Below are 72089 nucleotides of genomic sequence, written 5' to 3'. Positions count from 1 at the left end.
AATAAAACTTCTCAAGTGCTACAGAAAGAAGTTGGCACAAAGTGTTTTCACAGCAAAAAGCAGCAAGTGCTAAACATCTGGGAAAATTTCAAGATGAGGTTTTATAGTTGAGGTTGCATTTGGCATTCAACTTGAAAAAATTAAAGTAGTGAAATTTTTCCAGATGAAGGAGGCAAGAAAGAATATTTCTGGTACAAGTTTGCCAATATATAAAGCAATGAATGTGTAGAATGATTAGGAGAAAGGTCGATCTATTCAGAGGGATGGATGTGACTCTGTGGATATTAGATGAAACTGGAGAAGTAATTGGAAGTTTGTTAAATCAGCATCGATGTGAACCAAACACAGGTTTACAAGACCTCACTTAAAGTATGAATTAATCCAAAATACTATAGGAAAATAAAGGAGAACAAAGAGACAAAACTCTCACGAAGAAAATTTTTTTAAAAATGTAGATGCCTCACTCTCAAGGAGATGGAATTTAACTTCCAGCTCCTCAGTCTGGAACATGTACAGTGACTCCTTCCAAAGAGTACAGTAACAAGATGGTAACTTCAGAGTGTACCAAGTGATTAAGTGACACCTTCAGTGATAAGCTATGTTGATAGTATGCACCTTGATATAAGGTAACAAAAATGGTACTTTCATTCCTTGATTTTCCTCCCCTAAACAATAACCTCAGTTTAATTACAAAAATTCCAGACAAATCTGATTTGAAAAGTATTTTCTAAAATATCTCATCAATATTTCTCAAAACTGTCAAAGATCTTCAAAAACACGTCTAAGAAATTGGCACAGCCACGAGATACCTAAGGAGAAATGACAAACAATTTGATATTCTGAATAGGAGCCTAGAAAAGAAAAATATATCAGATAAAAACTAAGAAACTTTCAATACACATGGACTTAAATAATAATACATCAATATTTATTTATTAATTATAATTACTGCATGATACTAAGGCAAAATGTTACCAGTAGAGGAAATGATGCAAAGTTTATGGGAACTTTTTGTATTATATTTATAATTTTTTTAAACCTAAACCTATCCCTTTAAAAATATAGTGTATTTTAAAATGTGAATTGAATGGTTTTTCAGATATTACAATAACTTAGAGCAAAAAATATTTATTCAATCAAAATGATTATACAAGTTACTTGCGTAGATCTAGCCACAGATTAGGCAAATGTAAGACTTAAATGATCTTCTATGGTTATATTTCTCTCATACTCATTTTAAAATGTACAAATTCATCATTCAAAGTCTATATAAGTCTCTGTTAATGATGTGCAGCTTTAGTTATTTCTTATACTCTCTCTCTCTCTCTCTCTCTCTCTCTCTCTCTCTCTCTCTCTCAATAGTGTAATTTCTAAGAGGAAGCATATTAAAAGAGAAAAAGCCAGCAGATGCCATTCTAGGGACAGAGAGTTAAAAATCTGGAAATGTGAAAACCAGGTTGTGACAGTGAGTCTATCAATTAACCAAGGGGAGGTGACTTTGTGATTCTAACCATGCCTGCACATGACACAGAATATCACAGATAAGTGAGCAGTTTCAGTCACTGAAGAATTGTGATTCATCTGTGAGAAATATCTAGGTAGTAAACATATCCTATGTTTGTAAGGATAGTTTTAAAATTAAATATTTTCACCCATTATCTTCATAATGATTAAAATCCTCCAAAATCATTATATTTCCACATCCAATGAATCTTTCAGACTAGCATTTTCACCTGGAAGTGGCATAAAATTATTTGATAGGTTGATGCTTTATTTAGAAATATAAAGGACGAAAGTGTCAATACTCTAGAATTAAATCCAGAAACTTAACTTTTCACCTATTTTCCTTTAAGAAAAAAAATACAGTGAAACATCACACATTCAAAAATTTAGAAATATAAATACTCATGTTAACAAACCATCATAATTACCAACACAAAACCAACAGCCAAGAGGATCAATTGAGAACACCAAGAGATGATAGAACCCCTCTGGATGCCAGAGCAAGTGTAAGACTTCCATAATCTTCTGTGGTTACATTTGTCTCATATTCACTTCAAAAAGTCTTCCTCTCCTGAAAAAAAATAATTACCATTTTGAACTTTATGTTGATCAACTCCTTGCCTTTTCTAGTAATTACATTAACTAAGTTAGCCTCTCTGGGGTTAAGAATCAGTATTTTTGCACTATTACTACTTTTTTTCTTTCCTTATGCTCTTTCTTAAAAAAATATGTTTTGGGGATTCATACATATTGTTGTGTACCTCTCTAGTTTATTATTTTCATTGCTATATTCTATTGGATGAAGATATCAGTCTAATAATTCCACTGTACAAGGACATATAGTTTGCTTATAACATGGGGATATTACAAATAATTAATCTATGTTTATGCATGGTTTTGGTTCATAGGTTAATACATTTCTCTTGGGTATCTAGAACTAGAATTTCTAACTTACTGATATATACTTATTCAATTTTAATAGATAATCAAATTATTTCCAACAGAGTAACATCAGCACTATTCATCAGAATCTCCAGTGAGTCATATCTTTGCCAACATTTATACTTGTTCTTTTTCATTTTAGCTGTCATCAGGATGTACTGGCATTAGAAATAATTTTAAATTTCATAACCCTAATTATTATGGAATTTGAACACATTATTGTGTATTCGGATATTCTTTTTATAAATTTATCTTTCATTCTCTTATGCATTATCAATCTTTTCATGGATTTGTAGAAATTCTGGATAAGAATACATACATCCATGAAATCAGAGCTTTCCACCAATGAAAAATTTCAGAAGTATTCACCACAAGCTTCAACTTCTTACTACTTAAGATTTCCTTCTCTTGTTCTTTCATCTGATTTGTTCTTTAATCCCTAGCTCATTTATGCCATCTTTGTGATTACGTTAAGTTTGTCATCTGGAAAATTTTTCCTGTTTTAATATATGCATTTTAACGCTATAAATTTGCCTTTCTGCACTACTATAGCTGCATCTCATAAATTTTGGGTTTCTATAATTTCTTCACATTTGTTCCATTGGTTATATGGAGGAATATTGTTTGTTCTTCATATATTTATGAATTTTCCAAATTTCTTTATTAATCTTTTTCTATTTGTATATGACAGTGCAATGCATTACATTTCTTATTATACATAAAGAGCATACTTTTTCATATTTCTGGTTGTATACAAAGTATATCCACAGCAATTCGTGTCTTCATACATGTACTTTGGATAAAAATGTCTATCACATTCCACCATCATTTCTAACCCCATACCACCTCCCTTCCCCCAACTCCTCTGCCCTATCCAAAGTTTTGTCTATTCCTTCCATGCTTCTTCTCCCTACCCCACTATGAATCAGCCTCCTTATGTCAGAGAAAACATTCAGCATTTAGTTTTTGGGGGATTGGCTAACTTCATTTAGCATTATCTTCTCTAAGTCCATCCATTTACCTGCAAATACCATGATTTTATTCTGTTTTATTGCTGAATATTATTCCATTGTGTACACATGCCAAATTTTTTAATCCATTCAACTACTGAAGCGCATCTAGGTTGGTTCCACAGCTTAGCTATTGTGAATTGTACTGCTATAAACATTCATATGGCTGTGTCCCTGTAGTATGCTGTTTTTAAGTCATTTGAGTATATACTAGAAGAGGGATAGCTGGTAGTTCCATTCCTAATTTTCCAAGAAATCTCCATACTGCTTTCCATATTGGCTGCACCAATTTGCAATCCCACCATCAGTGTATGAGTGTACCTATTTCCACACATCCTCGCCAACACTTATTGTTGTTTATCTTCATAATAGCTGCCATTTTGACTGGGGTGAGAAAAAATCTTAGAGTGGTTTTGATTTGCATTTCTCTAATAGCTAGCAATCATGCACAATGATCAAGTGGTATTCATCCCAGGGATGCAAGTTTGGTTCAAGATGCAGAAATCTATAAATGTAATTCATCATATCAGTAGACTTAAAGAATCATATGATCATCTCAATAGATGCAGGAAAAGCATTTGACAAAACACACCAACCCTTTATATTCAAAATACTAGAAAAATTAGGGATAACAGAAACATATCTCAACATCATAAAGGCTATCTATGCTAAGCCCCAGGCCAACATCATTCTAAATGGAGAAAAACTGAAGGCATTTCCTCTAAAAACTGGAATAAGACAGGGATGCCCTCTTCCACCACTTCTATTTAACATAGTTCTTGAAACACCAGAGCAATTAGATGAAAGAAATTAAAGGGATACACACAGGAAAAGAAGAACTCAAATTGGCACTATTTGATGATGATGTGATTCTATACCTAGAAGACCCTAAAAGTTCCACCAGAAATCTTCTAGAACTAGTGAATGAATTCAACAAAGTAGCAGGATAAAAAAATCAACAACCATAAATCAAAGGCTTTTCTGTATATCAGTGACAAATCCTCAGAAAGGAAAACTACCCCATTTACAATAGCCTCAAAAAAAAAAAATACTTGGGAATCAACTTAACAAAAGAGTTGAAAGATATATATAATGAAAATTACAGAACCCTAAATAAAAAAAGTCAAAGAAGACCTTAGAATATGGAAAGGTCTACCTTGCTTTTGAATACGCAGAATTAATTATCAAAATAACCTTACGTTATACAAAATGACATATAAGAGGAAAGGAGGGGTAAGACAAGATAATACAAATGGAAGAAATGATTTACAGTAGAAGGGGTAGAGAGAGAAAAGGGGAGGGGAGGGGAGGGGAGGGGGGATAGTAGAGAATAGGACAGACAGCAGAATACATCAGACACTAGAAAGGCAATATGTCAATCAATGGAAGGGTAACGGATGTGATTCAGCAATCTGTATACGGGGTAAAAGTGGGAGTTCATAACCCGCTTGAATCAAACCGTGTAATATGATGTATTAAGAACTATATAATGTTTTGAACGACCAATAATAAAAAATAAATAAATTTAAAAAAAAAGAAAAAAAATAGCTGATCTGACAAAATAAATCTGAAACAAATTGCTGCCACAATAATCCTTCTCTAGTATAACATGCTAATCAAGAAAAAAAAAAAATCCCAGGTGTCTCAGAAATGAGTTGACTTGGTGAACAATACATTCATTATCCAACAAGATGAATATAATCTCTTTAATCTCTACACATATAAAATGTTTTAAGGCACAGATATGCTTTTCTGGATAAAATTAACGATCATCTAATTATTTTTAATAATTGTGAACTCAATATAAATAATTTAAAATGAGCACATTTTGTATGATATTTTGCTTATTCAAATTGCTTATGATCTCCTCATTGAAAGGCATTCAATAAAAGAATAGAAGCTTGTGAAACTCAAAAAAAAAAAAAAAGACAGGGTCTCACTGAGTTGCTTAGTGCCTCACTGTTGCTGACGATGACTTTGAACTCGTTATCCTCCTGTTTAACCTTCTGAGCCATTGGGATTACAGGCATGAGCCACTGGACCTAGCCTCTATTGTTAATATCTTACCATTTATCCCAATTAAAAAAACAAATTGGTTAAATAAATAAATAAATAAATAACCTTACTTCCAAAGGCACTATACAGAATTAATGCAAATCCAATCAAAATCCCAATGATATTACTTATAGAAATAGAAAAAGCAATCATGAAATTCATATGGAAAAATAAGAGACCCAGAATAGCTAAAGCAATCCTTAGCAGGAAGAGTGAAGCAGGTGGCATCACCACACTAGACTTTAAACTATACTACAAAGCAATAGTAACAAAAGACAGTATGGTATTGGCACCAAAACAGACTGGTAGACCAAGGGTACAGAATAGAGGACATAGTGACTAACCCACAATATTACAATTACTTTATATTAGACAAAGGTGTCCAATACATGCATTTGAGAAAATATAGCCTCTTCAACAAATGGTGCTGGGAAAACTGGAAATTCATATGAAAAAAATAAAATTACACCCCTATCTCTCACCATGCATAAAACTCAACTCAAAATAGATCAAGGAATTAGAAATACAACCAGAGATCCTGCATCTAATAGAAGAAAAAGTACGCTCTAATCTCCATTATTAGGCCCCAACTTCCTTAATAAGACTCCTGTGGTGCAAGAATTAAAAATGAAAAATCAATAAGTGGGATGGACTCAAACTAAAAAGTTTCTTCTCAGCAAAAGAAACAATCTGTGAGGAGAATAGAGAGCCTAGATCTTGAGAGCAAATCTTTACCCCTCACACATCAGATAACGTACTAATCTCTAGAGTATATAAAGAACTCAAAAAGCTAAACACCAAAACCACAAATAACCCAAACAATAAATGGGGCAAGGACCTGAACAGACACTTCTCAGAAGATGATATACAATCAATAAACAAATATATGAAAAAATGTTCTAATTTTTATTTCTAATTTCTAATTCCATTGCTACTGGAGAATATACTTTCTATTGTTTCAATCTTTGATGATTTTTTTATGGCCTAACACACAATTTATTCTACAGAATATCTCAAGAATACTTAAGAAGAAATTTTTATTGTTCTTGGGTAGAATATCTTAAAGATATTTGATATCTTTAATTAAATTATACTGTCATAAAAGTCTTTTAATTTCTTGTTGACCTTCTATTTTCTCTCCTGAATGTTAGGTTCTGTATTCTGCAACTATTGTTGTTAAATTGTCTATATTGTTCTTCAGTTCTGCTAGATTTTGCTTCATGGACCATACATGTTTGTGATCTATCTTATTGATGAATTGGCATTTTTATCACTTTAAAATACCTTTAATTATGAATGTAGTAAATTTATTTCTCTTACATGTTACTTATGTAACTGGTTTTGATACAGACACTCCAGCTCTCTATATTTGGGTTTCTGTTTCAACAGAGTATTCTTTTCCTTTTAACCTATTCATGTCCTTGAATAAATGTGTGTCTTTCAAATATAGAAGATAGCTGGAGCATGACTGTCTACTCATTCTGTCAGTCTTTCATTTTTTGATGAAACTGTGTCATCTGTTTACATTTACAGATGTAAATTACTGATGAAGTTAGATTATAGTTCCCATTTTGTTATTTGTTTCCAATGTTTTATATATTTTGTGTTCCTAATTCCCTCCATTACTGTGTTCTTTTGTGTTAAATGTATTTTTTAGAATACTATTTTAATCTCCTTGTTGTTTCTTTTTCTATATTTTTCAGTTTTTCTCTTAGTGATTGCTCTAGGTTTTAAAATTCTCAATTTATAACAGATTAGTTCAAGTTAATATCAACTTAATTTCAGTAGTTTACAAAAACTTTACTTCTCTGTAGTTCTATTGTTTCCCTACTCTGTGTTGTTATCATACTCATTACATTTTTATATACTATATTTCCATTCACAATTATTCATAATTATTGCTTTATAAAGTTGTCCTCTAAATCAAGATAAAAGAACTACAAACAAAAATTAAATTAATACTTGCTCTTGTATTTACCAACACATTTATGTTTTGAGTGGTCTTTACTTCTTCATGTGAAATTAAATTATGGTGTAGTATTCTTTTATTTCAGCCTTAAGGACTCTTGAACATGTATTCAATGGCAGGTTTGTTGATGATAAATTCTCTCAGATTTAGTTAATGAAAAAATTTCTTATTCCTTTCTTCATGTTTGAAGGATAATTTTGCTGTATATACAGTCTCTCTTAAGAGGATTTTGGGTTTTTTGGCCTTAGAATACATAGTCCCACTTTAAACATTTGTCTTCATTGTTCATAATAAGAAGTTAGCCCTCATAATTGAGGATAGCTTGTATTTGAGGAGTTACTTGTCTCTTAGTTCAAGTTTCCGTTTTTGCCTTTGATTGTACATGATGTTTCTCAATGTAGCTATCTTCAAATTTACCCTAACAGCAATTCATTTTTTCATCAGATTTTGGAAGATGTTGAATTCTTTTACTTTTTTTCTTTTTTTAAATTTGTTTTAATTAGTTACACATGAAAGTACAATGATCTTGACATATCGTACATTTGAATCAGATGGGGTATAATTTCTCATTTTTCTGAGTGTACAGGTTGCAGAATTACATTGGTCATGCAGTCACATATATACCCACAGCAATAATAAAGTCTATGAATTCTTTTACTTTTAACCTATTCCTGTCCTTGAATAAATTATCTCAAACATTCTTTCTTTCCTCTTTTCTTAACACTAATTCTGAGACCCCTTTTATAGCTGTTGATTCTCTGACCCTCTGTTCATTTTTTTTTCATTCTCTTTTCCACCTGTTCCTTCAACTGAATAATTTCAATTGACCTATCTTCAAGTTCATAGATTCTTTTCTTTTTTCCTGTGAAAATGTGCTGCTAAACCACTAGCAAATTTTTTATATAAATTTTCATATTTTGTACTCAGACATTCTTTACAATTTTAATTCTTCATTGATATTTTCTATTTTGTGAGTGTTCTAATAATACTATTCTTCAAATATATTTACTTCTTTAAAGATATTTTAAATGACCAAATTAAGGTCTTTGGCTAGCAAATTCACATTTGAGCTTTACGAGTCACAATTTCCACAGAGTCTCAGGAAAATTGATTCCTTTGTTCCTCTAAAGGGACCACATTTTCTTATTTCTTTTCATAACTTTTTGTCAAAATGAAAATTTTAAATACTGTAATGTTTCAACTTTGTAAATCAATTTCTCCCTTTCCCCCAGGATTTTTGTTGATATTTTTCATGTGATTATTCCTGCGCTATCTAATGACTTTTCTAAACTAAGTTTATAAAGTCAGTATTCTCTATAATATGATAACACAGAATTCTCTTCTTTAGTTACCTTAATGGTCAACAATTGATTGAGCATAAGCTTTCTTAAGTGTGTCTAACCAGTAAGTTCTCAGGTTTTGTCAAATAACTGTGTGTTTCTTTCAGCTGAAACTGATATTAAGCCTGGCATTTTAAAACTCTGCCGTAGCCTTCACTTCCTGTTTGTGTTGAACCTCAACACAAGTCAAGCAGAGGTAAACATTTAGAGCTTCCTTGGGTCTTTCTGGAGTATTCATTTAGTAGTATACAAAGAGCACAGCACTATGAACATGAGGAATCATCTAGATTTCTAATAACATGTCAAAGATTTTTTAATCTACTATATAAAACTCCAACAAACTTTTCCTTTAAACTTTTTTGGTCAGAATACTATGTACCCCAACCATCATCATTGCTGCAGGCAATTGCCACTAATTTGTTTTAACAAATATCCATGAGCAAAAGTTTGTAAGTTTGTACACCCTAGAAAAGCTTTGATTCTGATTGATTTTTTTTTTTTAACCAGGGATTGAACCCAGGATCATTTAATCACTGAGCCACATTCTCAGCCCATTTTTTTTTTATATTTTATTTATAGACAGGGTCTCAATAAGTTTCTTAGGGACTCACTAAGTTGCTAAGGCTAGCTTTGAACTTATAATTTTCCTGCCTTGATCTCCTGAGCTGCTCAGATGACAGATGTGCCTGGTTTGATTCTGATTTTTAAAATGAAGACATTCTTATTTTAAAAATGTGAGTGGGATTTTTAAGGGAAATGGCAGACAGATCAAATAATTATAGTTAGTTGAGAACCAGTCTTTATAGATTTGACCCCACATATATTCTCCAGTAGCTGCTAGACTGGTGATTTTAATATTATTTCAAGGCTGTTGGTTTTCAAGGCTACCAAGAGATGGGAAGAGGTGGATAGGGATGTGGTAAGTTAAGATACCTCAAAACTTGCTGGTATTACTGAAATAAAACCCCTTTTTTTTCAATAATTTCTCACAAGATTATTACAAGGCTTTTGTTCTAAAAATGTTGATTTTGTCAATTTTTCCAGTGTTCTCCTTGCCTTTTTATGAAAGAAGCAATTTTCAAAGGTGCTTATGCCATCATTTCCCGTGAAGTCATTCAGTGTTTTCTATAGAGAAGTTAAATGCTGGCACTCTGTAGGACAAAATTTAATTGTAAGAAGTTTTTAGATATATTTTTCATGAAATTCTGTGGAGAACATATAGAAAAATTATGAGCTGAGTAAAAGCACAATTAATCATATTCAAAGTAAAATAATATAATAAATTATTTGAATAAATGGTTTAGAACTGTGGGAGGTTTTTAGTGGTTAGGTTTTTGCTCTGATATAACTTAGCAACTTCTGAATAATTTGGATAAATACAGAGATGATTTTTAAATCAAATATTCAAAATAATTTTAGCTGAGAAATTTTATTTTAAAAATATTTTAATAGGCTGAAACACTGAACAAGATAGATATAACTCTTGTTGTATTTATTGTAACAATATAAAATTAACCAAATAGAAAATTATGTATTTCCTTTTTAAAAATTTAATTTCATTTGCATAGTAAGGGAAACAAATTTAATAGCAGTTTATAAAGGAAAGGGAAGAATTGAGAAAGAGAAAGAAGGAAGAAAAGAAAACTAATAGTTTTAGTTAATCACCAAAATGCTATGTCCTAATTATAGGGTAAGCTTATGGCTATAAGCCATACACAACTGCTCTCAGAAACATTACTAATTAAATCAAAAGCATTTAATGAGAATATGATATATACAATATATTCGAAGACCATAGATACAAAGATTTATGGGAAAAAAATTTATTCTCAATGAGATCATCACCTAAAGAGATAATCTAAAACAAATTATAATAAAATGCAATCAGTGTTACATCACAGATATAGTCCAAAGTGGTACAGGCAAAATCTAAATAAAGTCTAAATAATTCTGTTTGAAAGGAAAAATTTAATAAGTAAACATATTTTAACTGCCCCACAGGAATTTGAGAAGATACCAGAGACTAGAAATAATTTGGTATGTACTGAGCATTTACTAGGGGTTGGGTACCAGAGTTAAAACCAATAATAATATGTCTTGCCTTTGAATATATCACTCTTGTGAGATTCTCTTCCCAATCCCCCTTGGAAGAAAGAACTCCCTAATCTTCTCCAAGTGAAAATTAACTGAAGGGTCTTAGTTAGTTATTAAGTGTAAAAGCTTCTCTGCAATGACTTCTCTCAATTTCACACTGGATAAAGATAAAAGTTCCATTCACACTGTGACAAGTTCTATGGAAATGTATTTCAGTGTTATTCAGTGAATTAGAGACAAGCAGAAAAGATTAGAGTCATATGCAACTACTCATAAAACCCTAATAAGAGGCCAGCACAGTCATCAGACTTTTAATTAAAGCTCTGAAAGTATTCCTACCTGTATAGTGTGCTAGATTTCTCTGAACTTCTTATTACATAAGCATTTTTCATTAAATTGCTACAGCAATTCTGAGCACTGAACAAGATTTATAATATCACAGATTGGATGACAGATAATGGTAGAAGCTAAAGATAATAAATAATTATTGGTACCATCTGGACCCTTTGGAAAAAATCCCTTTAAAGAGTGCATTTCAGAGTTCTACAAAAATAGAATTTGTGTAAAGAAAACAAAAATGTTAAATTTAAATTAGATGGGAGCAAAGATACTAATTAAGAATTCACAGGGGAAATATAGATCTAATTTAGAAGCAATTGACACAAAATTATTCATAAAACACGATGGTTTTTTAGATTAACATCTACAATGATGAGTTAAAATGCATTCTGTATTAATCTCTTCATGTCAAAAATAATAAATGCCACCTCATACGAGTCATGGGGTCATTCTGACAGTTTTTTCATTTTTCAACTGAGAAATCTGGTTACTATTGATATTGATGCATGTTAAATTTAATGTAAAAATCCAGTGATTATATATGCACAAAGCTATTTATTCTATTCAGGTCTTTCTACATCAATGGAAAGTAAGTTAATCAAATAAAAATTCTAGTGTATGGCTTTGTAAAGGTATTAGGTCTAATGATCAGTCTAAAACTATAACAGCTTTCTTTTTTTTTTTTAATCTTGATGGGTGTTTCCTAAGGGAGAAAAGACATCTCAGAATAACTATACATATTTCTATCAGGGTTTCTCATAAATGTAATTCACAGTATTCTCAGAAAAAGAGTTTTAAGGGAGGTAGTTTATTCAAAGTGCACATAAATATTTGTCACGTGCCTACAAAACACAACACACATATTTGTACTTCACATATGAACTATTTTATTGAACTCATAATAGCTCCTGTTTATGCTATTCCACAATATTGTGGAACAGGTGAAAAGCCAGGCAAGTAGTTAAATAGAGTCACCAAAATGACAGAATCTAGAGCAGCTTGGAATCTGTAGAGATAAACAAATGTAGAACAATCAGAATGATTTATATGTGAATAAAGATAAGGTTCGGAAGACTTTTTCTTTTTAGAGGTGTTTGTCATCCTTCCAATAATATGATCTCAAAGTCGGAAAACCATAAACAGCTGATATTACCATGCACACAAATTTGTTATCTCTCTCTCTCTCTCTATCTATCTATCTCTCTCTCTCTTCTCTGAGAGTTTCATTGCAGTGACTTAAATAGAAGGCACCAATGGCCTGAAGAACAAGAACTACTTTCAGTTTCTATAATGAGAAAATGATGTCTTTGCTAGCCATTCAGCCAACTGTTGCCACATGTTTAAAGCCAACAACTTGCCCATGTAACATACCAAAATAATTTTTATGTTTTTTAATTTATTTTAATTAGTTATACACAATAATAGAATGCATTTATGCGCTTTGATGTACATAGTTGAGATGTAATTTCTCATTTTTCTGAGTGTACGTGTTGCAGAATCATATTGGTCATGCAGTCACATATATACATACAGTAACAATGACTGTTTCATCTACTATCTTTCCAATCCCCACAACCCCTCCCCTCCACTCACATCACTTCCCTCTATCTAATCTAAGGTAACACAATTCTTCCTAGTACCCCCGCCTTATTGTGAATTAGTATCTGCATTTTAGAGAAAACATTTGGCCTTTGGTTTTGTGGGATTGGCTTATTTCACTTAGCATGAGATTCTTCAACTCTAACCATTTACTGGCAAATGCCATAATTTCACTCTTTTTTAAAGGTGACTAATATTCCATTGAGTATATATACCATGTATTCTTTATCCATTCATCTATTAAGGGACACCTAGTTTGGTTCCATAGTCTAGTTATTGTGAATTGAGGTGCTATAAACATTGATATGGCTGTGTCACTATAGTATGCTGATTTTTAAGTCCTTTGGGTATAAACCAAGGAGTGGGATAGCTAGGTCAAATGGTGATTCCATTCCCAATTTTCTAAGGAATTTCCATACTGCTTTCCATAGTGGTTGCACCAATTTGCAGTCCCACCAATGTATGAGTGTGTATTTATACATATTTAATGCAATTCCTATTAAAATCTCAATGACATTCTTCATAGAAATAGAAAAATCAAAGATGAAATTTATTTGGAAAATAAGAGACCCAGAATAGATAAAGCAATCCTTAGCAAGAAAAGTGAAGCAAGTGGTATCCCAATACCAGACCTTAAACTATACTACAGAGCTATAGTAATTAAAACGGCATGGTATTGGCACCAAAATAAAATTGTATACCAATGGTACAGAATAACATAAATATGGTCATGTCATACTAGACATAGGTGCCAAAAACATTCACTGGAGAAAAGATAGCCTATTCCACAAACGGTGCTTGCAAAACTGGAAATCCATATGCAGCAAAATGAATAAACCTCTATCTCTAACACTGCACAAAAATCAACTCAAAGTGGATCAAAGACTTATGCTTTAGAACAGAGACCTTGCACCTAATAGAAGAAACAACAGGCCCAAATCTTTACCATGTCAGGCTAGGATCTGACTTTCTTAAAAAGACTCTTAAAATGCAAGAAGTAAAATCAAGAATTAATACATGGGATGGGTTCAAATTAAAAAGCTTTTTCTCAGCAAAAGAAACAATAAAGTGAGGAGAGAGCCTACATATTCAGAGAAAATCCTCACCACATGTGCCTCTGATAAAGCATTTATCCCTAGATATTCTTTATATATCTCAATACTCAAATACTTAACACCAAAAAAATAAATAACCTAATCAATAAATGGGCTAAGGAACTGAATAGACACTTCACAGAAGAAGAAATACAAATGATCAACAAATATGTGAAAAAATGTTCAACATCTCTAGTAATTAGAGAAATGCAAATGGCAATCATCAAGACTACAGGCAACAATAAATGTTGTCGAGGATGTGGGGGGAAAAAGGTACACCAATATATTTTTTTTCTTTTTTTTTTAAAGAGAGAGAGAGAGAGAGAGAGAGAGAGAGAGAGAGAGACAGAATTTTAATATTTATTTTTTAGTTCTCGGTGGACACAACATCTTTGTTAGTATGTGGTGCTGAGGATCGAACCCGGGCCACAGGCATGCCAGGCAAGTGCGCTACCGCTTGAGCCACATCCCCAGCCCAACACACCAAAATATTTTTGACTCAGTTCTTTTCAGACCATTGGACATGTACTGAAGTGATCTTTGTCACTAATGCATTCAGCTGACATCAGAAAGGTCATGCCTTAGGCCAGAGTATCATTCCTTGGAGCTGTTGTTGTATAAGTGTGGTTGGTTCACAGCTCCTAAAGGGTTACCAGACAATCACTTCCACAGAGTCAAAACTGTTTTCACAATGCCAACACATCATTGTTTTTTTCCTCCCATGCTAATATTTGTACTTATTGAGGAAAATAAAAGGCAAATAAAATTTCTAACATCTTAATATCAATCACAACACCCAAGTCTGCTAGAAGCATTGTATTCCTCATTGTCTTGTACTAATAGTGTGAAGTTACTATTATTGCTATATACATATACTTTTTCAGTTCAACTTAAGAAAGTCCTTTTTGAAACAATGTAATTTAATTTTATTAAATTTTGATGGTGCATGCGTATTATTTAGCCTGTACATGAATGAAGAACCACTGTTGCATAACAAAATACATGTCTCTAGGGGAAAAAAGGAAAGAAAATAAGCATTCATGTAACAATATGAGTTGCAAGTTGACCTAAGTGATTTTTTTCATGGAAAACCATTTTTACTTGCAAGTAAATATGGCACATTCACAAAGAAAGACTGTATTCTATTACTCAGCCATAAAGAAGAATGAAATTACGGTATGTGCTAGTAAATGAAAGGAACTGGAGACTATCGTGCTAAGTGAAATAAGCCAATCCCTAAAACCAAAGGCCTAATGTTCTCTCTGATTATGTGGATGCTGACTCACAATAAACAGGGAAAGGGGGAAGGGGAGGTTCACTCGATTAGACAGGGCAGAGTTGGGGGAAAGGAGAAGGAATGGGTAGAATAAATCAGATATAACTTTCCTATATTCATATGTGAATACACAACCAGTGTAAATGTTATGGGCTGATTAAAAAATTAGGTCAGGCTGGCCCCATTTTGTTCAGACATCTCACCCTGTATGAAATTGGCTCCCCTTTCCTCAGGAGCCCACTCTCATACACCTCCACCCCCATCCACTTGCACCTTGACCACAGTGTCTTTAAACTGTGGAGCTAATACAAGCTTGCTTCCTGAGTAAGTACAAAAAGGTATAAATTCTGAGTAGAATGTAACTTGGTATTTTCCATTTTATGAAATGTGTCCTATGATTATGATTGCCTCTCCCGCCCTCCTTCTTTGTGTTTTCTTTGTTTTTAACTGATCTCCACCTGCATTCTGGGTCAAAAGCTGCAGAAATGTCTGTTTTCTTCTCCCTCCACCCTGGTCAGAATAAATCCTTTATCTTTTACTTCAAAAACACCCAGAGTTTTATTTAGGATTTTGCAATAATGCCTTAACATAACTCCACATTGTATACAACTACAAAACTGAGAAGTTATACCGCATGCATATATGATTTGTCAAAATACATCATATTGTCATGTATAACTAAAAAAACAAATGACAAAGTACTGTATTTTGGCTATAAGATAATGCTAAGTGAAGTTAGCCAATCCTCCCCACCCACCCACCCCCCCAAAAAAAACCCAAATGCCAAATGTTTTCTCGGATATAAGGTGAATGACTCATAGTGGGGTAGGGAGGGGGAGCATGGGAGGATTAGATGAACTCTAGATAGGGCAGAGGGGTGGGAGGGAAAGGGAGTAGGCAAGGGGTTAGCAAGGATGATGGAATGTAATGGACATCATTATCCAAATTACATTTATGAAGACACAAATTGGTGTGAACATACTTCATATACAACCAGAGATATGAAAAATTGTGCTCTATATATGTAATAAGAATTGTAATGTATTTTGCTGTCATTTATTTTTTTAAAATTCAATTAAAAAAGAAGACTCATTAAATTTAAAGTGTTAAAAATATATGGAAAACATTCTCTGACCCTCACAGAATTAAAGTGGAAATAAATAATTAAAATATATCTAGAAAGCTTCAAGAATTTAACTATTAAACAACACAATACTAAAGAGATGGTTGTTGCAGAAGTAATGAAGAAAATTAGAAAATTATATTTTCAATATTGAACAAACAACAAAATAAATGTGGTATATACTAGGAAAGTGCTTAGAGGAAAATTTAGATCTTAGATGTGAAGTTTTAAGATTATTCAGAAAATGTGAAAGGCTGAAATTTATTTTTCCTCATTATAAAAGTAGACAAAAGAACAAATCAAATAAGGTAGGTAGAAGAAAGAAAATAAAGAACAAAAATCGATAAAATAGAAAATGACAAATTCAGAAAAGAAACAAAAAAAATGTTCCCTTAGAAAGATTAATGCAAATGATGCACATCCCTGGCAAGACTGATTTAAAAAGACAGGGAATGGGGCACAGATACAAAATAAGAATTGAAATATTATTAAAAATATAAAGAATATTAAAGAACTATTATGACTCATATTCTTCCAGAATGGAAACTAAAAAAAAATTGATAGAAAAATTAAGTTACCAAAATTGACACCAGAAGAAATAAAAGTCTGGATAACCCAATATATATTAAGGGAATTAAATTTATAAAGGAAAAGCTTTATACAAAGAAAGATACAAGTCTAAGAAATTTTGTTATTTATTTCTACCAGCCATTCAGAGGGAAAATAGCACTCACTGTACAAATTCCATTCCAAAAAATAAATTACAAAAGATTTCTTCAATATAATACTATGGAACAATGACTAAATCTAAAAGTTTAATTGTAGAAATTCTCAAAAATATCAAAGGATAATATTGCACTGATATTGTTTGGATATTTCTTTTTTTTTTTTAAAGAGAGAGTGAGAGAGGAGAGAGAGAATTTTTAATATTTATTTTTTAGTTCTCGGCGGACACAACATCTTTGTTGGTATGTGGTGCTGAGGATCGAACCCGGGCCGTGCGCATGCCAGGCCAGCGCGCTACCGCTTGAGCCACATCCGCAGCCCTGGATATTTCTGAGATTATCCAAAAGGCATGAAAAAGTGATAAACCAGTTATGAACCAATTTATGAACTCTTCTTATCAAAATATACCATTAAAAGTGTCAAAAATATAAACTCCAAACTAGGAGAAAATACCTAAATACATATGTCTGACAGAATATGAAAATTAATAATAAAAATATAACCCAATTTTTTAAATGTGCAAAAAAATTTTAACAGACTCCTGACAAAAGAAGATATCCAAATTGCTATATAAGAACAAAAAAAGATCTGTGCTGGGCAAAGTGGCACACACCTGTAATCCCAGCAACTTGGGAGGCTGAGGCAGGAGGATCACAAATTCAAAGGGAGCCTCAGCAACTTAGCCAAGCCTAAGCAACTTAGCAAGACCCTGTTTCAAAATAAAAAATAAAAAGTGCTAGGGATATGGCTCAGGAGGAGGAGGTAAGCCCCTCTAGGTTAAAAAAAAAAAAAAAACATTGAAAAGTCTTGAAATAGTCATCAGAAAAATGCAAATTAAATCATAGTATGATGCCACTTCACACCCATTATCATACCTAAAATCAAAAAGACTCATAACACTAAATGTTGTTAAGAACAGTAAGTAAGTAGAGACTCATTCATTGTTAATAAAACTGTAAAATAATACAATCACTTTGACAAACTGTGTAGCATTTTTTTTGTAAAGCTGAATATGAATCCATTCTCTCTATATAGAATTTGTTATTAACCAAAAATTAAAAATCTCTCATATGTTCATCAGCAAGAATATGAATAAACAGATGGAATATTAAAAATATTTTAAATTTCTAAAAATACTAAGTAATTTCAAATCACTTATATTGATTAAAAACAAACACAAAGAGTGGGTGCCATATAATTTCATTTATACTTTAAGAGCAGGCAAAACTAATCTATGGTGATAGAAATCAGAAGAACTACAGAATTTCTGGAGTGATTTAATGGGGAAGTTCCATTAAAGGTGAGTGTGAGATACTGGTCTTGTTTTCTCTCTTTTTCATTTCCCAGTCAACATGAGGTGAGAAACTTCACTCTAACACACTCTCCCCACCATGATATGTTGACTCACCACAGGCACAAAAGCATGGTGTACTCAACCATAGATTGGAACCTTCAAAATTGTGAGACAAAATAAACTTTTTTTCCTTTATAAATTGATTATCTCAAGTATTCTGTTACACTAACGGAAAGCTGACTAACATGGTGATGTTAATTCCATGAGATTCAGTACAATCATGAATTATAATTTGTTCTCAGTTTAAGTTCAATTTCTATGTTCAGAATTGCATAAATAATCATATCTATAATTCAATTCAAATATATGTAATATGCTGCAGAAATATATAAAATTTAAGAAGGGAATAATAGAGGGTTTTTTAATTTAAACACAAATTGAATAGGATCTTATTATTTTGAAAGCTGACTTTATATCTAAGTGTGTCTTACTTGCCTTTTTTTTCTATAGTGCTCTATTAACTGTATGCCTAGAATCTTAACAAGCATAAAATTTTGATGTAGAACAATTAAAGAAGGAAAAAGAGTGTTTTTGCTTTATTTTAAATTGGAAATTATTTCTAGGATGTCAGTAATGCCCTTTCCAAATAAGTTTTTAATAAGAATTTTCCCTTAACACACTGGATAGTCTAATCATTAGGAAAGTTTGTCTTCAATTAAGCAGAGAAGAAAGAACACCCAAATGTTCACAGCCCCTCAGTTCTGTTATATAACCTTCTGATTTCCTTCTTTATTTCTAAAATAAGCACTTTCTCCTGTATAGATATTCAAGATTTTCCTACTGATTCCATATAGAAACATAGTTTTTAAAATATAATCAACGTATTTGAGATACGCAATGCGAAATATAAATCATATACAAAAAATACCATCAACATAATTTTAACTAAAATATAAAAGGAGAATATATACATTCCTCAAGAGTATGTGTCTTATGATTCTCTACCCCATCACCTTGACACATTTCTTCTGAGCACGTATGGATTTTTGTTTATTTTCTAGTTCCCATAGTGGTACATTGTTCCATCTTCTAATTGTTTAAGCTGGCATTCAGAAATGGAATTAACTTTAGGATATTGAACCTGTATGCAGAAAAATTCCTACATTTACTTATTAATTGTCATAGTTTACCTGTAATACAATAAATTGTGTATACATTTAACTATGAACAGAATCATGGCGTCCGTGAATGCCATTGTATCTCTTCCTATTTCACTCTTATGATTTGACATTATTGCACTACCCTCCATACCAAACATAGAATAAAGTGTTGATTGACATTTTTGCATCATTACTATTCTCAGGAAAAATATGTCATTATTTTTTCCTTCACCAAAATATCTTTCATTGTATTAGTTATAGAGAAGTCTATGATCTCATAAGCTTAATCAAGATAACTTTCTATAAGAATCATTTCCAATAAGAATCATGCCCCTGCCCAGCTTGAAAAAGAGGTTGTGGAAGATTTACCTAATTTATTCAAACATGAAATAAATTTCTGAAAAGTGTAAATCATCATTCTCTATATCTTTTATTATAATCCAATGTGCCTATAACGTCAATCCAATATCTATTCAGGTTTCTGGCTAAAAGTATCAAGAGAGACTGGCCTTGATTGTAAGCCCATCAGAGTATGGATAACCACTCATTTTTCTGTTAAAATGTAACTTAGCTCTTTTCCAGAGCTGTATATCAATAAATAAAGAGTTATTTGACATTTATAAAATGCCAAATACCACATACTGACAATAAAAATTTTATATGTGAAAAAGTCTGTACTTTACTAAGGAAATAATAGGGGTAATACATAATATGCCCTTCCACAATAATATCCTCTTGAGAAAATAGTGATCATTTCCCTAACTTTTATGCCCTACCACAACGAATGTCCTATCAGCTTTTATCTTTCTCATTACTGGATATAAATGAATGGAACCAGGTGATCAATGTACTTTTGTTCACTTCAGTAACCAGAGTAATTCATAATGGCCCCAAAAGACAATTATAACGACTTAATATATTCTTTCTTTACAATTTTTATTCAAAGCTATCACATGGAAATTTGGCCTATAATAGTCCATGAAAAAAATAATTACTCTCTTCAGGACTCTGTGTCAATTTACCATCCAAATATGGATTTTTATTAATGTTCATTATAATTTCACATAAGCATGAAGAACTAATATTTTGTGGGTATTTTTCATGAGAGAGAAATTAAGAGACAGTATCCTATACAAAATGATCTAAGTGATACCTAAGTGAGAAAAAAAATTTTTTTTTCCCTAAAGCTGTACACTTATTCTCCAGGTTTTGTTCTAAATCCTCATCCTAAAAAGCATAGTGACTCAAATGCTAATCATAATGATGACATTAATGTCAAAGGAAAGTTACTGAATTAAGGATATACACATAAAAGTCTGTTTACAGCTCGTGCAAGATTATTTCATCAGGTGTGTACCAACCAGCCAGCTGAGGTCTTGCCTAAGAGGAAAAGCTTACTTCATTACTTACTTTATTTACTAATACATTCCTTTGAAAATGTCTCTCTCAAAATAACTTCCCAGGATTGAATATGTCGATAGACAGAATCAACTTTTGGACAAAATAAAAATTTAAAAAAAAAATTGCAGAGGAAACAAACATGTTCACTAATAGGTTGATTTTAAATACTATGCCTATTTTCTGAAAGAAAATGACTTCGTTAGTAAATGCTTGCCAGCACAAGCCCGTCAGCTAAGAGACAGAAGTAGACTAAAAGCTAATTTTTTTGAACTCCAGTTCAAAATTGATGCATTAAATCATTCAGCCTTTCTGAAAAGTATGACTACTTGAGAACACAACAAAATCAGTTTACTGAAAAAATAAAATAACTCTGATATATATATAGTCACTGAGTCAACCCCACCCAGTCCACTCATGGTTTTTATAAGTGGTATAAGTCAGTGCCAATTTCAGAGACTTTTATATTTGCAGTAATAGAAGACAACACAACTTTTGATTGCCTAATATGTCCCTGGCACATTGTCACACTGTCAAAACCCAAAGCCCTGTGTCAGGCACTATCTGTATTGCTGCTAATGGAGGCATACTGTCTTAAATTTTACTTACTAGTAAATGATCAAGTGCTGGTATACTTGGTACTCAACAAAGACATCACCACTACTCTTGGCCCCAACCCCATCACCCATGCTTTGACTTCTCTTATAGATCCGTGGAAAGCAAAATTTGGATTTCAAACTCCTCTCAATCAGCATCTAGACAAAACTTTACAATTTCACCAAAAGGTGACTTGCTATGATAATGCTATCCTTATCGGTTAAAAATAAGATCTGAAACGTAGATCTTATATGTATGAAAATAACTTTTTTATGTACACCAATGCTTTGTTTTCATACATTTTTCATATGATATTTTTAATTTTTTTTCCAAGAATAAAAATTGTAAAAGTCAATCTTATGCTTTTGTAAAAGCAAACAAAACAGGTGGCTATCCCAAGTTGACCATCAGGCTTCCATTAAAAAGTCCTGCTCCAGCAAATGACTGGGAGTAATCAAGTGATGAATCAGAAAACAATTGAAAAAGCTATTCACAGAAGTCCATATGACATGATGGTAGCTTGAACCAATGTTTTGTGCTAGAAAGATCCTGAGAAAAGTACATGAAAGATATTTCAGAGAAAACTTGGTGACATATTAACTTTAAACATACTACATTCTGTGTGTGTGTGTGTGTGTGTGTGTGTGTGTGTTTGTATGTGTGTGTGTGTGTTTGTATGTGTGTGTGTGTGTGTGTGTGTGTGTGTGTGTGTTGGTGAAGATGGTTGTTCATATTTAGAAAGAAGAAAAAACTCTTAGAGATTGGAATTTTTGATTTAAGGTTTTTTAAGTCCTTTTTTCAGATTGCCCATAGTATCTCTGAACTTGAAACTAGGATCATATTTCTTTTTATTTTTCTTTGTCATATGTTAAAGTTGAATTTATTAAATCCATAGAGGTTTCCAGAAAGTTGGCATACTTATAAGAGAAAAAATACAGTCAATACATAGAAATGATTTAAAGTGTTTGAGTTTTATAATATAAATTGATAAGGGAGATCAAACACTAATTTAAAGCCCCCATGGGCCCACCTTTTTCCACAGAAGAAATTATTAAGAGCTAATTTGGTTTTTAAAATTCAATCTTTGATATGTTAAAGTTATAAACTTAAAAATCTAGGTCTTTCTTAAGTTTGGGCGTTCAATTTAGAGACACTATTACTCTATATGAATATACCAACTGCTAGAGTTCTCTTTCTTAATATAAACTATCAATGATTAGGATTATGTATAGAGAAAGTAGGTGGATTGAGGAAGGTCTCAGAGGATAAATATTATCTGACTTGGTCCTAAAGGTTTCAAGTTACTTGCCTGCCGGAGAAGGACAAGAAAACTCCTTACAATTAGAAACATAAAATCTAAAAAACATGTGGAATTATAAACTAGGCCTTACTAGGGAATTTTCAAATATTCATACAAGGGGAAAAACTATAAAGGAATGAGATACAAAAGATAATATTGAATTTGATTATAGAGTGCTTTTTAAAAACATCTATGCCTAAGAGTTTGTATAGTTCTGTTAGTTTAAGTCAAGTTTACAATATAAAAATATACTAAATATGAATAAGGAGAGAAAGCCTCTTTCTCCACATATCTGATTTGTTGAGCAAAAATTCATAAAGCTCATAGCCTGCCTGAAGGCAATAATAAAATAGAACAAAAATACCACTAAGACCTCATTATAGACACCGTAGCAGTTAGAACCTTATTTCATGGAACTAAAATGCGGCTTTAAAGCCTCACCAGGACAATTTAGAATGCTGCTCTTTTTAATTCCATTTAATGCTTTTCTAATTATTTTAAAAATTGAACTAGCTGATCGATTCATGAAACCAATTGTCATAATTTGTAATATCAACACATTGGTTCTGCATAAAACAGAGGTTCATAAATAAATCTACTCTGATTAAAATACATTATGTTCCCTAAAACAAGGGAAAACTCTGATTTCTTGTTTTTCTAAATTTTGCTAGATATCTTACTTGTTCCAGACATTTCAACTGCACCCTGAATACACATGTCCAAAATGTATCATATTCCTCCATGAATGCATTTTTCTTCTTTCCCCCCATTTATTTATTCTAAGTAGCAGTAAGTCATGCAAGAGAGAGCATGAGCAATTATGGGAAGCTTTTCCTCATATATATCACTAAATTCTAGAGATTTTATTGCTAACTATGTCTCAAAGTTTTCTTTTATGTCATCCCCATTACCTCTGCTCTGCTTCAGATCCTCACCCAATGAAGAAATGCAGTCACCTCTTAACTCTTTATTTCTCCCTTTATTTCTGTTCTGCTCCAATAATTTCTACAGAAATAATCATTTATTTATTTATTTTTTTAATAACTTTTATTTTTGATTGTTCAAAACATTACATAGTTCTTGATATATCATATTTCACATTTTGATTCAAGTGGGTTATGAACTCCCATTTTTACCCATATACAGATTGCAGAATCACATCGGTTACACATCCACTGATTTACATATTGCCATACTAGTGTCTGTTGTATTATGCTGCCTTTCCTATCCTCTACTATTCCCCCACCCCTCCCCTCCCCTCCCCTCCCCTACTATTCCCCCACCCCTCCCCTCCCCTACTATTCCCCCTCCCCTCCCCTCTTCTCTCTCAACCCCATCTACTGTAATTCATTTCTCCCTCTTGTTTTTTTTTCCCTTTCCCCTCACTTCCTCTTGTATGTAATTTTGTATAACCATGAGGGGCTCCTTCCATTTCCATGCAATTTCCCTTCTCTCTCCCTTTCTCTCCCATCTCTCATCCCTGTTTAATGTTAATCTTCTTCTCATGCTCTTCCTCCCTACTCTGTTCTTAGTTACTCTCCTTATATCAAAGAAGATATTTGACAATTGTTTTTTAGGGATTGGCTAGCTTCACTTAGCATAATCTGCTCCAATGCCATCCATTTCCCTGAAAAGTATATGATTTTGTCATTTTTTAATGCAGAGTAATATTCCATTCTGTATAAATGCCACATTTTTTTTAATCCATTCGTCTATTGAAGGACATCTAGGTTGGTTCCACAGTCTTGCTATTGTGAATTGTACTGCTATGAACATAGATGTAGCAGTGTCCCTGTAGTATGCTCTTTTTAGGTCTTTAGGGAATAGACCGAGAAGGGGAATAGCTGGGTCATATGGTGGTTCCATTCCCAGCTTTCCAAGAAATCTCCATACTGCTTTCCAAATTGGCTGCACCAATTTGCAGTCCCACCAGCAGTGTACAAGTGTATCCTTTTCCCCACATCCTTGCCAGCACTTGTTGTTGTTTGACTTCCTAATGGCTGCCAATCTTACTGGAGTGTGATGGTATCTTAGGGTAGTTTTGATTTGCATTTCTCTGACTGCTAGAGATGGTGAGCATTTTTTCATTACTTGTTGATTGACTGTATATTCTCCTCTGAGAAGTGTCTGTTCAGGTCCTTGGCCCATTTGTTGATTGGGTTATTTGTTTTCTTATTGTTTAATTTTTTGAGTTCTTTATATACTCTGGATATTAGGGCTCTATCTGAAGTGTGAGGAGTAAAGATTTGTTCCCATGATGTAGGCTCCCTATTTACCTCTCTTATTGTTTCTTTTGCTGAGAAAAAACTTTTTAGTTTGAGTAAGTCCCATTTGTTGATTCTAGTTATTAACTCTTGTGCTATGGGTCTCCTATTGAGGAATTTGGAGCCCATCCTCACAGCGTGTAGATCGTAGCCAACTTTTTTTCTTCTATCAGATGCCGTGTCTCTGATTTGATATCAAGCTCCTTGATCCATTTTGAGTTAACTTTTGTGCATGGCGAGAGAAAGGGATTCAGATTCATTTTGTTGCATATGGATTTCCAGTATTCCCAGCACCATTTTTTTTTTTTTAGAGAGAGAGAGAGAGAGAGAGAATTTCAATATTTATTTTTCAGTTTTCAGCGGACACAACATCTTTGTATGTGGTGCTGAGGACCGAACCTGGGCCGCACACATGCCAGGCGAGCGTGCTACTGCTTGAGCCACATCTCCAGCCCCCAGCACCATTTGTTGAAGATGCTATCCTTCCTCCATTGCATGCTTTTAGCCCCTTTATCAAATATAAGATAGTTGTAATATTTTGGATTGGTTTCTGTGTCCTCTATTCTGTACCATTGGTCCACCCACCTGTTTTGGTACCAGTACCATGCTGTTTTTGTTACTATTGCTCTGTAGTATAGTTTGAAGTCTAGTATGGCTATACCGCCTGATTCACACTTCCTGCTTAGAGTTGTTCTTGCTATTCTGGGTCTTTTATTTTTCCATATGAATTTCACGATTGCTTTATCTATTTCTACAAGAAATGCCATTGGGATTTTGATTGGCATTGCATTAAACCTATAGAGAACTTTTGGTAATATCACCAGTTTGATGATGTTAGTTCTACTTATCCATGAACAGGGTATATTTTTCCATCTTCTAAGATCTTCTTCTACTTCTCTTTTAGGGTTCTGTAGTTCTCATTGCATAAGTCTTTCACTTCTTTTGTTAGGTTGATTCCCAAGTATTTTATTTTTTTTTTTTTTTGAGGATATTGTGAATGGAGTGGTTGTCCTCATTTCCATTTCAGAGGATTTGTCACTGATATACAGGAATGCTTTTGATTTACATGTGTTGATTTTATATCCTGCCACTTTGCTGAATTCATTTATTAGCTCTAATAGTTTCGTTGTAGACCCTTTTGGGTCTGCTAAGTATAGAATCATGTCAGCTGCAAATAGTGATAATTTAAATTCTTCTTTTCCTATTTTTATGCCTTTAATTTCTTTCATCTGTCTAATTGCTCTGGCCAGTGTTTCAAGAACTATGTTGAACAGAAGTGGTGAAAGAGGGCATCCCTATCTTGTTCCAGATTTTAGAAGGAATGTCTTCAATTTTTCTCCATTCAGAATGATGCTAGCCTGAGGCTTAGCATAGATACCTTTTATAATATTGAGGTATGTTCCTGTTATCCCTAGTTTTTCTAGGGTTTTGAACATAAAGGGATGCTGTACTTTGTTGAATGCTTTTTCTGCATCTATCCAGATGATCATATAGTTCTTATCTTTAAGTCTATTAATGTGGTGAATAACATTTATTGATTTCCGTATATTGAACCAGCCTTGCATCCCAGGGATGAATCCTACTTGATCATGGTGCACAATTTTTTTGATATGTTTTGTATCTGATTCGCCAGAATTTTATTGAGGATTTTTGCATCTAGGTTCATTAGAGATATTGGTCTGTAATTTTCTTTCATTGAAGTATCTTTGTCTGGGTTAAGAATCAGGGTGATGTTGGCCTCGTAGAATGAATTTGGAAGTTCTCCCTCTTTTTCTATTTCCTGGAATAGCTTGAAAAGTATTGGTATTAGTTCTTCTTTAAAGGTTTTGTAAAACTCTGCTGTATACCCGTCCGGTCCTGGGCTTTTCTTAGTTGATAGTCTTTTGATGGCTTCTTCTATTTCCTCACTTGATATTGGTCTGTTTAGGTTGTCTATATCCTCCTGACTCAATCTAGGTAGATCATATGACCTAAGAAATTTATTGATGCCTTCACTATCTTCTATTTTATTGGAGTATAAGGATTCAAAATAATTTCTGATTATCTTCTGTATTTCTGAAGAGTCTGTTGTGATATTGCCTTTTTCATCCCGTATGCTAGTAATTTGAGTTCTCTCTCTTCTTCTCTTTGTTAGCATGGCTAAGGGTCTGTTGATCTTATTTATTTTTTCAAAGAACCAAATTTTAGTTTTGTCAATTTTTTCAATTGTTTCTTTTGTTTCAATTTCATTAATTTCAGCTCTGATTTTAATTATTTCTTGCCTTCTACTTCTTTTGCTGTTGTTTTGCTCTTCTTTTTCTAGGATTTTGAGATGAAGTGTGAGATCATTTATTTGTTGGTTTTTCCTTTTTTTAAGGAATGAACTCCAGGCAATGAATTTTCCTCTTAGAACTGTTTTCATTGTGTCCCATAGATTCCGATATGTTGTGTCTGTGTTTTCATTTAACTCTAGGAAATTTTTAATTTCCTCCTTGATGTCTTCCAAAACCCACTGATCATTCAGTAACCTATTGTTGATTCTCCAAGTGATGCTTGATTTTTCCTTCCTTCTTTTATCATTGATTTTCAGTTTCATTCCATTATGATCAGATAAGATTCATGGTATTATCTCTACTCCTTTATAATGTCTAAGAGTTGCCCTGTGACATAATATATGATCTATTTTTGAGAAGGATCCATGTGCTGCTGAGAAAAAAAAGTGTAACTGCTTGATGTTGGGTGGTATATTCTATATATTTCAGTTAAGTCTAGGTTATTAATTGTATTATTGAGTTCTATAGTTTCTTTATTCAACTTTTGTTTGGAAGATCTGTCCAGTGGTGAGAGAGGTGTGTTGAAGTCTCCCATAATTATTATATGGTGGTCTATTAGACTCTGGAACTTGAGAAGAGTTTGTTTGATGAACATAGCTACACCATTGTTTGGAGCATATATATTTAAGATTTTTATGTCTTGTTGGTGTATGGTTCCCTTGAGAAGTATGTAGTGTCCCTCTTGATCCCTTTTGGTTAAGTTTGGCTTGAAATCTATTTTATTTGATATGAGTATGGACACTCCTGCTTGTTTCCGAAGTCCATATGAGTGATATGATTTTTCTCAACCTTTCATCTTCAGTCTATGTATGACTTTTTCTATCAAATGCGTCTCCTGTAGGCAGCATATTGTTGGATCTGTTTTTTTGATCCACTCTACTAGCCTGTGTCTCTTAATTGGTGAGTTTAAGCCATTAACATTTAGGGTTATTATTGAGATATGGATTGTTCTTGCAGCCATATTTGTTTATTTATGTTACTTAACATGGTTTGTTTTTCCTCTTTGATTATTTTTTCCCTTTACTGTACTACCTCCCACTGTTAGTTTTCATTGTTATTTTCCATTTCCTCTTCCTGTAATGTTTTGCCAAGGATGTTTTGAAGAGATGGTTTTATAGCTGCAAATTCTTTTAGCTTTTGTTTATCGTGGAAGGTTTTAATTTCATCTTCCATCCTGAAGTTTAATTTCGCTGGATACACAATTCTTGGTTGGAACCCATTTTCTTTCAGCATTTGAAATATGTTGTTCCAGGATCTTCTAGCTTTCAGAGTCTGTGTTGAGAGATCAACTGTTATCCTGATTGGTTTACCCCTAAATGTAATCTGCTTCCTTTCTCTTGAAGCTTTTAAAATTCTCTACTTATTCTGTATGTTGGGCATCTTCATTATAATGTGTCTAGGTGTGGATCTCTTATGATTTTGCATGTTCGGCATCCAGTAGGCTTCTAGGATTTGGGATTCTGTCTCATTCTTCAAGTCTGGGAAGTTTTCTCATATTATTTCATTGAAGAGATTGCTCATTCCTTTGGTTTGGACCTCTATACCTTCCTGTATCCCAATGACTCTTAAGTTTGGTCTCTTTATGTTATCCCATATTTCTTGGATGTTCTGCTCATGGTTTCTTGAGAGTCTCGCTGAGCTGTCTATGTTCTTTTCAAGTTGAAATACTTTGTCTTCATTGTCTGATGTTCTATCTTCTAAGTGTTCTACTCTGCTGGTAGTATTCTCACTTGAGTTTTTAAGTTGGCTTATTGCTTCCTGCATTTCTAGGGTTTCTGTTTGTTTGTTTTTAATAACCTCTATCTTCCTGTATAGTTGATCTTTTGCTTCTTGGATTTGTTTATGTAATTCATTGTTGAAGTGATCTTTCATTGTCTGATTTTGCTGTCTAATGTCTTCCTTGAGACTCCAAATCATCTGAAGCATGTAAATCCTGAATTCTTTATCTGACATTCCATCTGCTGCAGCTATTACCTCTTCTAAATTTGAGTTGACCTGCATTGCTTGTGGTCCTTTCTTTCCTTGTCTTTTCATACTGCTCGAGTTTCTTTCTGCTTGGTGAAACTGTTGTGTTATTGAATTTTCCCCCTATATATTTATATTGCTCTTGTATAGTTGCAAAGTCTCCCTTGCAGGGGCGGGCAGCGGCTGTGCCCCTCCTCCAATTGGGGTGATCCTTCAACTAGGCTGGCGGGCCGCTGGGCCCCTTCTCCAGGATGCTTCGTCTTCCTACCTTGTGGGCGGCAGCTGGGCCCTTCCTCCAGTTGCGGTGATGTGTCTACCACGCTGGCAGGCCACTGGGCGTGTTCTGCCGATCGTTCGCAGGTCTGCCTACCTTGCAGCACGGGCGGTGGCTCTGCTCTGCCCCTCCTCCAGTTGCGGTGATGTGTCTACCAGGACGGCAGGCCGCTGGGCGTGTTCTGCCAGTCGCAGGTCTGCCAGAAATAATCATTTAAAACAGACATCATAACATGCCATTCCTTTGCTTAAAACCCTTCAATAATTCAGGTTCACTTAAAGAACAAAATTACAAGAAGACAGGACTAAAAGTGATGGCTTTAAAAAAATAATCCTTGTACTCAAGAATTTTTTTTACAAACAGATATGAAAATGTCTATAATAATGTAAAATAAGGTAAAATAAAACAGTAATTTTAAGAGAATTTTAGGAGGCAAGTGAGGTGGCTCTTTCAGGTCACAGTCTAAGGGAGTTATTCTCTTAGGAGGTGACATTTATGGTGAAATTTGATTGATAGCAAGCAATCATCCACATGCAGTACAGAACATGGGGATTCCAGGGAGGGGCAACAGTGTTCCTATGGCAGCAATGAATTTGGCATAAGTATTCAAGAGATTGACGACAAATATGCACAGAGTAGGAGCACAGGAAGCTACAGAGTAAATATTATAACTCAATTTGGGATAAGTAGACAAAAGTCATGACAGGTAAAGACTTTCACAGCAAAATAAGACATTGGCACTCATCCCCACACAATGTAAAGCTAAATAGTAACATGATATGGCTTATATTTTTAAGAAAATATTCTGGCTATTGAGAAAGGAATAGATTCATAAAAAGGCAAACGGAGAAACTGTATTCATGTAGCAAGGAATGATGCTGCCATAGGTAGAGAGGGAGACATGCAAATGAAAAAGTAACTATGCATATGGAGGCACATTCTATAGTGAGAGATTGGATCTGGAGCATTAAAAAAGGAAGAAACTAAGAATAGATCCTGAGTTTATGTATTTATTATTGATTGTATTTATTATGTAAATAGATTATTGTACTATTTACTAATAATGAAAGAGATTTTGTACTAAAAGGAGAAATAGGAGTTTTATTTGAAATGTATCTATTATTGTCTCAATATTGACCAGGAAGATCTCACTTGAGATTTCTGACATCTTTACAATAATCTCTGTTTAGAATACTTGGATATTCAGGATATTCTGCTGATAAAGTTTTTCCCAGAGATTCTGTTCAAAATCACACAGTTTCCTTCAAAGAACAGCAAGTAAACATCAAAGACAGAGTTAACTTTGAACTTTCAGATACCTCTGGCATGGAGAAAGAATTCTAACCAAAAGCACAGAGCATATGAATTATTTTCAAAATAATTAAACTTCAAGAATATACATAAAGGTCAATATTGACAATTAAGCTCAGTAATTCTAGCAATAAGAAAAAGTAGAATGATCTAGGAAAGCATCATGTTCATAAAAAAATAAGTTCAGAGAAAAAAATATATATATACACAAATAAAATATTGGCCCTTTCAATAAATTTGCATAAAATAAAGTCAGCATTGTGCCTTTTGAACTTTTTATGTGTTATCCCATTCAAAGTTAACATACAACTTTAATTAAGTTAATAATGCCCTCCTACCCCTAAAACACCACCCCCACACACACACACACACACACACTCCTTAACATTTAGTTGTCCTTTCCCTGGATAACTAAATGTCACTTAAGAACTGAATTTGATCTTCACATCCAGAAAGATTTTTAAAAATAGTGTGTGTTGTAGTCATTAAAAAAAAAGCATTACCAATTTCACTGTCTTACAGAGAAGATGGACTGATTGGGAAAGAAGAATCACAGATGATGTGAAGAAGCAGAGCAACTTGGAAGGACTAAAGGAAAGATAAGCATAGCTCCGTCAAATCAAATATTTACAGGGTAGAAATTTTAACAATTTTATTTTTGGAAAGGAAGTGTTTGTACTCCTAAGGGAAGAAAACTGTGAGTCTAGAATTAAAATTAATAAATTTCTAAGTTCCACCTTGGTAATATCTTCAAAAGACAATCTCTCCAAATTCTGAGTACCAAGATCATGATATGCTATTTTTTTGTTCTTTACTTTGGAGTAGTGCTTTCTGTTGTGCTGATACTTATATCACTGATACACAGCTTCAAGATTCCATGGTAAATGCCCCCTCTTTTATGTGTTTTTGTCTTTCAATGGGTCATAATTTTTTTAGTAAAATAGAGACTTGTTTTCATGAGCATAAATTCAGTATCAAATAAATATATACATATTCCAAAACTGTGCTCCACAAAGCTATAAATTGGGTCTTGTTATGATATTGATGGTGTACAAGAGGCCCCACTGCCTACTACAGCAGTGATTCTCAACTTCTCTAGTGGAACAGTGGGGACAAGTAGTAACATTCTCCAACAGAGCAGCTTTTCTAAACAGCATGGCCATACAGGAAGGCACAATTCATTTGCATGTGTGCACATGTATGGACACACACATACACACACACAAAAAAAAATTAGAAACATCCCTCCCTGTCAACCTTTTCAAGTCACTAGCTGCTGAATGAAAATGTTCAGGGCAAGGAACTACAATGTATTTGTGTGTGTGTGTGTGTGTGTGTGTGTGTGTGTGTGTGTGTTGAGATCTTTTTCTCCATTTATTGGTACATTACAATTATACATAGCACTGGATTTGCTGTTACATTTTCATACATGCTCATAATATATCAGTATAATTTGGTCAATTTCATTCTCTAGTACCTCCCCTTTCCCACTGCTCCTCCATCAATGAATTCACTACATCTTAAGGTAACCCCTAATTTCACTTTTTTAAAGCAGTGCTAATAATTACCATAAAAATTATGGTCTTATATGCCCATTTTCTCAGTAGTTATTATTTCTGAACTTTGGCCATGAAATCTTTCTTCTATATAGTCCATAGGAATTGCCAATTCCATCCAGTTTCTTGCAAAAACATATCAAAGGACATCAAATTATTTCTCAAGGAATATGGAAATAAATTTTGGAATCTGTATTAGTCAGATTTTGGCCAAAGAAGCAGCAAAATTATCTATCTGCATGTACACAGGTATGTGTATATATGCATATGTGTGTGTGTGAATTTTTTTTTAGAGAGATTCTACCTTATGCAGTTGTTGGAGATAGTTACACATTGTCTATGAAGCTCTTCCATTTGTATTTAGTGGTAGAGCCAAAAATTTGCAAAGTTGTCAGGAGGAAAAGATAGATATGAGGTAACGGGAACAGCACCTAGACTTGCATGACTTGCATGTCTTGCATGTCTTGCATGTCTTGGGATTCACAAAGATGGCCTGGAATTTCCTCATGACCTTCAAGTTTCCAGCATTATCAAGTTGATCCTTAGCAGAGGCTAGAGTTCTTCATCAAGTTTCTAACTCTGGAGCTGGCTAACAGAGGAGCTGAAATAGCATGTCTGGCAGAAGTCGAAGAGGCTGTGGTCCAGTTGCTGCCTATGCCAACAAGGTGAGCCAACAGATAAGTGAGAATGTGGCTTGTGGCTAGTGCTTCACTTCCACCTGCCAAAATGTTGAGTGGTCCCTACTTAGGCAAGAACTATCAAGGGAAAAATGTACTGGGGGAAAAAACAGTTTCAGCTGAGCAAAGGTAACACAATACAAATCTATAATATTGTCTTTATTACATATTTTATTATTAAATAAAAACATACAGCCCTTATTCTGAAATTGTTATGCAACTACATCCATGTGAATTTTCCACAAAGGAAATAAATCATTTATGGATCCTGAATGATACATAATCATAAATGGCTCCTGGATAAAGCATAAGTATCCCAAATCATGGGGGAAAAGAGGCAAGGTGGACCTGGACAATACTGGGCAGATCAAGGGCTTCATTCTGCTACCTCTCTTTTCTAGTTAGGGAAACAGTGTGGACTTAGATACCCACTCTTTCTTGGACAAAACCCAGAGTTAAAGCCATATCTTCTACCTACATAGTCTTTTTATGTGCATTTCATATATTTTCATAATTTATAAACTTTCTCATTTATAAACTACAAATCTGAAATATTATTATACTCAGAATCAACACTGCTGTTTTTCTTTCCCTTTCACTTGGGGCAAAGCAGAGGTTGAATTTTAAGACTGCCTTTACAAAGTCTTTCCAAACCTGCTGCTATTATCTTTTAACTTCCCCCATAATCACTTCTTCCTCAAACCTTTGTGACTTTTTCTTCTTCTGTGTGTTTAATTTTTATGGCTGTGGGAATTCATCAACTAAATTAACCCATGTGTTTCTCTTTAGAAATCCACATTTAGAATTAATTAGGGTCAACAAAAACAGCATGATTTATTGTTATTCTACAGAGTGTCCACTTTCTGATTTGGACAGAATTTCAGCTTTGTATTGCTTTAGGTACAAAATTACAATAGAAAGCCAAGCAAACGTTAATTAAATATGATCTGAAGCCGTTCTGTACCAGCTGCTTCAGCACTGACAGTGTTTCTGCTTCATGAGCTGCATCACCCATGCATCCCCATCAATGTTGAATGCAGCCTTGACCAAGGTGTTACCTAAACTTGGCAATTGGTGGAGACACATAAATGTGTGAGCAAATAAGATAATGTGTAGGAGAGAAAATAAATCCTATTTACAAAACAAAAACATAGCCAGTATGCTCTTATTATAACAACATGAGAAACTTTTATTAATGTTTCCTGTTTTGTTTCTAAACCATTCTTGTTCTTGTCTACCAACATTTAAAAATTAGTTGATGTGCTGTGATTTCGAAGGTGAAATGAATAGATAAGGAGCAGCACAGCTGTTTACGGTTTTGGTTTATAGCTCTGGGACATACCATTCTGGAAACATTCTGTTCCAGTTCATTTTAACAGTAATTAGAAGTACCCCCATAACGAGGAGCTTGCTGTTGGAAACAACTTCATTAGTTTGGGTGATTTTATTGGTTTCCTTTAGGGTGAAGAACTAGCACTAATAGTTGTAATTTAATAGGAAAATTACTGAAGCAAGAAAGATTCCACTGAATCTTAAATGAGGCGTTAGACAGAAGTTTCCTTTCCAAATAATGAAATATAAGACAACTGCCTTAATCTAAAAAATTCTTATATGAATGCTCATAAACTAAATGTCATTCTGGTTAAATGTTTAAATATTGTTTAAATAAAACATCAAGTACCCATACAGAAAACACACAGGTAAAACTGACATACATTAAAAATGAATGTGCTCACGTAAAACATTTTTCTTCACACTTTATTTAAAGTAAGGTACAATAAACATATCCCTTGGAAAATTTGTCTTCTTTTAGATAAAGAGGATAATTCACTTTTCTAATCCTACTCTTCTCACATTCCCACTCTATTTTCGCCTTCCCCCATTTTCCCCCCTCACACATCATCTCCCTAAGTAGCAACATTTTCTTTGTCATGAAAAGGATTAATGGGACAATCTTGTCACCTCTGGTACACACATGATTCTTTCTCTGCAAAACACTTTATAATCATTTAGGAATCTTTCCTCCCACTTCCAATGCAATGTGACTCAGCATTGCTTTCAGTATTTTACAGCAGACAAAATAGATTCAGAGGAATGTATCCAAAATTTCAAAGAAAACTAGCATCAGTAATCTGCCATGTAACCCAGTATCCTTTATCTTAGAGGCTATATCATGACACCTCTCCATCATTTGGAAACAATTGTCTTTTAATACAAAAGAAGAAAGGTTGAATTTTTCAAAATATGAAAGTTCACAATGCCTGGCTTCTAAAATAGAGAATAAAATATAGGAGAAATTTTATATTTTGACTTCAAGCTGATCATCCAGATACAAAATGGTAGTGTCTTTCCTTTTGGCAAGGTATGCCTCAACATCTGTGAGTTATAAATCCACCAAGCAGGAACTGTGATACCATGATGATTTTTGCAGCCCAAGTATGTAACACAGTGCTTTTCTCGGAGTAGAAAAAACTAATTGAATAATTTTTTTTCTACAAAAACTAATTGAATAAATATTGGGCTAAATAAAATAAAGTAAATGTACTGGGTATGGTGGCACATTCCTACAATTCTAGCTCCTCAGGAGGCTGAGGCAGAAGGGTGGCAAGTTGCAGGCCAGCCTGGGCAACATAATAAGACCACAATCTCAGAGTAAATAAATAAATAGTTTCAGGCTGTGAATTAGCACTAGATTTGTTCCACATCTCTGTCATCTTCATTTACTCATGGTGAAAATCAGGAGTCCAAGAGGGTTGGAAATCCAAACATGCAAGTCCTTGTAAGCCTCAGTGTAAGATGCATCTCTAGCATACCATTGACCAAAGCAAGTTACATGACCAAGGTAGAGAAGTAAATTCCTTCAATAAAGTGAATATTTCCTGATCAGTAATGCAATATACCACAATGAAGAAAGAATCCACTCTGGAGGAAATATTTTTTTTCATTTTTATATTTTTATCAGTGCATTATAGTAATATAACATTGAGTTTCATTTTGACAAAATCATACATATGAAGCCAGATTTAAAGATAAGTAGTCAGTGTAGTTAGGTAAATTGGGTCTAATATCGAGTAAAATCCAAAATGGAGGCCAAGTTGGGAATGAAGTCCGGGAAAAACAGAACAACCCATGGAATGTTAATGTCCCCAAAGCCCAAAGCCCATCCCAAAGAAGTGTTAATGAAACAGCTTCCTGCAAACTTGAAGGTGCTGACCCAAAAGTCCTTCCAGTCCTGATTACTCCTTTGGCCCACCTGTGCCCCACCCTTGACAGAACAAAGGACAGGAATGTGACAGGAATTCGGGAAAGCTAATAGAAGACCTTAGCTATAAAAAGGGGAGACAACCTCCCTTCCATGGATTCCATCTCTTGGGTCCCCTTCTTCCTCCAGGAGAAGTCTTTTCTGCTGTCCTTTAATAAACTTCTACTTTCCACTCTGACCTTGCCTCGGCGTGCTTCTCTGGTGTTATACTTCAACATTGGGGAAGCAAGGACTCCTCACCAGTAAACAGTGGTAACATATACATGGAATATAATTTACTACATTTCAATCTCTAGTACTTCTTTTCTTCCCCTCTTCCCACCTCCTATTCTCCTTTTCTTCCTTCTATTTATTTATAGTTTCTTTTAACTTGTGCTTTATAGATATACATAAAGGTGAACTTCATTCTGCTACAATTATACATGGACATAGTATAATTCAGTCAATTTCATTCCACTGTTTCTCCTTTTTCCTTTCACTCTTCCCTCCCCCTTAATCCCCTTCCTCTAATCTACAGATTGCCCTTCTATTTTCATGGAATTCTCCATATTTTTTCCCTTTAATTTTGGTTTAACTTCTGTATATGTCAAAACCTTTCAACCCTTGACTTTCTGAGTTTGGCTTATTTCACTTGGCATGATGTTCTCTAGTTTCATCCATTTACCAGCATATGCTATAATTTCATTATTATTTGTGTCTGAGTGTTACCATTGTTTTACCGGTGACGAGTCCTTGCTTCCCCAATGTTGAAGCACAGAGAAGCATGCGGAGGCAAGTTTAGAGTAGAAAGTAGAGGCTTTATTAAAGGACAGCAGAAAAGACTTCTCCCCAGAGGAAGAAGGGGACCCAAGAGATGGAATCCGTGGAAGGGCAAATGTGTTCCCCTTTTTATAGCTAAGGTCTTCATCCAGCTTTCCTGTTATCTTTCAGTGATGGAATGTAGGTGGGAAGGCCCAAAAGGTAAGGGGCAGGTGGGCCTGAGGAGTAATCTGGGCAGGAAGGAGTTTTGGATTCGCATCTCCATCTTTGCTGGGAGCTGTTTCATTAACATTTCTTTGGGATGAGCTCTGGGCCTTGGGGTCATTAATATTCCAAGAGTTGTTCTGCTTTTCCCAGACTCCATTCTCAACATGGCCTTCATTTTTATTTTACTCAATATTAGACCAGATTTACCTAACTACACTAACTACCTATCTTTAAATCTGGCTTCATTAGTAAAATTCCATTGTGTATACATACCACATTTTCTTTATCCATTCATTTGTTAATGGGCACCTGGGCTGGTTCCATAACTTGGCTACTGTGAATTACACTGCTATAAAATTTGAAGTGGCTTTTATCACTATAATATGCTGATTTTAGTTCTTTAGGACACAAACCAAATAATTGGATAGCTGTGTCATTTGTAAGTTGTGTTTCTAGTCTTTTGAGGAACTTCCAAAAATCTGCTTTCCAGAGAATTTGCACTGCTTTGTAGTCCCACCAACAAGGTATGACTATGCCTTTTACTCAATCCTCTTCAATCATTTATTATTATTTGTATTCTTGATGGTTAGCATTTTGATTGGTATGAGATGAAATCTCAATGTAGTTTTGATTTGCATTTCCAAAATTACTAAGTATGTTGAACAATTTTCGTATATTTGTTTGGCATTTGTATTTCTTCTTTTAAGAAGTATCTTAATTCTTTTCTCCATTTATTAATTGGGTTATTTGGGGTTTTGGTGTCAAATTTGTTGCGTTCTTTATATATTCTGGATCTTTATCTTCTGTCAGAGCAGCAGCTAACAAAGGTTTTCTCTTGTTCTAAAGGCTTTCCCTTCACATTTATAATTATTTCCTTTGCTCTGCAGAAACTTTTTAATTTAATGCCATTCCATGTATGATTCTAAATTTTATTTCTTGCATTTTAGAGGTCTTGTTAAGTAAGTCAGTGCCAGTGCCAACATGTTGGAATGTTTTTTCTAGCAATTTCAAAGTTTCTGGTCTAATTCCTAGGTCTTTGATCCACTTTTTGTTCACTTTTGTGCAGAATGCGAGATAGGGATCTAGTTTCATTCTTCAACATATGGATTTCTATTTTTCTCAGCACCATTTGTTAAAAAGGCTATCTTTTCTCCAATGTATGTTTTTGGCACCTTTTCCCAGTATCAGATACCTATATTATGTGGATTTGTTTCTGTATCTTCTATTCCATTCCATTGGTCTTCACGTCTGTTTTGGTACCAGTACAATGCTGTTTTTGTTAAGATAGCTCTGTATTATATTTTGAGATTAGGTATTTTGATGCCTCCTGCATGGTTCTTCTTACTGAAAATATTCTGGGTATTTTATTCTTCCAAATGAATTTTAGGACTGCTTTCTCTAGTTCTGAGAAGAATCCCATTGTTATTTTGATAAGGAATGCATTGAATCTGCATAATACTAGGGTAATATGGCCATTTTAATAATATTAATTCTGCCTATCCAAGAACATAGGATTCTTTTCTAAATTCTTAGGTTCTCCTTCAATTTCTTTCCTTGGAAGTCTACAGTTTTCACTGTAGAAGTCTTTTACCCCCTTGGTTAGACTTATTCCTAAATTTGTTTTTTTGTTTGTTTGGTTGGTTGGTTGGTTGGTTGGTTGGGGTTTTTTGTTTGTTTGTTTGTTTTTGGAGGTTATTGATAATAGGATAATTTTCCTGATTTTTTTTTCCTTTGCAGATTCCTTATTGGCACATAGGAAAGCAATTGATTTGTATATGTTAATTTTTTTGTATATGTTAATTTTGTATCCTGCTACTTTGCGAAATTTTTTTGTAAGCTCTAGTAGTCTTCTGATACAGGTCTTTTTTTTTTTTGTCTTCTAGATGTAGGATCATGTCATAAGCAAACTGAGATAAATGGACTTCTTATATGGTGGAAATATTCATGTTGCAAGCTCAACAGTGAGTACATTTAGAACTGAAGTTTAAAAAGAATTTTTGAAAATATCCAAAAGCAATTTTATTCAAAATAGGCCTATCTCCCTACAGAAGCATCCAAGGGCATTTAGAGTAAAAGTTATAATAAATATTAAGAGAAATAAAATTACATTAATCTAGTAAATATGTAATGAGCACATTGGTACATTTCAAATACTACACCAGGAACTGAGGGGGGAAAAGATGAAAATCATAGGAGCGTCTCTCTGAAACTGAGAGTCTGATGGAGCAGCAAATTGTGTTTTCAGGGGCTGGGGTTGTGGCTCAATGGTAGAGCTTTTGCCTAACACCTGTGAGGCACTGAGTTCAATTCTCAGCACCACATATAAATAAATACATAGATAAAGGTCCATCAATGACTAACGAAATATGTTTTTAAAAAATGTGTTTTCAGGTCTGAAAGGGCAAATAGCACTTCTCAAAGTGTTGGATGAGAGCAAATAGCAGCATTGGCATTAGTTTTTCATGATTCTCATTTCACAATCAGGATATACCCATTACCTTTGCTATAAAGTACATAGGTGCAATAAGGTACATAGGTGCAAAACCACCAAGGGATGGTTGTTACTGTGATTAGATACCACCACATCAATCCTCAAGTCATGGAGAAGATTTGAAGAGACTCAAGCTTCAGGAAATTGTGGCTATGTGAGACCCTTTTTCGTGCATTGTGTGAATTCACTGTGTACTAACTCAAAGGCTCCTTTCCTGGATGCTATAGAATAATTCTTTTCTCATTGTTTTCACTTTCTTCTTCTCCCCCTACTTCCCCATTTTCCTACTCCTTCATCACCATCATGACTCACATTCTCAGAGTACAAGAATCTGTATAAAGTGTCTGACCTATATGAGCTCATTAAACTTCAAGACAATCAAATGATAGTAAGTATTACCTCTATTTCATGAAAAAGTGGTGTCTCAAAGTAACTTACCAGTAATTGGGAAAGTTTGACTTCAAATTCAGGCTGTCTGATGGAAAAAAAAATTAGGTCTGAAGAACTATTACACTTTTTGCCAACATGTGTCATAAAATAATTGCTTGAATTTGGGATACAGATAGAATATACAATCACCAGGATAAAAGTCAAGCTTTGCCTAAATTCGTACAATATACTCTTAATTTAACATGTAACTCTAACAGAGGTTTTAAAGAGTATTAAGTGAAAAATGAATCTCATAGAATGACAGTTGTCTTTCATTGATCAAATAATACATCACAATGATTTACACAGATGTCATCATATGCTTTAATGCACAATAAAAGCTATAATGATATTATATTGAACAGCTCACTCTGAGAGCCAGCTCCATAGTATGAATTTCCCAATAACTTTAATTGATGAGGGATACTAGAATAAGCTGAAATAGGACAAGACTCTCACACAATACAAAAAAAAATTAAAGAAACCATAGCCAAACAATATGTAATAATGATTCTTCAAAGTAGGATTTTCTTATATGAATAGTAAAACTATGATGAAAAAAATCTCAGGAAAAATGATCTTTGAGTCTTACTCAAAAGAAGAAAGTAAATCTTCCTGTCTCTTTTGTAAATCCTTTAAGCCTTCCAAGTATGCAACAAATTTAATAATTCATATAACATAAGAAGGAATTGGTTACATTAGTAAAATAGTAACAGTTTTACTTGAGCAGCAAAAATTTAACATCTTTATCCAAAAAAAAAAATGGAAAAAGTAGATCACCAAACATTTAAAGTACATATTTTAAATAAAAAAATTAAAGCTATAAATATATTTCAAGAACAAAATGCAATCATAATTCTGCTATTACCAATTGCTGATTAGCCAAATTCTTCTCACTATAGGCATAGCTATTACTTGAAATTCTGATTTATGTTTTCACATTTTTCTTTCTAATCAACATATATTCTGAGATTAACCCTCATGTGAACTCTTCCTGGTGCTTCTCCAAAATCTGATTGTTTCTTTCAATGCTACCAATCAGAAACTTTAATCTTTCTATATCTCTCAATACTTTTTTGTTTCATCCACAGATTTTTCACAGAGCCAATTTTTCTTGGCAATCGATAAATTCCACTATCCTCTAGGAAAGTATCAAAAAATCTTTTTGTATTCCATTTTTCCTATTGTAGATGGGTTTTCTTCACCTATATAGCTTAAAACAAGTTTAAAGTGGTTTTTCAGGTAAAGTTTAAGATGATTTTCTGTATTCTTACCATTGCTTCTTCCCACATAACAAGTTATAAACAGCAAACAAAAAATGGTCCTAGAAATTCTTTCATTTTCAGTGTTATATGCTCCTAGTTATGACCTTCTTTGTTAATTAAAAGTCACTGGCAGATGAGTGACAGATACCCAACTCAAACTATTCTAATAAAAAATGTCTTTTGCTGTTTAACTGAGATATCCAGATGTGGCACTGGCCTCAGGCGAGCCTAGAACTAAAAGCTAAAAGATGCCTAAAAGAGTTCCCTCTCTTTCTCCATTTTCAAGATTTCTTTCCTCTCTACAGTGGAAATTTTTTCATCTATCTATAAACTGATTTCATTTATGCAACTAATGAGGATGATCATTAGCAATTCTTAATCTTTATTACCCATACTGAAACCTCAACAAAAGGAAATAAAGGGTTTCTTTTCATAATTGTCATTGGTCTGCTTGGGTTAGTGCCCACATTTCGGACTGCTCACTATTGTAAGACACCAGATATTATGACTGGTCAGTCTTGGGATTCATGCCTGGTGGAGGACATACTATATTAACTGACAATTCCTATATTCTTTTAGAATAGAACTGTTCCATTCTCCAGAAAAGAAATGCTGAACCTACAAAAATCAAGGTTTCCTTACTACATTCCACCTTAAGTTGCCAAACATCTATGTCTAACTTTCTCCACAATTACAGAGAATATTCCTGTATATTAAAAAAAAAATGCCCACAAAAATTTTTAAAAAATACTAGCAACTAAAGGGTGACAACACAAATCCCCATTCAATACCATCTTCAGCTGAAGTTCTAGAACCACTTATATATGCTTTCTTTTTCACATCCTGAATCTAAAATCAGCTAAGAGGTAGACTCAAGAGTTAGACATCAAAAATGAACATTAAGGTCATTTTGAAAACTAATTAGAAATGTGACTTTTGCTCCTAGTCAGAATGACTTGCTATGACTTCTTCCCTGAATGTAGCATAATTATCCACAGACTCCAGAGATAATCAGGTAACAGCAGGCCCTCCCTTTTAGGAATGAAGCCTAAACTTCTCAGCCTAACATGCTACCAAAACAAACTAAAACTTGTTCTCCAAGATCAAGAAGATCCTAGAGAAAGGATAAGAGGATGAGACATGCTTTCTCAATTTCAACCAATATCATGTTAATTTGTTGGCTTTTCTGCCCATTGAAGAGGAATAATTAAGGACAAAAAGAGAATCCCTACATTTTCACTATAAGGACAGTTTCTCCATGTGAGAATATGGAAGTGAGAAAATACTGCCCCACCCTGAACAGTGAAGAACACATGTTTCTCTTCTAAGAGCATCAACCTATGACTAAATTACATCTGAAAAGCAAAAGGAAAGAAAAACTGTAAAAGAAGATGTGTCAATCAAACTGAAGGTAGGTCGCTTTAGGGTTGCAAGTAACCTGAAAACACTCAATGGGTTAAAATAGCTTTTGGTTTATTTCTTGCCTGCTCTGGGGTTTTCTGTCAACGGTCAACTGGGGAAGTTGGCTATGTTCCCTGTCATTGTCAGGGCTATGGAGTCATAGGAATTGCCTTAGGTATTGAGTTTTCATAGGTTTTTGTTTTACTATCTAGGATTCCTTCATATTAAAACTCTCTAAGCATGGCAGCCCATTAGTCTACTTAATTTCTGGAAATGATATTTGCTAATAATTAAAGTCATAAATCTTAGAGGATACTGACCTTAGCAAAAAGTCATGAGTGTCTTTTCACAGTCCTAGGCTTCAGGCTAATTTTTTCTCTCTTGCCTTTCCATAAATTCTCCTATGTTAAAGCATAAGCAATCTGCTCCTTTACTCCGGATTGCATCCAGTGGGTGGTACTTTACCATAAGGGAGAATATAAACTCTGTCATGCAATTAGTACATCAAAGAAGGTATGAGAAGAAACCTACATACAGTATTCTTTTATTTCTTCTGGGCTCCCTCCTTATCTCCTTCTATAGTTCCCATCTTCCTCTTTTTGCATGCAGCAGCTTCAGAGTAAGAGAATTTAAATTTTGAAAATCCTTTTATGCTTGTAATAATCTGATGCTCAGTGTTATGAGGTCATTGGCCAAAGGTAGAAAGACTTCTCTTTAAAAAAATTAATGCTTCTTGGGGCTGGGGTTGTGGCTCACTGGTAGAGAGCTTGCCTAGCATTCATGAGGCACTGAGTTCTATCCTCAGCACCACATAAAAATAAAATATTGTGTCCACCTATAACTAGAAAATAAATATTTAAAAAAATCAATGCTTCTTTCCAATGACAAGTTATACAAAGCCTTCAAAAATTTGTCAATACACATTAGCATTTTATGGGTTTTGTAACACATACTTCAGAGTCTGGTCTCTAAATCTAATTTACCAAGTATGAGTGTTACAGTTTCAATGTGAGGTGTCCTCCAAAAGCTCATGTATGAGACAATGCAAGAGGGTTCAGAAGGGAAATGATTGGGTTGTTAGAGCCTTAAAAAAACCCAATCAGTGAATTAATCATCTAATGGGATTAACTGAGTGGTAACTGAAGACAAGTAGGGTATGTCTGGAGGAGGTAGGGCATTGGGGGCATGGTTTTAGGGTATATATTTGTATCCGGCGAGTGGAGTCTCTCTCTGCTTTCTGATCATCATGTGAGCTGTTTTCCTCTGTCATACTCCTTCACTATGAAGTCCTGCCTCACCTCCAGACCCAAGGAAAGGAACTGACTGTCCATAGACTGAGACCTTTGAAACCATGAGCCCTTAAATAAACTTTTCCTCCTCTGCAATTGTTCTGGTTGGGTCTTTTTAGTCACAGCAGTAAAACAGCTGACTAAAACAATGAGAGATAACTGTTTAATCTGCTAGAATTTATTCTGCTACTTATAAAAATAGAATAAATAGAAACTTTCCATCCAGGAATAGCAAGATTCCTGTCCTGCTATTACTGTCTGTACTCTAAGCTCAATTCAGTCAGTTCTATATTTCAGATTCTGTTACTTATAACATGTCAACCTACCAATTTGGAGTTTGTTTATAAGGAATAAAGACACAACCCCAAAGATCTAAATAGTTAAGGGATTTCTGTTTCTCTGTTGTATACATAAAACTTCAGGATAGAACTAGTTTTAGCCAAGACTATATCTAATTGCTCTAAATCATTGCCAGGTTATTGTGTGTGCCTTTCTGTATTCCTTTCACTTTGCTTGGTGTTAGTTCATTCTCTAGGAAAAAGGGCTTCCTCCATAAAGCTTGGGAAAATGTCTACTAGTAGTTCCAAGTTTACAGTGATCAGCTTAGCAAGCCCAACAGGAGCTTCTTAAAGCCAGCAAATGTGCTTATTACCCTATAGTGTTATGTAAGGTGCCTCCTGTGTCAGACTAATGCCCCCATCAAAGACATCTGAATGCCCAGAACTTATGAATGTATTACCTTACATGTAAAAGGTAAGATCTATGATATGGGGAAATTATCCTGAATTATTTGGGTAGGCTGAATAGAAATCACTTAAAATCTTGAAATGGGGGAGGTGGTGCTGGCTTTGTAGCTCCATGGTAGATCACTTACCTATCACACTGGAGGCACTGGGTCAAATTCCCACCTACACTCTCTCTCTCTCTCTCACACACACACACACACACACACACACACACACATGGAAGAGAAAGGTAGATAAGTAGGTCAGAGAGATGGCAAAGTGAGAAAATTTTGATGCCCCTATGCTGGTTCTGAATTTTAGGAGGCTATGTGCAAGGATCATCAAGAGGCCTTTAGAGATAAGGGCATCTCTCAAATGATAGCCAACAAGGGAACAAAGATCTCAAGCCTAAAACTGGATAAAAATGAACTTGCCAAAATCTGAAGCCCAGACAAAACAAAGAAATATTGCCCCAGTTTGTTATGTTTATGTTATCATTTAATCCATTACCATGTTTTGCTATTACTTCATAGTCTTTTTTTGAAATATGATTTTGTTTTTTCATCTCTACCAACAAATGACTGGTCTGCCTTGATTAGCAATACTTTCAAAATGAAAATAGAAAGCATGATGAAAGCACAGAGGATTGTTACACATGGTTCAAGCTCTGTCCTAGTTCAATATACAAAACAATTATCATTTATAAATATTCCATCTATTTTAAAATATTATAACATTAATTACCCAAACAAAGCCTCAAAGTTAGAAAAATCAATCTTGCTTAGAGTCTTAGAGTTTTAATATTTATGAGGAAAACACAGACCCTCCAATACTAAAACACTTTTATAAGTCAGATTTATTGGTGGTTAAAAAAAATACACTCCTTCATCCAACAGTGTGTGAATTCTATTTTCTGTGCAGCACAATATCCACAACAAGGCTTACTACAGTGATACAAATATAGCAAGAACTCAGTAGACAAAGAAGATAAAGATAATGATAGCAATAATGATAAAAATCAAAACAGAAATGTCTGCCATATTGTTCAGTTAGCTACACCTGCATTTCAAATTCTAAGTAACATTAAGTCTTGCCTCACTGGAAAAATATACAGCCGTGGATTCCAACTGGAGGACTTCAAAAGAATTATCATCACTAGTGCAGAACTTTTTTTATGTTGTCATAAAGCTAAAAGAAGTCAATTAGGTCTAGTACTTCATTAATGGTTTCCACAAATCACATTTATAGCCAACCCCATATCTACTGTGATACTACAAAATGCCATTTAGAAAGACAAGTTTTGACACCCTTATATTATGGCATTGCAGAAACTGTGGGGGTAATTAATTTTTACTTGTACTGTGATGAATCCAAGCAAAACTCTAAAAGCCATTTGGCCAATTACTGACTCTTTAGGGCAATGAAGCCTTTGCAGAAAGTTTGAGTTTATATTACTGGTATGATCAAAGCTCTAATGAAATTGCAGCATGGCAGAAACTACTAGACTATTAAGAGAAACTACAGAAATAAATGAGAGCCTAGCTCTGAATCTACCAAAAAAAAAAAAAAACTGGAAGGTTTCTGGTTTTCTTTGATTGTCTATTAATTTCTCATGATAGAGCCCCATGTGGCATTGTTCTGACAAACTTCACTGAAGCATGTTTTCTCTTCTGCAAATTAGTAAAGCAAAATTCTGCATGTGATCTTCTTAATGGGACTTTGTATCCCACTGTTCTTTATTATTATTTTAAGAGGAGTAGGTGTTTTCTCATTCTCAAGAGTAATGACTGGACTAGTTGGAGTTCTTTTATGGATATCGCAGTATATAACCCAATAGGTGTCAGGAAGAATTCATGCTGTGTTGTAGCAGCACAAGTACTCATCCACCACTAATACTTGTATTGTGATGTTGTAAAACTCACAGTGAAATCTAAATGGTACAGTAAACCAAGAATTTAGTGAGAGTCTTAACTTTCTGCTCTTCCCAAGTAAAACCATTACCATCTTGGGTATCTTATAACTCTTTAACATAGGCATTTTTAATAGGTCATTCACAGGCCCAGCTCAATCATTTCCTCTCTCATAATTTTCCATTGAACTGATATAAATTTGTCCTAAAACAGCCCCCATACAACACAAATTGGTCCAATGCAGCTTCTACCCATAGTGAACTGTATAATAGCTTGAATTTAATTAAATTATATTGTAATCTAAGAACATACATTTATAACTAAACAACTTGTTTCAATTACATCAGTTTATGCTTCAGCCTGTCTCAGGGTGCCAACTGATCAGACCATGTTCACATAAAGCAAATGCCAACTGTAGTCAGATTGTTTCAGTATGCCATAACCTACAGGTTTTTCTCTAGCTAGAAATGTAACTTCTGCATCATGGGGATGGGCATTTTGAACCATCTTTAATCTGGAATATTACCCAGGTCTAGGATCTTTTTATTCCTCAACTAAACTTTGTTCAATTGATTAAACTGAACTGGTCTCAAATTTTAGCATTTCTTTGGGAAATACTGATTGGAAATGCAAAACACAGTGAAAAGAGAATCTTGAGTCCATTAAGATGAATTTGATCATTGAAGCTCTACGTTTCTCAAAATAGATCCAAAATTTCCTACTTTCCATTATTTCTCCATATGCATCCCAGGCGCAAGCCACCATTGTCAATTACTTGGGTTATTTCAACAGAATCCTAACTAATCATATGAATCTTCCCTGCTTCTCACCTCCTCTTATAGTCCATTCTCAACAGAGCAATCAGAGTGATGATATTAAAATTTAAATAAAATCTTTCCTCTCCTTTGCTCAAACCATATGATTGTTGACCATTTTGTTGAGATAAAAAGACTGCATCCTTTCAATGGCCTTAAATATACTATATAACCCCACCCTCCTTACTCCTCTATTCCTTCTCCCTCTCTATTAGTCAATCCACTCCAATCAAACAGTCCTCTTTGCTTGTTTTCAAAGCAGGAGTGCTTCTTCCTCATGGCTAATCATTTCTTTTTTCCTGTATATCCACAACTCCTTGCCTCACTTACTCTGGATTTTTGCTCAAATGTCATCCTTCCAATAATAAAATTATTCCTATGCAACTTCATTAAAAATTTCAACTACCTTATTTCACGTTTCCACTTCATCTCTGCTTTGATTTTCTCCCTAGAACTTACCAGCAATTGTTATACCATGTACTTTACTTATTTGTTTTGATTGTTTTCTATCTCCACAAATGTGTAAGTTCCACAAAGGAAAGGATTTCTGTCTGCTTTGTTTATTGATGTATTCACAGTGAATGAATATAATCAGCAATAGGAAACCTGCAATTATAGCTTTTTTCTACATTTCTTCATTATCTACATATAAAATAAAATCAGTCCAAAGGAAAACTAAGTGTTGGATAATGTCTGCAATGTTCCCATCAATCTAGAGATACAATGGTAAAAAGAGTAAAGGTTATCTACCATGACCTATGACCTATTTTCATGTAAACAAATACAAGGGATACAGACTGTGGTATAAACATATATTGATTATTAATACTAATTTATTATTGGAAAAATACAAAAGAGTAAGAGCTATTTTACCCTGCTGTATCCTAAAAAGTCAAGGTTTTCTCCTTCAGCGATGATTGCTGGCATTTTGATTGCATAGCTGAAAACAGAAGTTGCCAGTCAACCTATTGTATAGGAATAAAGTCTGCTCCCACAAAGAGAAAGGGAATAGAACCTGATTCTAAGAGTTGAGAAAGTAAAGGAGATTTAACCCTGAGGGAAAGGATGGCCTTGGGAACTTGCAGTTTTCCATGAATCATTGAGATTTACGCCTTTTTTTTATATTTAGTTGACAAATGTAGGCATCAGATTATAGCCATAGCCAATAATTAAGCACTATAGTTTGGGAACCAGTGAAGTTTTACACAGTCCAATCTTCCAGCAATTCAGAGGACCATTTTAAGGAAGACCTTTGATTCTACCCAGGGGTCAGTGCCTACATGATGGCAAAGGATCAGCCTCAACAATAGCATTGAGCAACAGATGGGGCAAGATTCCAGTGAGCACCACCAAGAACCACAATGTTGTCTCTCATTGAATTATAAATATTTCACTAGCTACCCCAAATCCTCCATTGTTATGAAACCTGGATTGTGAGAAAATATTTCCGTCCCTACTCTCAAGCATCATAGAGAATTTTCTATTTGCTTATCATTGATATCTACTCAAGCTCACTAAAAATATTCTTATATATATGGTTGTATTATGTATGCACTAATAAAAATGTCAATAAATTCAGTTTACTGGCTTTTAGACCATAGCCGATATGCTATTTTACAAAAAGTATAGAAAGATGAATAAAGTTAATGATCGCTTTTAATTAAGAATAAAAATAAGAAGAACAAACACAGGGGGCCATGTTGAGACTCAGTTTAAAGAGAGATTTTGGAAATGTTTACAAATATCTGTAGGTAGGTATAAATTGAAGGGCAGAAAGTTGAAAAGGTCAAAAAGAAGTAAACACCTTATAGAAGGTTATTTTTAAGGTCCTTAATTCAGGCTCTAAACTTCTGAGAAACAACATGGTACTTGGTAGCAGATTTCATGGACATGGGACACTGTAATGTCCTAAGCTTTAATATTGACTCAGACACAGTCTAATGTTTTAAGACAATATGTTATAAAATACCTTAAGCCTCCAACAGAAATATTGAACTCCTAGGAAATAAAGATGTGTTCTTGGCATGGAAAGGCAGTTATACACACACACACACACACACACACACACAAGTACTTGAATCTTGGAGGAACCTTTCTTATGTGCTATAGTAGCAAATCTTAACCAATGTCAAGCAGCTGCTACCTTTAGAAAAGATTGCACTGAGGGCTCAGTCCTTCAGGATATTATAGCATTCCAAGTGAATGACTGAATTGCCTGAGCACTTTAGATTCATCTTTGACCATGTTGAAAACCAGAGAGCAGTACTGACCAACTTCTTGAATATCCACCCAAATGAAAATGAAAATATGTCCACATTAAACTGCGGCTAAAAATTGATTCAGAAATCTCTGGTCACAAAATACTCAGAATTATTTAGCAAAATGGAGAAGGGATGTGTTTGAGGGAGCAATGACCCCGATTCTGCCAGCTACAGCAGATGGCAGCTAAGCAGGGAAGTGAAAGGAAATAGCTACTCTCAATGTCCTTCTGTAAGCTCTCTTAAGAGTTCTCTACAGAAGCAAGGAAAATCTGGAACCCAGACAAGTCAGACTGTCCTTTAATCCCTTTCAATATAAAACACACACACTACAGAAGCTGAAGACAGGGAAGGGTGGGGAGACAGCAGGAGCCAGACTGGCACTGTTTCTGGAAATGCTGCCGGAGAAGTCCTGGATAAAGTGCACTGCCCCATGGGCTGGTGGGTAGAGTGAATGCTGAGGGTGTGAGTTTGACAATACACTGCTACTGTCTATGTTTGAACCCTTTTAAGAACATGTTTGCAAGCTCTGTATGTTAATGATCTGATAGTGAAGTGGAGATATTAACAGGGCACATAAAAACTACCCCTTCTCAAATTGCTTCAAAGAAATAGTTGTCTTCTATTTCCAAAAATGCTTTGCCCGGGGTAGTGTTGTGGCTCAGTGGTAAAGTGCTTGACTCACATATATGAGGCACTGGGTTTGATCCTCAGCACCACATAAAAACAAATAAATAGTACATGTATGACTGCACATATGGTGCAACACTACATCTTATACAACCATAGAAATTTAAACTTGTGCTGCAATTGTGTACAATGAGTCAAAATGCATTCTGCTGTCATATATACCTAATTAAAATAAAATTTTAAAAGAGAAAAAAGATGAAAAACAAAACAAAAACAAATAAATAAAATAAAGATTTTGTGTCCATCTACAACTAAAAATATTTTTTAAAAAAATGGATTGCCCATAACTAAGACTATATTGTCTCTCCCCAGCAGCACAATCAATAAATGTCACCCATGCTTCATAGGGACTGTTCTTCATGGAGTGTTCTCTTCTTGCTAAATTTATCTTGTTTGTGGAAACACCTTATCATTTTGCAGTAATGTAGTTCTTATTAACATTCATATAGCACATTTAAGTTTACCATTTACATTCCTGATAACTGTCCAGATGGTCACTTGTTTGATATTCCTGACTTTCACTACTAGTTGATTCCACCTCAGGTGAACTGGATGTGAAGACAGTATTTGTGAAATGGAGGCACAACCATAATTATATTTGCCAAGTATTAATGCATTCAAGGAGAATTTTTCTCCTAGATGGATAATAGAGCAAGCCCCCTATGCCCAGAGGCTGCAGTACAGCATTTAATGAAAAAGACATTCAGTTATGAACCATAACTCACTTGAAACTAATGTTTGAAATATGATATGTCAAGAGCTTTGTAAGGTTTTGAACAACCAATAAAAATAAATTTTAAAAAATTTAAAAAAGATGTCGTGCCCGCCGAAAAACTAAAAAATAAATATTAAAAAAAAAAGAAAAAGACATTCAGCCTTTGAAAAGGAATTCAGATGGCTGTGTTAAGATCTGCACTGCCCATTTATTTGACCAACCCAAAACAGAAGAACTCCATGCAATTAGCTTTTCTCCATGGAATGGTTCTGTTTTTGAATCCAGAGAAGATATTGACTCAGAAAAAGCCCGAGGAAACTCACAATATTAGTGTTCATGCTGCTAGCCTATCATGGGTAAAGTCTGGGTCAGTCCAACTTTTTAGTAGAGAAGAAAAAGCAGTACCCCTTAAGAGACGCTGAATCTGGTATATCATGCTAGACTCTGATTTGGTTAAAGCTGAACTTTGGCAAAGGACTGCTGAAGAGTAAAACAGCAAACAATGACTGATTAGTATCATTTTCCACATATATGTAAGCTCTAACAGCAAATTCAGGGACCCTCTCTTTAAGTGATACATTACTTCTATTAGAAACTGAAGATCATGAGGCTTATTTTTCTGAATATAATGCTAAAGCTAAGTTGCACTCATTTTAAACTAACATAGCAAATAGTTCAACACTACTTAATAGTTTTAAAATCAGTGTTTGTTAGGTAGGTGCATAGTTAAGATATGAAGTAGACAGGTATATAGCCCATTCAAATAGCAGAGACCTTTAAAGTGGGAGATCATGTGAATTTCAACCTAAGTTCTACTGTCATACTGACTTACAAACTACTGTCACAGACATGCATATTAGTTGAAGTGAGAGCACTTGTTTATACTTTTTTTTCATTGCATACTTAATTTTTATGGCAAAACAAAAAGTGTTAAAATGGTTCCTAGTAAGGTCAAATTTTTAAGTGTTTTTTTAAAAGAACACTGAGACAATTTAAATTTAACAGTTTATTTGAGCAAGGAACAATTCACAAATCAAAGAGCTGTCAGAACCAGGTGTTTAGAGAGCTCTACCCAGTGGGGTGATCAGGGAACTTCTATAGATTGAATGTGGACATATAGTAGAGAAATTACTCTGTTGGCTACAATGAGGCATCAGCCTTCTTTGGGCATGAAGTGATGGGGTATTTGCTTTATATGGGCATGGTCTAATCAGTTAGCTCACTGTGATTAGCTGTGTTTGACTGTTAGTGACTATTTGTTTTAAAATATATACTCCTAAGTTAGGTCTCAGATTTTTTTTAATATTTTAATTTTTGGTTATAGTTGGACACAATACCTTTATTTTATTTATTTATTTTTATGTTGTGCTAAGGATTGAACCCAGGGCCTCACACATGCTAGGAAAGTGCTCTACCACTGAACAGCAAACCCCAGGTTTCAGTTTCTTTACAAATTGGGCTCCCACTTTGTTATGTAAATATTCAAAGTATGGAGACAGCCTCAGGCTAATGCCTTACTAATTATTTAACTTAGTGATAATAATAATAAATAAATAATAATTTAATGACTAATGTCTGAATAGAAAAAAAAATAATCAATAATTAACAAGAAAAAGAAAGCACACATACACAATGGTTTAGTCAGTTTTTTCACTGTTGTGACTAAAAGACCTGACAAGAAGAATTTTAGAAGAGGAGGAGTTTATTTGGGGGCTCATGGTTTTAGAGTTTTCAGTCCATAGACAGCAAACTCCATTCCTCAGAGCTTAAAGTAAGACTAAACATCATGGTGGAAAAGTGTAGTGGAGGGAAGCAGCTCAAGACATCACACCAGGAAGCAGAGAGAGCAAGATCCAATCTGTAGTGACAAAATAAATATCCCAAATGCACACTCCCAATGACCCTCCTCCTCCAGGCCCAGCCTACCTGCCTTCAGTTACCACCCAGTAAGTCTATCAGGGGATTAAATCACTGCTTGGATTAAGGATCTCATAACCCAATAATTTCACCTTTAAGCCTTCTTACATCGTCTCACACATGACATGGGGGACACCTGACATCCAATCATAACACAAAAATACTCACAAACACATACCAATACACACATATTGATCAGAAGATGGTACCTAAACACAAGGATAACCTTAAAAAAAAAAAAAAAAAACAGTGACCAAGTGCAAAGGTAGAAAATTTCGGAGATAACCACTGCATATTGAAGAAAGCTAAAGTATCTCTTTGGGGTTGTGTGCTTGCTATGTTTATCTGCAATATGGGATATCTGAAAATCCCATTTGAATTTCAATATATCTAAAATATGGGATATCTTATATCCCCCCCAAAAAAAACTCCTGTGTTAGTGTGTGAATATTTTAGTGTGAAACGATTGGATTGTGAGAGCTATGACCTAATCAGTTTATCCTAGTATAAATGAACTGACTGGGTGGTAACTGCAGGTAGATAAGCATGGATGGAGGAAATGGGTCCCTGGGAGTGTGCCCTGTAATTGTTATTCTACCCTGCGTCCCTTTTTCCCCTTCTCCCTCTCTCTGCTTTCTGGACACCATGAGGTGAGCTACTTTCCTCTGCCCTGTCCTTTGGCTATGATGGTCCGCTTCATTGTGGGCCTGGAGCAATGGACATGGCTTTCTATAGACTGAGACCTCTGAAAACATGAACCTCAAATAAACTTTCCTTCCTTTAAGTTGGTCTTGTTGGATATTTTGGTCACAGTAACAAAAAGCTGACTAAAATAGTGCTAATGAAGAGAACTCTAAACAAACACTGTCAAAGTAGATACATTTGGTGGATATTTATAAACCAGGGAAGGATAAGGGAAAAAATCTGAGCTGGTCTCTCATGAAATCAGACTTTCTGGCACAACCTCCCTTGTAAGTATAAGCTTGGGAATAGTTACGACCCAGGACTTAGAAAGAGAGGCCAAAGACCCATCAAAAATTTTTAAATGCCAATTTGGGATAAAAGCTGGAAATGGCAATGATCTTTCCCTCCAGCAATTAAAGGATCACAGCAAGACATGCCATGTCAGACTCTGGGAAGATTAAAAAATGAGATCCACAAATAAAAGTGGAAGCCAAGAATTTGAAAAAGGTTAATGAAAGTGAGATAAAGAGGTGGTAGCTGGAAATTTCATCTTAATTAATTTTTCTTATAGTTTTTAAGCTCAGGACATCTAGGATTATGGAGGAAATCTCTCCCAAGGCAATCAGTTTGACTTTAATTCTTGAAAGCAAGTTCACATACCCAAATTTTAGAATGCTCAGAGAGAATATAAAATATCTGAATCACAATTTAGCTATGAGAATAACTGCTTAGAGAAAGAAGATGCCCAAGTACATAAAACACATTTATAAAAAGATATTGCAATACAGAAAAACTTTAATTGGGGAAGAAAATTTATTTAGACAATAATTCATGGGGTTTTTCTCCCTGCTACAAAGAGTAAAAGAAAAAAAGGTATAGATGTTCCTCACCCCAGGAAGTATTCATGAGTTCAAAATCTAGGCTCCCTATCCTCAGAAATCTTATGTGACAGAACCCGAAATGAGAGGTCACCACCAATGGAAAAAAAATTCCCCCAGTTTCTGTCATCAAATCTTGTTTGAGAATGGGTAAATCAATGTGGCATATAATCTCGTTCAAGGATATACAGGTACAAAGGGCTCAAAAGTGAAAATAAAGAATGTGCTTCCCCAGGACTCTGAAGAAAATTAATACTAGACTTCCAGTAAGCAATGAAGAATCATGCTTCTCTGTCACAATAAGAGGCAAATGCAGGACACCATTTAGTGCTTGCCCAGAACAGAAGACTTAAGAGCATCCAAGTATTCTATGGTAAGAAACTATAACCACTGGAGAAGATTCTTTTGAAGATCTTTAAATCCACTCTGAGGAAGAATGAGGATCATGCAATACAGTGGCATTATGGAACACTAAGAAAGTCTTAGATGGTCACATGGGTACTGTTTTAATCAGCTTTGCATCACTGTGGCCAAAAGACCTGACAAGAATAATGTAGAGAAGGAAAAATTTATTTGAGGCTCATGGTTTTCAAAGTCTCAATCTATAGATGACTGACTCCCTTGCTCTGGCCCCTAAACATCAAGGTGGAAGGGTGTGGCAGTTCAGGACATGGAACTAAGAAGCAGAGAAAGCACTCTGCTTACAGGGACAAAATATAAAACCCAAAGGTATGTCCCAGTCACCTACCTCCTCCAGCCACACCCTACCTGCCTACAGTTACCACCAAGTTAATCCATATCAGCGATTAATCCACTGATTAGGTTATAAATCTCATAATCTAAACATTTCACCTCTGAATATCCTTGCATTGTCTCATACATGAGCTTTTGGGGAACACCACATATCCATACCATAACAGGTACCATATAGAATGGTCATATATGTCCTATGGTTACAATACCAGTATGACCTTTGCACACTGAAAATCTGAGACTTCCTTCACGCTCTCCAGATACCCATATTCTAACACAGTCTCAGAAAGCTAGAGAGAAATACTTAAAACATGAGTGAGATGAAGTTTCCTGATATCTTGAAGAATAGAGAATAAAAAGCAGATTTCATCTGAATCTGGTTTTGAGGAATAAATTACACCCATTTTAGCACTGATTGGTTCCCCATCTTTGAGACAATACTTATCTCCTATTTTTACAAATGAATCTACTGACAATTTTAGTAAACTATTGGGAGATAATGTTCACTGATTTCATATATACTTCTTTGTTCAACACATGTTTTTGAGCAGCTCCTCTATACCAGACACAATGTTCTGGACCAGGTATTAACGTATAAGCCAGACATGATTGTCATCTACCCTCATGACACTTTCCTTATTAGTCATTGGTGGTCCATATGTCAAATTTCTGGTTCAAATTTCTCAGAAATTTTTCATAAAAATGTTTTCTTCCCTTTTATTCTTTATTTGTTCAGGTTGAACATTTTGTACAGAGCCATTTCAGTCCCTAAACTCTAATACATGATTAAAAGCAAAAGCAGCTGGGCACAGTGGCTCTTGCCTATAATCCCAGTGGCTCAGGAGGCTGAGGCAGGAGGATCTCAAGTACAAAGCCAGCCTCTGCAAAAGCGAGGCACTAAACAACTTAGTGAGACCCTGTCTCTAAATAAAATACAAAATAGGGCCGGGGATGTGGCTCAGTGATCAAGTGCCCCTGAGTTCAAACCCTAGTACTCACCTACCCAAAACAGCAAAAACAATAGCAAATACTTCTCATCTCCTCCAATATTCAATAAACATTTACAAAGTACTTATTTTGTGACAGGCACTGTAGGTGCAGGATATATACAGTGACTAGTGCAAAACTCCTTTTCTTTATGGGGCTTACATTATAGTAAGACATTATAAATAATCAAAAAGTAAATGAAAGAATGCCAGAGGAGGGTAACTCCCAGAGAGAATAAAGCCAGGGCTTGACATCTTCATATGGGAAAACCTTATGGTTTTTTTAATATATAGCCTATGTAGAGAAGACAATATTTTAGATAATGTAATAACAACCAATACAGGGATTTTTGTTCCCATATATTCTATTCAGATATACTTAAAAACTACAATGAACATGATTCCTAGAAATAAACACATGTATTACCATTAAAAATATTTCTTTAATAAATATTCCATTCTACTTTGGCAATTAAATATTGCTGTACAAGGGAAAGCATTTTTTGTTTGTTTGTTTTTTATGGAAAACCTTTTTTTGAAGGTGACATTGAGCGATGATCTGAAAAAAAATGAGACCTACTATATATTAAGAATGTGCTACCATATTGATAAGTTCTACACACACTTTATCTTATTATTTTTTGTCTCCCCTTACACATACTATTTTTAATTAAAAACATTTATTCAACAAACATTTAACAAACATTTTAAGCACAATATATATTATATACGGCTCTAGGTATCAGAATATATCATCAAGGAAAAAAAATGATTTTTGTCTGTGTAGAGCTGACATTCTAAAAAGAATGTTAAGTATCTTGATCAAAGCTGCATAATAAGTATCATAGTCAGATTCAAACTCAAGCATTTCTCATTCTCCAACTACTCTTTCCTCCATAAAATTATATATGTTTTATTCTTGATGATATGGAAGGAAAACATGAAAATTTGAGATGTGGCAAATCCTTGCGGACATCATTACAATATCTGTTTCCCCAAATGAAATGTTTAGGTAAGTAATTAAATGCTTGTTAAATAATAAATCAAAGTTTATGTTATGGAAAACATAAGTATAAAAAGAACCACTAAGTGTTGCTAGGTTCAGGTGTGTTTTCCATTTAAGCAAAAATGGCACTTAACTATTTTTCTTCATCCTATGTCTCTACTGGGAGACCCACTTAGAGGAGCATTTTGTGATCCATAAAGAGTAATGTACCTTAAAGAAATTTATAGGGAATAGATGTGTTTCAGTTAAGAGTTCACAACTGTCTTTATCCACTCCACGTCATTTGCTTTCTTTTCCTAATCAAGGTTTGTTTGGGTCATAGTCTCGACAGATGTGATATTCAACTATCTAAATATGTTTTTCTCACTAAATCACAAGAGAAATTAATGGCTCTAGGCTCTAGTATGTAAGGAAATACAGAAAAAATAAAATGAAAATTGAATCAAAATCTTCTGGTTGTAACAGTAAATGCAAATGTCACATAATCCATTACTCATTCATGTGCCACAGTTACTGTGGCCTCTGGAGCTGTCTCCTTTCCTGACTAGAAACTCAGGAGTTTGTGGGTTCAGCAACTTATCCCTGTGCTTTGGATATTTATCTATGGTAGTATAGTCAGGATTTGATTTTTACTCTGTTTGAGCACTCTTTGGTTTGGTTTTTTTTTTTTTTTTTTTTTTTGCCAGCTTTTGTTTAACCTTGAAACTACAGGACTTTAAATCCACTTTTCAATCTTCTTCCAAAACCTGTGTCAACTATAAGATCTTATCTATAGTGACAATTCAGTATTCAAAATAGTTGAATTTGAATAAGGACAAGTTAGGACTCCAATGGCCTGTTAGTGTCACCTGGGATCCACTAAATTTGTTTACTATGGAATGCCCTTGAATCTCAGGGCTCTAAGACTACTTCTTACCAATTATCAGCTTATTTTGTTTGGTATGAGAAAGCTAAAAAAAATGAGAAAATACCTCTACAATATTTCAACTGAAGAATTTCTTTAAAATTGTCTATCTTACCACCAATCCATTCCTCAGTCCTTCCTTCACCCCCATAAAAACCTATAACCCTTTCTTCACCAATAACCCTCTATGTGTACCACCCAACTCCTTTCCTCTTAGTCATCCCTTCTTTGTGAATTCTCTTTTCCTTTTATTCTTTCCCTATTTAACCCCTATTCCATTTACTTGCTCCCTACCTCCATTAAAATGACTTATTTCCTAATTTCTTATCCATACCTATATTACTGGTCCTTCCCCTCCTGTGACTAGAATTCAAAGACCTGAGTGTCCACCTGAACGAGTTCTCTATAGGTTTGGGTCTCACTCGGGTTTACATGATATTATTAAAGGCTTTCTGGAACCCTCTAAGAATAGGGAATTTAGTAATCAATTCAGCCTGATTCTGAGGTTATATCTTCCTGGGCTGCTGAATTTATATCACCTTGTGAAAATGCTAGTGTATCTCACTTACATCACTTTATGGTTTTAAAAAAGTTATTCTGACCATCTTCAGAAGGTCCTTCAAAGAAATCAGAACACCCTCTGTGCTTATATGCAGACTAAATATGCAAACCAAACTTGTGAAGAACCTAATCTGCCATATGCCTGTTGTACGAAAAAAAAAAATAGTTTAAATATCACTGCCCCTGATAGCTCTCTGCTTAGTTCCACTACCCTAAGTTGCATTTCTGGAAAGAGATTTACCTTCCAACTGGAAAGCTAGCATTCTTTGCTCTCTTAAGGGCTTCACCTTTCAGGTCTCTGACTTTGCATATACTCACCTTTGTTTTTAGTGACTATTATTAACCATATGACTTTTCTTGCTCCTGTCAAAACTTCCAAATCCTAAGAAAACTTTAGGTACAAACTATAATGAGACACCTGACACCATTTGGACTGTTAACTCTACTGGCAAGGCAAACCTGGAGAGCAGAACCTCTTCAGGAAGAAATTTACTCTTCCACATTATTCATAAGATCACCACTGTGTCCTCTTAACCAGAAACCCTCCAAGGTCTTCAGCTATAATTCAGGTCTCTGACAAGGGACTCTGAATCCCTACATCCCATACCTGAAATACTCCTGTCCTTTGAGAAAGGAAGACAAATGCAAATGAAACAAGCTAGTCTGGGACCTGAGAGCAATAAAGAAATAGTCGTCCCCAGTTCATTCAAGTTTCTAACCCAAACACTATTCTGACTTCTAGCCAGTCTACCACAAATCATTTATGGTCATCGACTTCTGTTCTGCCTTTTTCTTTTCTTTTTTTTTTCCTTCGGTATACCTCTTCACCCTAATGCACAATATCTTTTTGCATTCTAATGGAAATAAACAGTATGTATTATGCCTAACAGGTTTATTGAGCCCCCTATTTATTTCCCTCAAACCTAAGATGCAAATTTGGGAAATTTAACTTTATCTGAAACGCTGACCTAATGTGTAGATGACCTTCTTTTCTGCCCACATGATTTGGGCAACTTGCTTGTATATATCTAAAATTTACTATAAGCTGTTGTCATAAGAGACACATGGTCTCCAAGAACAAATGTCATTATGCAGCCCTCAAGTGCATTACCCAAGATAAAATAACTCCTCTGAAGGGAATAATCTAGTCACTGAATGAATTAATGCCATTACCAATTTCCCAGTCTCTGAGACTAAAACATAACTGCAAGGGTCCATAGGATTAATTGGGTAGTGTCAGAACTAGATTCCTAACTTTTCCATTATTGCCTCCTCTTTTGATGGCCTGACTAAAGAATCAATCTTCAAATCCCTTACTTAAGATTCTCCTTCTTTTGAACTTCAAAACTATGAACCCTGTCATCTCCTTTTTTCATGAACTTTCTGATTTCTCATGGCCTTTTTCCATTTTTATGCACACAGGGGAAAGACCTGCTTTAGGCATCCTCATTCAAACATACAAGGGAAGCCAAGTCCTTCTGGATACTTTGCTTCACTTTAGAACTCTGTCTCAGGCATATCCTCTTTTCTCTAGTTGCTGCTGTTGTCAGATTGGTTGAGACCACTGCTGACTTAGTTCTGAGTTATTTATTCATCCTATATTGTAGCACAATATAGTTCAGACTTTAATACTTCCTGAGAATATCACCATTTTTCTATTCCCACACTCTCATTCTATAATATCTGACTACATTCTCCCGATCACATTACTATTAAACTCCGCCTAATCCTCCATCATCTACTTTTCATGCTTCTATCTGAAAAATTACCTCATAACTGTATCAGTATCACACAGTCTATAATTTCTCTTCACCTGAACCTCACCACAAAAACTCTTCTTCAGTACCCAGAAACCACTTTATTCATACTAATTCTTGCCTCAGGAATACAAATGGGGAATTTCAAGCAAGGCCTAGTATTATAAACTCTGAACAATCTATTGAGTCTAAACCCCTACCTGAAGTTAAATTAATCAAGCAGCTGGAATCATAGATCTCACCAGAACTACATTCTGGCACAAGGTGAGAGCTAACATTTACAGAGGTGGTAGATATGTTTTTGGAGTAGTACATGATCTTTGTACCCTAAGGAAACAAAAAGGGTTCATGATAGAGGCAAGTATACCCATCAAAAATGGAACTCCAATAGCTAGTTTATTGAAACCTTTACCAAGACCCAATGAGTTAGTAATGCTCAAAACTGAAGTTCATACCTGTAGCCAGACTGCTGATGCTAAAGAAAACCCCTTGATATATAAAGATGCTAAGATAGCTACTTTTGCAAGAAAACATTCCCTCAACCACCTTCATAATCCCCCTCATGCTACCTTCTTTAAAGACAGAAACTCTACTTTGAGAATGTATGGGACATCAATTACTAAGGTCTGAGGCTGAAAAAACTAACTGGAAACAGCTGGATGGTATACACTCAGATGGGTTTTGAAGACACTCAGATGGCTATTTCTCTCTCCTTGGTCTCTCACCTAAAACTTAGTCAACAGCCTCAGCAAAGCCCACAGAAAAGATCATCTTTGAAATCTCCACAAATATTGATGGGAACACTTCAGCTCACATGTTGAGCAGGTAACCTCAATTTGCCCCATTTTTTAGGAAAACCATCCTGGCAAAAATATAAAGCCAAGCAAATGTAAGAGTCAATTCTCTCTGGTCCCTTCTTCATGGGCAAATGGATTTTAATCAACTCTAAAAAATCTCATGAGTACAAATTTGTTCTACTGTAGCCTGTATGTTTTCAGGATGGTTAAGAACTGGTTTTTTTTTTTTTTTTTTTTTTTTTTTTTTGGTCAACAGGCCATTGCCACCATTATAACTAGCTAAGTTGCTGGTAGGAAAACTTTCCCTACTTTGGGAATTCATTTGTTTCTTCACTGATAAGGTTATTCAGGATATTCAAAGAGTAATTCCACTCCACTATTCCTATTGCCCTCAAACCTCTAGAAAAACAGAATGGGTCAATGATTTCATTAAATTCATAGGAGCAAGGTGTCTGAGGCACCTGACCTGCCTTTATCCAAAGACTTGTCTTTATGTCTGATAATGCTTGGATCCCCTCATCTTTCTCCCATCATCAAGTTCAACTATCCTTTTATGAAATTATTGCCAGCAGGCCAATGAGGATTACTTAGTCCTCTTGAATGTTAGGAGGCTCTAATCTGACACAATTTTATTTCCTTAAATAATGCCAAGATATTATTAAATATACTTATCAACAATAGGTCAAGTTGCCTCTCCCAAAAAATACTCCTACGTCTTCACATCATCTTTAGGTCAGATACCTAGTCTTCTGTAAGACACCATTGAAACATCATCTTTAACCCAAACATAAAAAGCATGGTGCTAGATTTCTAACCACCAACACTACTCCAACACTACCAAAATTACAAGGAGTACACTCATAAAAATATAAGCTTCATTACAAATGCAAATTCATTTAAATAGAATTCTTTTTTAATTAAGGTCTTTCAAAATACCTTGAAGAAAATGTAACATGAGGTAAACTGTTTTCCCAAGAACTTGAATTCAAGAAAATAAAAACACAAAGTTGTCAGCTTCCACCAAGGCACTAAACCAAGATCCCTTAGGATTCTGTATTTAATCCTTCTGTATTCCTCCTTTGTATCTTTCTCATTATCATCCATTTATTCTTTTCAATTTAGATATAATTTACCATGAAATCCTCAATAATTCAGTGGCTTTTAGTATATTCATAAATAGTGCAACCACCACAACTTTCTAATCCCAGAATATTTTATCACCTTATAAAAAAACTCATAAGCTGTCACCCTCAGCTCTCTACTCCCCTTCCCAACCTCTGGTGACTACTGATATATTTTCTGTCTCTATAAATTTGCTTTTCCTAGAAATTTCAAATAAATTAAATTATATAGTATGCAAACTTTTGCACCTGGCTTCTTTCACTAGCATCATATTTTCAAGCTGCATTCATGTTGTATCATGAATCAATATTTTATTCCTTTTTTAATGGATGAGTAATATTTGTACTGATTTAACACATTTTATTTATCCATTTGTCAGTGTTGGACATTTTTGTAATTTCAATTTTTAATATTATTAATAATGCTATTATAAAAATTTGTTCAAAAGTTGTTATGTGAACATATGTTTTGCTTTCAGTTCTCTTGGATATACACCTAAGAGTAGTAGGTCATATGTTGATTCTAGGTGTAACTTTTTGAGGATCTGCCAAAATGTTTGTGAGACAGATATACCATTCACCATAAAAACTCTACCAGCAATGTTTAATGGTTCCTATTTCTCCACATCTTTGTCAATAGTTGTTAACCTTTTTTTTTTTTAAATTAAACTTATCCTACTGGGTATAAATTGGTTTTACATTAGGTCTATAATTTGCATTTCCCTAATGACTACTAATGTTTTATGTCTTTTCCCTTGCCTCTTGGCCATGTATGTATCCTTTTAAAGACTGATTTCTTTCATTTTATAACTGCCCGTTAGTTTCAAAACTTTATTAAGTTATATCTCTCTTTTTCTTTTGGTCCTCCCTACTGTTTTCTTTTTTATAGTCCTTATTTGCCTATAAGATTTTAAAAATTCAAAAATCTTTGGATTACATCCATGAATTGATTACTCATTCTTTTTTTTTTTAAAGAGAGAGTGAGAGAGGAGAGAGAGAGAGAGAGAGAGAGAATTTTTTTTTTAATATTTATTTTCTAGTTCTCGGCGGACACAACATCTTTGTTGGTATGTGGTGCTGAGGATCGAACCTGGGCCGCACGCATGCCAGGCGAGCGCGCTACCGCTTGAGCCACATCCCCAGCCTGATTACTCATTCTGATAAAAGATTTTCTTGCCCTTTCATCTAGGCTCCACCATCTTTTCCTACATTTCTCTTCTCATCCTAAAACCACTACTATTAATTTAGCAGTTTTCACACATACAATATTAGGAAACTCTTCTTATATTTTATATTGGTTAAATGAAGATCTAAATTCAATCTAGAAAAGATGACGTTCACTTCTCTTGCAATTTTTACAGATGGCCCAGTTCTATTTACTGTCGGTATTCCTTTTATACTGATAGCCCTGATGGTTCTCCTTGGAATACTCATTATTTCCTTACAGAAAAATGCAACCTTTAATCAAACTACTATCAGTTACTGTCAAAAGAGGGTACTCAGATTGAAAAGTCTCAATCAGCCTATTAGAGCAATCTGATATTAAGATAATCTATGGCAAACAACTACTTCCATTCTCCTTGTATAGCCTCCAAGACTCCTATTTACTTTGTAAAAATTAAGCCTACTCATATCTCCCAGAAAGCTACACAGAGTCTTGTCACCCAACCAATGTCATCAGTCCTTATTAGATTTTTAAATCAACCTCTTTCTATTTAAATTTTTCTCTTCCTCAATACCATATAATCCATCTTAACATGCCCCTAGCGATTTCCTCCCAAACACTGAGAATGGCACTAAAACCTATACTCTAGTCTTCCTTTTACTATGGATCTTAGGACATCATATAAAAGAAGCTAAGGATTTGGGAGAACTTGACTTCTACATCCAATCACATTTTGGACCACCACTGTGTCATGAGTAGCAGAATACTGCAGTATGAACCACACAAGAAGTGAAATGAAACTCTTACATTCCCCCTCCCAATAGAGGAGATAACCATCACCATGAATAATATGACAAAGAACACTGACCTCCTCACTCAAGAACTTCCAGAGCCTCAATGTGCAGAGATGTATAACCAATCAGCATTTCAAATAATCTGGGCCTCCAGAGAGAGGACATATATTGTGATTAGAAGCACCTACTGCATGTTTGTTCCCTAAAATTTCTATGACAACTCTATCACTCATAAGAACACTAACCAAGAAATCTACTGCCTCACACTGTCTTCACCCTGTTATTAAAGGACCATTCTGCCTCAATCTACTATAATCTACTAGCTGGTTGCCAACTGGATCCAAGTCTTGGTAGAACTCTTTAATATAACCTTTAATAGACAATTTTCTGCTTATTTTCATAGATATCCTACTAAGTAAATGCTTTGTCTCCATAATTTTTTCTGAATTCCAGACAATGTTCAGATTAGAATAGATAATATATCCTTTTTTCCAAGAATACAGTCAACAAGAAACTGCTACTTTTATAGACTGGAAGATCAAATCTTGGTTCACTAAAATCACTCTAATACCTAAAATTGTTCTAAAACAATATGTGTCTTAAATAAGAAGAAAGGAAAAGATTGGACCGAACACCGTTCTTTCTCCTTTTGCCGAGGTCTCCTGATGACCTGATATAGAACTTTCCAAGTTTTTATACTTTGTGTCATTGATTAGTGAAGGTTAGAACTCATTGTTATGATTCACTAAGTTCAGAAATATTTTTCCTCTGAATCTAGCCAAGCACAAAGAAAAACACTTCTCATTTAGATAAATGACTGAGACTTTCTCTTCTTGAAAAAGAATCCTATATATCAGCTACCCTATCTGAAAAATTTTCCCCTCCCTAAAAAATCTAAGGTAAAAACCACCCTGCTGAGATCCTCTGATTTTTTAATCTAGAATGCTTATCTTATTGCAATAGCCTGAACAAAAGTTAATCTCCTTCCTTTTTTGGTTTGGTTTTTATTAAGTTAAAATTTAGAAAATTTAAACAGTATAAACATTCAGTATGAATAATTATACCTGTTAATAACCCTTTCTTACTTCAACACAGTTTTAACTAAGAAGTTTGCTCAGATAAATAGCAAATTCATTCTGTAACAATAAAATTCAGTATAATAGAGTTGTCTTAAGGTGTACTATTAAGATGTCAGGAACCCTGGAATACTGAAACTTGACTTGACTACCTTATCTCCCCTTCTCTCCAAAATCCCAATGAAAAAACATTCATATTACAAGCAAAACAAAACAGAGAAATGTTTTATCAGAGGAATATTTAATTAATACTCTATTCATCAACTCCAGAAGTTTGACTGATTAAATAGAAAGCTCTTTTGCTAAATATAAGAAGCATCAAACTAAAGTAGGCCCTAAGATTGCTGTGCTTGTACTAAAACCTGCTTTCTGAAATTGGCAGACCAATGAGACATACACACAGGAGTCAATGGAAGACAGAGAATGATTATCTTATTTAAAAAAAAAAAAATATATATATATATATACACACATGTATATGAGTGTGTGTGTGTGTGTATATATATATATATATATATATATATATATATATATATATAGAGAGAGAGAGAGAGAGAGAGAGAGAGAGAGAGAGAGAGAGAGAATAAAACTCTTTTAAATTTGGGAGCATAACATGTTCCCCAGAAATCAACTAAATACACATTGGCATTGCCCCTCATAAGGTATGAAGAAAAGAAGAGGAAGGCATAAGGGATTTTCATCCTGGTGTCAAAACCAGCAGTGAACATTCCAAAGATAGAATGAAAAATACTTCAAATATTGAGCTTTTCTGCTAATTTATTAAAGTTAGCACGACACCCAATATACCTGAGAAATTAAAAGATTCTTATAATGTAATAGAGAATTTCAAAGTTTAATATATAAACTATATCATTTTTACCTAGAAATCATAGCTACTTTCTTTTTAAATTATATATCTAGTTATTTGTAGTAGGATCAAATTCAAATAAATTGTCTTCATTTCTTATATACTTATGAAAAAAGATAAAATCAATTTTTATACTTTCATGTAAAAATGGTCTAAAACTGTAAATCTAAGAGGTGACTAAATTAAAAGTACAAAAAAATCCCAGTATATTTTGAAAGGAAGAAAAAGGGAAGAGAAATCATTATAATTTATCTTCTCTTGGTTGATTTCAATTAAATGTATTTGTTCATTATAATGTGATCCCTAATGTGAAAAAAATGCATTTCTATGATTTTTTGTGAGTTTTCTAAATAGTAGTAATCCTTTTAGTTCTGAAAATCCTAAGGATCCAAATGTTTATATTCTTTCAATCTTGGGGTAGAATTTAGAGGAGAGAAGGAAGTTGTCCTGTTTTCCTTCCCCCTGGGAGCCATGTGGAAGGAAGTCTGAGCTCACTGGGAAGTTTACAGCAGGAGATGCTTAGTGACTGTTTCTAATCCAAACAGCAATAAAACAAGCTTAAAGTCCACTGCAGGACTTTAAGTGTGATATGATGGTAGAGAATAAAAACGGATTTAAGTAGAAAAAGAAAAAGGTAACTGAGTTCCTGGAGCAGTAAGAAATATTTCTTTGCAGATGAAAGAGGATGCCTTAGAAATAAATCTCTCACTATTCAAGTGGTAATCATAAAGCAAAAGCAAAAACACCCAAAAGGAAAAATAAGAAAATGACCCCATGCAAATGGAAAGATCCTTTTAAAAGTCCTTATCTCCTTTCAATGCAAAGTGTGGAAACAGTATCCCATAACCATGTAGAGTATTCAGACTCACCTTCATCCAAATGAATTTGATACTAAGAAAAAGCAGCCTTGTAAAGTTATGACTTTGTAAAGTGGAAGCCCAACATTGTATCTCAAAAGTATGCTGTGCTAGAATATTTTAGGTGCTATCATTTTACTACAGTATCTTTATATTTATACTTCACTGTGGCTTTGCCTTGACATATACCTGCAACCACCTCCAAGACAGAGTGAGTCATCATCTATGCAGGCAAGTGACTCCATTATCTCCCTGCTATTTAGGAACACTTTAAATCAACCCTTTCCCAGCTGATTACCAAAGAATATAGAGAGCCCTTTTAAAAACTATCCTAAATATCTGGATCCCAGGTTCTTGCCAGAAAAGAGCTTTTTGCTCTTTAACTCATATCAAAAACCAGATTGTTGATATCATTTATGATTGATGATCTGAAAGACAAGCAGTTAATCTCCCTCTTCAATCTATTCTAAATTAGTATTGAACATCAATAATAATGCTTAAGATCTAAGGACATATACCACATTGTTCTGGCTCCCTTAAGAACTACCATAACTGAATTGACCTTTTTCTTCATATCTTTGAAAAATTTAAATAAACACTTTACTCAAAGAAAATCCTGCATATATCAGGGACAAGAAACTGATATTTCTCTGATAAACTGGATGTTCTTAATTTATGGATATTCTAAATCTCACAAATAATTTTTTCCTTCTTTTTCTTTGTCTGTTAAATTTTAGGGCTCTATTTTCAACTCTACAGGAATATATATTGATCTGTGCTTATCTAACTCCAGGTTTAATTCTTTTTCTCTCCATTTGTTTCCCTTTGACCCTATGCCTCTCAATTACCTGTAGGTATAAATTGCAATAAGTTACTTAAAAGTAGAATTATTACTATTATTGATACATCCTAAATTAAATGACATACTGAATAGTAAATAATTTTGCCAAGATATAATTACCTTCAGTAATACAACTGATAAATTATCCTTATATCTATTTTCAACTTTACCCTTTAATTAGTCAAACACACATCTCATGCTGATAGTATTATATTGTTTTATGTCAATTTTTCTGCAACTTACTTTTCAACATATTGAAAATGGAAATTATCAATACTGTAAAAAATATTGTTTTCCTGGTGACATAACTAATGAACCACCAAAAACCATGTCTACAACCAGGAAAGATACTAAATAACAACTGACAGAGTCATATGATAAATTGCTATATTTTGACAAGAAAAGGATTATTTTCAATTATTTTTCTTGGACAATTAAGCTTATTCAAATTCAATAATAGGTTGTGTCACTCATCATCATACATAAAATACTTTTATGGTGAATAGTAAGCTTTTTCTCTTCATACAAATATCTAAGAACTGGTAATTATACCTCATTAAACCTTGCCACCAAAATTTGGAAGTCCCATTCATAATATTTAGCCTAAAATTATACTAAATAAGTAAAGTGAATTATCTCCAGAGCATTCATGAACCTTTTAGTTACAGAATAATTAAATTTGCATACAAGGTAGGGTTTCAAGCATTAAAAGCTGATTAAAGAAATGATGAGATCTTTTTTTCTACCATAGAAAAATTGTACTGAGTTTTGTAATATGATTCTTTACATATATTTATTCTAAAGTAAACCTAAAAGACATATGTGTTACTTTATCTATAATAGGTCATCAAAGTTAGTTAAGTCAATCACTATTTTACCCAGTGCCAAATATAATCATTGAATAGCTGAAATTCAAGTATACACATAATGGTAGAAATTTGTAAGGTGTCTGAGATTTTACTTTACTTGCAAACCAATAAGAGAGCATGCCCCAATTAACTAATGTTAGCCTTCTCTGTCAGAGAAAATGGATTTTAATACTGATGTCATGAGTAGCCAAAGTATCAGCATTTTCCAAGTTTCCTGGTTGACATTAAAGAGACATCTGCCTGGCATGGACTGGATTTCATAATAGGAGAAGAATTCAAGATTGAGGAATATAAATCTGTTATAATAGATGGTAAGCCTGCTTGATATTTGCCCCAGAGAGAAACATCACTATAGTCCATAGAAAACTACCCATTGTGACCCTATCTTTAAAGGATGTTCACAATACAACCATCCTTGAAAAGATAGTCTGTAACAAGGACAGCCAACACATTACTTCTGATTTTAAGACAAGGAGAACTATTAAAGATTTGTGGTGAATTTTTTCCCAACATACAGGTTATCAAAAGATCCAGTAACACACTGTATAATATAGATCACTAGAATTCCTCCTAACTGAAACTTTGTATCCTTCATTAACACCTCTCCTTTCCCTGTTCATCCTCTTCATATTGTATACCATAAATACAATTATTATCAAATTTTAATTTAAAAATTTTTAAAGTTCTAGTAACATCCGGGCTGTGACTCTAAAGTCAATAATAGAATGAGAATAATTTTAATAGTTAGAAGCTTTCACAATATCTTTTTTTTTTTTTTTTCGTTTCTCTGAAACAGGTAGTTTCGGAGGGCATAAAGAAAAGGAAAAGAGGGAGCAAAAGAGGAAATATGGAAAGGAGGCAAGGAGGGAAATCCTGATATTTTCCATAGCTGATCAGGAATACCAAATTTTTCTATCAGCTTGTTTAGGGTACCATACTAGTCAACTGGTCACCTATACTAACCGAAATTGCATTAATGTTCAGTAAGTTGATGGATGGTAACAGAAGATTCTGAGTGATTCTGAGGCAGTAGGTCTGTAATAGAACTTAAGAATGTGTATTCAGAAAAGTTTTTCAAGGTTAGCAAACACATGACATGGTGCTCAATTTCATTAGTTATCAGGGGACACTAAATGAACCCCAAATGCAATACCACTGTGTACCCACCAGACTGTTTTGAGAAATAAAGAAAGAAAATAGAAATCACAACTCACATGAACACCTCTTACAAAAGCAAGTTGGAAAGACCAGTTCAGAGGACTGATTGGTGGGATCATCCACTGAGTACTGGAAACACAGGTCTCATGACACAACAATGTTACTCTTAGGTGTATACAAGACAGAAATGTGAACCAGTGCTTACCAGAAAACACCTATGAGAATGTTACTGCCTGTACTCTGTGTAGTAGATTCAACTGAAATGTCTATCAACAGTGAAGTGGGTGGATCCTACTCCAGTACAACAAAAAATTAATTAACTATTACAGACAAGGAGGTTCTCTATATCAATTAAAATGCAAAGTCATCAAAAATACACATTGAGTCAAATAGCAAGTTAGAACATTATGTATAATGTACTATTTCATGTAAAGTTCTCAGTACATACTTATGTATATATGTGTACAGAGTGATGTAAATGGAAAGATCACCTCCTTTCATACCTTGCTAAGGATAGTCAACATAACAGAGATGTTTTCTGAATTCTGCAGTTTAGGGACATTTTTATCTTCTTCTTTGCCTTTTATATTATTTGAATTACTTTGTGATATAACATATAATTTTTATTGTAATTCCAAAAATTAAAACTTAATTATATTAAAATATATACTTAAAAGCACATACCATAGGATCGCACATTGCCATTGAGTTTTAACATTAACAAAGATTTACTGAGTGTAGAAATTCTAACATCCCTAATAAAAACAATGCTTAACATTAACATCCATCTATTTTATTTTAGTACTTAATTTGCCATCTGTTACATTAAAACTTCCCATCTCTTTACAATTCAATATATGTTGTGATAACTTGAAATACAAATATGTATCCAAAATACACAATAAATGAATGTCCAAACATAAGTTACATTTATTCAAATTGAATGCAAATACCCACAAACCTCTTTTTAAATTAGCATCTGATAAAATCAATTAAGTTTAAAAAAAAGAAATATACTTTGGTGAAATATACATGAATAAACTGTTCCCGTGAAACATGAAAAATAAATAAAATAAATTAGCATCTGTTTCTTGCTTTATCTTCCTTTGGAAATAAGAAAATGAAGCACACCTGCCTTAAAATGATCAAGAAGCCCCATGATCTGCCTCAGGTAGAAAAGGGCATTGTTGAGGAAACACTCTGTGAAAAGTCTATTCTCAATACTTGCAAATGGTGCTTCTGTGATGCAAAATGAATTTTGATAAAATCAGAGATTTCTATTGCATGGAGTAGGTATCAGATGTCTTATCAATAACTAATACAACACATGTTGAGTTTTGGATGTGTCTCCAACTTTGCATTAGATTCTATGTAATATGAAGGACAAAGAAATGTGGAAGTCAAACCAAAATAGACTTGTAGATGAATGGTACAGAATAGAGGACACAGAGACAAATCCACATAACTACAATTATCTCATACTAGACAAAGGTGCCAAAAACATATATTGGAGAAAAGATAGCCTCTTCAACAAATGATGCTGGGAGAACTGGAAATACATATGCGGCAAAATGAAATTAAGCCCCTATCTTTCACATGCACAAAACTCAGCTCAAAGTGGATCAAGGACCTAGGAATTAGAACAGAGACACTGTGCGTAATGGAAGAAAAAGTAGGTCCAAATCTTCATCATGTTAGATTAG

At 34.2% G+C, this 72089-nt stretch overlaps 1 pseudogene; it reads left to right on the top strand.

Moving 5' to 3' along the window:
* Positions 1–33112: 33112 nt before the first annotated feature.
* Positions 33113–51816, top strand: LOC113192585 (AKT-interacting protein-like; annotated as a pseudogene).
* The last annotated feature ends 20273 nt before the right edge of the window (positions 51817–72089 follow it).

The sequence above is a fragment of the Urocitellus parryii genome, chromosome 4 (assembly GCF_045843805.1).
Source record: "Urocitellus parryii isolate mUroPar1 chromosome 4, mUroPar1.hap1, whole genome shotgun sequence".
Classification (NCBI taxonomy): Eukaryota; Metazoa; Chordata; class Mammalia; order Rodentia; family Sciuridae; genus Urocitellus; species Urocitellus parryii.
Note: the sequence above shows the minus strand (reverse complement) of the source record. Positions and strands in the feature narration are given on the sequence as shown.